The sequence below is a fragment of the Hordeum vulgare genome, chromosome 5H (assembly GCF_904849725.1).
Source record: "Hordeum vulgare subsp. vulgare chromosome 5H, MorexV3_pseudomolecules_assembly, whole genome shotgun sequence".
Taxonomy (NCBI): Eukaryota; Viridiplantae; Streptophyta; class Magnoliopsida; order Poales; family Poaceae; genus Hordeum; species Hordeum vulgare.
In genome coordinates this window covers 94,079,484-94,151,572 of record NC_058522.1, presented here as the reverse complement: position 1 = coordinate 94,151,572, position 72,089 = coordinate 94,079,484, and positions in this window count along the sequence as shown.

Here is a 72,089-nt window from a genome sequence, read left to right as displayed (position 1 = left end):
GAGGAAAGGGTGATGCAGCAAAGTAGATAAGAAATTCCCTCAGTTTGTTGAGAACCAAGGTATCAATCGAGTAGGAGGAACAACCAAGGCCCCAATCTTATCACCTACACAAACAATCAAACACTTGCACCCAACACTACAAATGGGTTGTCAATCCCTTCACCGTTACTTGCAAGGATGAGATATGATAGAGATAGATATAGAAGATTGAAGAAACGAAAGGTAAACCAAAAGAAAATAAATTGCAGAAAGATATTTTTGGTATTTTGGTTTATAGATCTGAAAGTATAATATGGAAAATAGACCCGGGGGGCATAGGTTTCACTAGAGGCTTATCTCATGTAGGAAAATAATACGGTGGGTGAACAAATTGCTGTAAAGCAATTGATAGAAAAGCGAATAATTATGAAGATATCCAAGGCAATGATTATGCATATAGGAATCACATCCGTGACAAGTAGACAGAAACAATTCTGCATCTACTACTATTACTCCACACATCGACCGACTCCTGCGTGCATCAAGAGTATTAAGTTCATGAAGAACACAGTAACGCATTAAGTAAGATGCACGATGTAGAGGGATAAACTCAAGAAATATGATGAAAACCCCAACTTTTTATCTTTGATGGCAATACTGCAAACATGTGCCTCGCTACCCCTACTTTGTCACTGGGTGAGGACACCACAAGATTGAACCCAAAACTAAGCACTTCTCCCATTGCAAGAATTACTAATCTAGTGGGCTAAACCAAACCAAGAGCTCGAAGATACTTGCAAAGATATGAAATCATGCATATAAGAATTCAGAGGATACTCAAATAATATTCATAGATAATCTGAACCTAAACCCATATTTCATCGAATCTCGACAAACACACCACAAAAGAGTATTACAGTGGATAGATCTTCATGAAGATCATGAAGAACATGGTATTGAAGAACAAAGAGAGAATAAGCCATCTAGCTACTAGCTATGGACACATAGGTCTGTGGTGAACTACTCACGCATCATCGGAGGGGAAATGGAGTTGATGTAGATGCCCTCCATGATCGATTCCCCCTCCGGCAGATTACCGGAAAAGGCTCCAAGATGGGATATATCGGAGATAGAGGCTTCTGGCGAAGGAAAATTATTTTTTGTTTTTGTTCTGGTAATGGGGGAATATTTGGAAACTTATCGACCAAGGATTAGGGTTAGGAGGGCTCCAGGGGGGCCACAAGCCAGGGAGCCCCCCCTAGGGCATGCCCTACTAGATTGTCGCCTGCCGGCAGGTCTCCTGCCCCTCTCTCCAAGTCTGGCAGGTTTCTTCTGGTCTAAGAAAACTCATTCCGGAGATTTTACTTCGTTTGGACTCCGTTTAATATTCCTTATCTCCAATACTCAAAAACAAGGAATAACAACAACTGTCACTACGCTCTAGATTAATAGGTTAGTCCAAAAAATAATATAAAGTAGCATATTAATGTATACAAAACATCCAAAACAGAAAATATAATAGCATGGAACAATTAAAAATTATAGATACGTTGGAGACGTATGAAGCATCCCCAAGCTTAATTCTTGCTCGTCCTCGAGTAGGTAAATGATAAAAACACAATTTTTGATGTGGAATGCTACCGAACATATTTATCCATGTAATATTCTTTATTGTGGCATGAATATTCGATACATAAGATTCAAAACAAAAGTCTAATATTGACATAAAAATAATAATACTTCAAGCATACTAACAAGGCAATTGGTTCCTTTCGAAATAACATGGCCTTAGAAAGTTATCCCAACAAAATCATATAGTCTGGCTATGCTCCATCTTCACCATACAAAGTATCTAAATCATGCACACCCCCGATGAAAGTGAAGCAATTGTTTCACACTTTTTATGTTCTCAAACCGTTTCAACTCTCACACAATACATGAGCGTGAGCCATGGATATAGCACTATAGGTGGAATAGAATATGGTGGAGGTTGCAAAGAAAAAGGAGAAGATGGTCTCACATCACCTAGGCGTATAAACAGGATATGGATATGCTCATTAATAGATATCAGTGTGAGTGAGTAGGGATTGCCATGCAACATATGAACTACAGCTATAAGTGTATGAAAGCTCAAAAAGAAATTGAGTGGGTGTGCACCTAACTCGCTTTCTCACAAAGACCTAGGAAAATTTGAGGAAGTCCATCATTGGAATATACAAGAGAAGTTCTATAGTGAAAAATTCCCACTAGTATATGAAAGTGACAATATAGGAGACTCTATATCATTAAGATCATGGTGCTACTTCGAAGCACAAGTGTGGAAAAGATGGTAGCATTGTCCGTTATCTCTTTCTCTCATTTTTTGGTGGGCACCTTTGGCCTCTTTTATTTATTTTTTAAGTCCGGATACTCATCCCAACTTGTGAGGGAGTCATATCTTCCATCATCCTTTTCTCACACGGGACAATCATCTAATAATGCAAATCATCACACTTTTATTTACTTACAACTCATAAATGATGACTCGATACCTAGAAAAAAGTACGAATCTATAAGAATCCCTCCGGCGATGTACCGGGATGTGCAATGATCTACCGTAACAATGACATAAAAAAAATGGACAAGCCATGAAAACATCATGCTAGCTATCTTACGATCATGCAAAGCAATATGACAATGATGGTGCATGTCATAAAAACAAAACGGTGGAAGTTGCATGGCAATATATCTTGGAATGGCTATGGAAATGACATAATAGGTAGGTATGGTGGTTGTTTTGAGGAAAATATATGGTGGCTGTTTTGAGGAAGGTGGGTTTAATGCACCCGCGAAAGTTGCGCAGTACTAGAGAGGTTAGCAATGGTGGAAGGATGAGAGTGTGTATAATCCATGGACTCAACATTTGTCATAAAAAACTCACATACATATTGAAGAAGTCTATTAGTTATCGAAGAAAAGTATTAGACGCATGCTCCTAGGAGAAGGGTTGGTAGGAGTTAACTATCACGCGATCGGGACACGCACACAAAGGTTGACAATCATTAAACAAGTCATGCTCCAACTTCATTACATAACGGTTCACCATACGTGCATGCTACAGGAATCACAAACTTTAACACAAGTATTTCTTCCAATTCACAATTACTTACTAGCATGACTCTCATATTACCATCTTCATATCTCAAACCTATATACAAGGAATCAAACTTCTCATCGTAGTCAATGCACTTAACATGAATTTTTTTATTATATTCCTCTTGGAGGCCCATTATATTAGGACTAAATTCATAACCTAAACCAATTACCATGCTGTTTTAAGACTCTCAAACTAATATAAGTGAGGTATGAAAGTTCAATAATTTCTACAAAATAAAACACCACCGTGCTCTAAAAAGATATAAGTGAAGCACTAGAGCAACATTGCCTAGGTCAAAAAATATAAGCCAAGCACATTGAGTATTCTAATAAATTCACGATGCAGCGTGTCTCTATCAAAAATGTGTGCAACAAGTATGATTGTGGCAAACTAAAAAGAAAAGACTCATATCATACAAGACGCTCCAAGCAAAACACATATCATCTGGGGAATAAAAATATAGCCTCAAGTAAAGTTACCGATGGGTTGAAGACGAAAGAGGGGATGCCTTTCGGGGCATCCCTAAGCTTAGGCTCTTTGGTATCCTTGAATATGTCTTGGGGTTCCTTGGACATCCCCAAGTTTAGGCTCTTTCCACTCCTTATTCCATAGTCCATCAAATCTTTATCCAAAACTTGAAAACTTCACAACACAAAACTCAGCAGAAAACTCATGAGATCCATTAGTATAAGGAAAATGAATCACCACTTTAGGTACAGTCGTGAACTCATTCTTTATTTATATTGGTAAAATATTTACTATATTCCAACTTCTCCATGGTTCATACCCCCCGATACAACCCATAGATACATCAAAATAAGCAAACAACACAAAGAAAACAGAATATGTTAAAAACAGAACAGTTCGTAGCAATTTGTATACTTTGAATACTTATGTAACTCCACAAATTCTTAAAAAATCAGGAAAATCAAGGAAATTTGTATATAAATGTTGTGTAAAATATTCATATCAAAATCATGTTCCAGTGAATTTACAAAATTCTTGGACTGAGGGCAAAAGTTTGTGTTTTTCACCAAAATCAAATCACAAACACCGTAGACCATCCCAAAGGTCTTACTTAGCTCAAACACTAATTAAAACAATATAACACAATTAGTATAGAGTAATAATGTGTGAAGCACTAAAAAAAAGCAAAAAAAAAGCATAAAAATAAAATTGGGTTGCCTCCCAACAAGCGCTATTGTTTAATGCCCCTAGCTAGGCATAACACAATATATCAGGCATTGTCATCTTTGGTATGCAATACATAAGTAGCTCTAATAATAGATTCATAAGGTAATTTTATTTTCTTTCCAGGAAAGTTCTCCATGCCTTTCCTTAATGAAATTGGAATTTAATATTGCCTTCCTTCATATCAATAATTGCACCAATCGTTATAAGGAAAGGTCTACCAAGAATAATAGGACATGTAGGATTTTAATCTATATCAAGGACAATGAAATCTACGGGAACATAATTCCTATTTGCAAAAATAAGAACATCACTAATCCTTCCCATAGTTTTATTAATGGTGGAATCAGCTATATGCAAATTTAAAGAGCAATCATAAAATTCATGGAAACCTAGCACATCACATAAGGTTTTTGTAATCGTGGAAATGCTAGCACGCAAATCACACAAAGCATGGCACTCATAATATTTAATTTAAATATTAATAGTAGGTTTACACTCATCATAAAGTTTTCTAGGTATAGAAACTTCCAACTCAAGTGTTTCTTCAAAATATTTCATCATAGCATCGACAATATTTTAGTAAAAGCCTTATTTTGATTATAAGCATGCGGAGAATTCAACATGGATTTAAAAAAGGAAACATAATCAATCAAAGAACAACTATCACAATTAAAGTCCTTGAAATCCAAAAGAGTGCGTTCATTGCTATTTAAAGTTTTGACCTCTTCAATCCCACTTTTATCAATCTTAGCATTAAGATCTATAAACTCCGAATCATTGGGACTTCTTTTAACTAAAGTTGACTCATCTCCAGTCCCATATTTTTCAATATTTATATTAGAAAACAAATATTGAATAGGAGTCACATAAATCACTTTAAGATCTCCATCATTATTATCACAAGAATACACCTTTTTAAGTCATTCACGCTTAGCACGTATTCTAGCGGTTCTTTCCTTGCACTCATTAATAGAAATTATCATAGATTTTAAAGACTCATTAATATCATGCTTGGGTGGAATAGATCTAATTTTGAAAGAATCAACCTCAAGAGAAATTCTATTAACGATCCTAGCCAAATCATCAATCTTGAGCATTTTTTCTTCAATAATAGCACTAAAACCTTTTTGCGAGCTAATAAACTCTTTAATATTATTCTCAAGAACAGAGGGAATCTTATTATAATTTCCATAAGAATTGTTGTAGGAATTACCATAATTATTAGAGGAATTACTAGGAAAAGGCCTAGGATTGAAATTAACTCTATACGCGTTATTGCCAAAATTGTTCCTACCAACAAAATTCACATCCATAGATCATTATTATTTCCAATCAAAGAACACAAAGGCAAATCATAGGGATCAATAGGAGCATTGTTACTAGCAAACAATTTCATCAATTTATCCATCTTTTCACTCAAAGTATTTATTTCTTCAATAGCATGCACTTTTTTACTAGTAGGATATCTTTCGGTATTCCATTGTGAGTAATTTGCCATATTATTATGTAATGCCTCGGATGTAACCTTGCCATATTTCGAAACCATTCATGTTTGGATCCATGTGGTCATGCTATATGAGAGGTATTATTTCATGTGTTCTTATGTGGTCATTTCATGTCTTCACCTTTGCATCATACCATTCATTGCATTCATGCCATTTCTTGTGTTGTTGTTGTTGTTGTTGTTGATCCAATATGTGTGGCGTGATGATGTGATAGTTGCCAACCTTGGATTAAACTTGGGTGTTTTCAAAACTAGTATTCAAATGAAGCCTTCTCCCTATTTTGTGAGCTCATGTTTGAGTTGATTTAAACCTGATTTTAAAATGTAGATCATTTAGTGCCTTTTCTCGTGGATATGGAGATGTGACTTGGGGCTTGCAAAAACTTTGGCATCAATGGTTTTATCTACAAAACAGATTAAATCAATTCTGTTTTGTAATTATTTTACTTGCTCCAAAAATCATCTTTGTATTTTATTTAATTGGGTAATAATTCCCTTATGACGAGGGCTATTTTATTTTTATTTTTTTGAACCCCAGAATGCCCTAGGTGAATTTATTTGGCTATGTATTTGTTTTAAATGGAAAAACCTTTTGGTTTTTCCCTGTGTCTATCTGGCGCCAGCAGATGGGCGTCCTCCTATCTCCTGGCCCATTATCTCCTCTCCTCGCCCAAGCCAGGCCCAACCGGCATCCCTCTCTTCTTCCTGATGCCGTGTTCTTCCTTCCCCTGCTTTCGTCAGTCCCCGGGAGAGAGCGAGCACGCCGTCCCCTCACGGACGTCGAGGCGTTCCCTCCTCCCTCCTTATAAAGCAGGCCTCGGCGTGCGTGCCTAGGGTTCCTCCTCGCCCGCCGCCAGCCCGTTCCTCTCCTCTCTTCCTTCCCCCTCGACAGGTAAGATTCAGAGAGTTCACACAGAGTTCTGTAATCCACAGGGCGCCACCGTCGATCTCGCGACCTCCTCGTCGCCGGCAACCGTCCCCGTGGCGTTCGAGGCGTCCACGAGGATGGGGCTTCTTCCCCCATCCCGTTCCTATCGCTAGAGGAGAGGTCCCCCCTCTCTCGCGTCCCCTCCAAGGCGGCTCCGTCAGGCCGGAGCGGTGCGTCATCTCGACCCTCCTCTTCGTCCCCTTCTTCCTCTCTGACAAGCCTTCCTCCTCTCCTCGACGCGTAGGGTGAGCAAGATCGTGTTCCCTTCCTTCCCCTCCTACTAGAGCAGGTCTCCGGTTGCCGCCGTCGCTGGAAGTAGGTGCTCGTGGAGCCGCCGTCGCTGGAAGTAGGTGCTCGTGGAGCCGCCGTAGTAGTGCACCTACCGGTGAGCTTAGGGCGGGAATGGAACCCTGGTGGTTCCCTCTTCCTCCCAACAAGCTCCCTCCATTCAATTTTGTGTGTAGCATCGCCGGAGTCGTGCCCCTGTTCCGGCTGCCGTTGTTCTGTAGATGGAACAGAGGGGGATACTCAAAAGAGTAGCGCCCCCTCTCTGTTAAGTGCCGCATCATAATGTAGTGGTAGTAGGGTGGTTTTGCAGCGGGGTAGTCGTGGGTTCGAGATCCGGAAGGCCCCCCTTTTTATTTTCTGTTTTCGTGGTACAGTAGCTCCACAAGGGAATGATATCCTGTTTCCCTCCTCTTCTCTGTCGAAGAGCTCGAGCTAGGGCAGTGGGGTGGTGTTGTCAGTGCACCTTGGGGGTCCTGGGTTCGATCCCAATGAACTCCCTTTTATTTTGCTGTCATGTGTTTTATTCTTTCACCTATTTCTTTCTTGGGCAGCAAGCATGGTTGTTTTCCTTTTAGCTACAGTTGTAGGAGTATTTATTTACTTCCTAGGTTATTCATGTGTGAAGAGGTGAGGTGTGTATGCATTTGTGTGTATGTGTGCAAATGAGTGTGTAGGTGTGTAGTGTGTAGTGTATGTGTGTGTGTGTCACACACACATGAGCAAGTGTGTTCATAGTTGCCTTAGTATGTGTGTAGTTGGTGTGTGGTTGGTATGTGTGAGCACCTACATGAGTGTGCATATACTCATATAGTGTGAGCATGTGCTTTAATGTGTTTGTGAGATGATGTGGATATGCATATGTTTGTGTGTGTGTGTGCGTGTGGGTGCACCCATGTACATGTGCATGAGGGCTATTCCCCTCATGCTTGCCACTAAGGTGTGATGTGTGGGATTGTGTGTGTGCATGAGTAGGTATAGGTGTTGCTACATGGGGTATTTTCGCATGTGATATTATTCCTATATGATCATATGAGTTTCTATGTTGTTTTTCGAGCTAGCTCTGTGCCTACATGTTACATGCAAGTACCCATGTATTATATATGCTTTTGGGGTAGAATAATCCCGGTAAGCCATTGGTGGAATCAGATTTCACTTTAGAGCAACTTCATAAACTGTCATTTTTCTGTCTTGATGCCATGTTTAGAGCTTAGTATCATGTAGTGCTTTGACCCTATGAGGATGAATTCTTGATGTGGCAGTAGTGGGTGAACCCCTCTACATCATGGGGTCTTTGTTTTATTCATAGGAGTTTGTATGCACTTGTTGTGCCTTGTCAAAGTTGACACTTGGCTGAAATTGTGAGCTTTGTGAAATTCTATGATTTTCACCAAGTATGAGAATCTGTTGTTATTTTCTTCCCTTGTTGATTTGGTTGCACAAGCTCATGTGTTGGGAATCGGCCCATGAAACAAACTAAGGTTTATGAGCTTTTGTGTTTGTCAAGTTCCGTGTTAAATTGCATGCTATTTCACTTCCTGTAGATATCATTTTGGAGGCTCCCAAAATGCTTCAAAGCATAAGCAGCTGGTAAAAATCTGAGATTTTGACTAAGTCCCAGAATCTGTCATTTTTGTCCAAGTTTGTGTCCATAGATCTTCTCATGTGTGACTCCTTTGTATAAACTTCTTGCACAGGTTTGTAGAGCTTTTGAATGGCTTCTACCTCATATCTTGTTTGGCTCATTTGGGTGGTTGTAGGTACTTTGAATGTTGTAGACAAACTGCTATGATGCTGTTTAGGACAGATTGCATGTTTTAGTTGTTTTGAAGCTTGTGTGGGCATTGTTGATCGTGTGGTGTGTTCCCATGCACCACTCCACTTGTATTTGATTGTTTGATCATGTGGCAACCTGGTAACACCAGAGGAGTGCCATTGGAGTGTGCTTGTGGTTGATTTGAACCGTAGGTCTTCATATCTTGTTTCGTAGTTTCTGGTTGATCTGTTGCTCCATTCTCTATGTTCTTTATATGTTTTTGCTTCGTTTTATCATGATGCAACTGTTCATGCCATCCTCATGCATGTCAAGATAGCTTAGTATGAAGTACTGTTCGGAAGTTTATCAACTCATGTCATGCATCATATTGTTTGTTGCATCACGTTGTGTTGCTGTTCATTGGCTGTTATTTTATCTTGGGTAGCATCAGTATCAGAGAGCGAGTACGTGGATTCTAGAGAGTACGTGCAGGAAGATCACGAGCAGTTCCAAGATGAAGACATCACAGGCAAGATGACTGTGACCTTGATACCGTATCCAGCTTTCTTATGCTTAGAATCACGTGTCCTTCGATACATGTTGGTTGCCTACCACTTCACAAAAATGCCACATGTCATTGCCATGAAACCCAAACACCTTCCCCTCCTAGATAATGTTGTTTGGCTATGTAGGCTTGCTCAACTCTAATGAATAGCTTTGCTAGTTGGAGGTGCCAGCTGTCTCGTGTGATAACATGAGTATTTTGATATCATTATGTTTAAACTGCTATTTAATTAATGCACCTATATACTTGGTAAAGGACGGAAGCCTAGCCTTTTGCCGGGTGATTTGTTCCGTTATTTCTGCCTTAGTTTCGGTTACCGGTGTTTGTTTCCATAACTGATCGCTCCTAACACGTTTGGGGTTGTTATGGGACCCCGTTGATAAATCGTGTAGTGTTAAGTCTTGTCCCGCAGGACCCAACATTGGTTTTAATTTGCTAATCACCTAATAATAATTTGCATAGGGAATAGCTACCCCGAGGATTTAATCAACAACCCGGGCCAGTGCTCCTCATGAGTGTTGGTCCAACCCAGAGCAGCTTATTACGCTCCCCGAGGCAACTCGGTGTTTTGGCGTGGTAACCATCGCTCATCCGTCATGTCCTGAGACTGAGATACGCGGCTCTTATCGGGGTTGTCGACACGACGGGAGGTCCTGCTAGATTTGTCTTACCTTAGCGATATATCTTGCGTATAGGAATACCGGTGAAACTTTGGGTCTCCTCAAAGTTGAGGTTTTCCTCTAAGGAATCCGACGAGATCACGAGATTCGGGATAGAGGATTACTTTGCGGCGCGTGGCAGTTTGTGATGGACTAGTTGGAGCACCCCTGCAGGGTTTAATCTTTCGGAAAGCCGTGCCCGCGGTTATGTGGCAAACATGGATAATTTGTTAACATGTGGTTCTAGACAACTTAAACTAACTCTAATAAAACTGTCAACTGTGTGCGTAACCTTGACTGTCTCCTTCGAAGACCTCTCTTCGATCGGGAACATGGTGGGGTTATGTTTGACGTAAGTAGGTGTTCAGGATCACTTAGTGATCACCTAGTCTTCGACCTCTCGCATAGACCACCATTTCAAATACTTTGATCGTCGTAAGTTAGCCACCATATAAGCTTAGGATGCTGCAACCTATACACTAAACCTTCCTCACCTAATAACTTGACTAGATTCGATACCAAGGTCATCCGTTTGTTGAGTCCCCGTGGCTCACAGTCTACTACAACACCTCAACAGGTACAGGTACGCCCGACGAAGGAGATCCTGAGGGCACCCAGCTGGCGTGGAAGTACTATGAGGAGTCTGATCGACTCTATGCGAACTATCCGGAGGACTGAGGCCGCGGTCGTGATCGTGGGCCAGCATGCGGGATGTCATAGTCTTTTCCTTGTTTCATGTTGTCCGTAGCGGGACTAACCTGGCTCTGATACCAACTTTAAACGACTAAGATGTGGCCCTTTCGACTAAGATGCGGCCCTTTCCTATTTTGGGGGCGATGCCCCAAAAGGGAAAGAGGCGCATCTAAACGTTTCGCAAGCGAGATAATCATAACATTACATATTCAAAGAATGACAAGTAGGGCATACACTTGCCATCTGACATAGTATAACATAAGGTTTACATCCACACAATTATTCAGAGCAAAGTTAGTCCCGCTACGGACAACATGAAAAAAGGAAAAGACTATGACATCCCGCATGCTGGCCCATGATCACGACCACGGCCTTAGTCCTCCAGATAGTTCACGTATAGTCGGTCAAACTCCTTATCGTACTTCCACGCCAGCTGGGTGCCCTCAGGATCTCCTTCGTCGGGCGTACCTGTACCTGTTGGGGTGTTGTAGTAAACTGTGGGGACTCAGCAATCGGATGACCTTGGTATCGAATCTAGTCAAGTTATTAGGTGAGGAAGGTTTAGTGTATAGGTTGCAGCATCCTAATCTTATATGGTGGCTAAGTTACGTCAAACATAACCCCCACCGTGTTCCCGATAGAAGAGAGGTCTTCGAAGGAGACAGTCACGGTTACGAACACAGTTGGCAGTTTTATTAGAGTTACTTTAAGTTGTCTAGAACCGGATGTTAACAAATTATCCATGTTTGCCACATAACAGCGGGCACGGCTTTCCGAAGAGTAAACCCTGCAGGGGTGCTCCAACTAGTCCATCACAAACTGCCACGGGCCGCAAAGTAATCCTCTATCACGAATCTCACGATCTCGTCGGATTCCTTAGAGGAAAACCTCAACTTTGAGGAGACCCAAAGTTTCACCGAGATTCCTATACGCAAGATATATCGCTAAGGTAAGACAAATCTAGAAGGACCTCCCGTCGTGTCGACGACCCCGATAAGAGTCGCATATCTCCGTCTCAGGACACGACGGATAATCGATGGTTACCACGCCAAAACACCGAGTTGCCCCGGGGAGCATAATAAGCTGCTCTGGGTTGGACCTACACTTATGAGGAGCACTGGCCCGTGTTGTTGATTAAATCCTCAGGGTAGATATTCCCTATGCAAATTATTATTAGGTGATTAGCAAATTAAAACCAATGTTGGGTCCTGCCGGACAAGCCTTAACACTACACGATTTATCAAGGGGGTCCCCATAAGAACCCCGAACGTGTTAGGAGTGATCAGTTATGGAAACAAACACCGGTAACCGAAACTAAGGCGACAATAACGGAACAAATCACCCGGCAAAAGGCTAGGCCTTACGTCATTTACCAAGTATATAGGTGCATTATTTAAATAGCAGTTTAAACATAATGATATCAAAATACTCATGTTATCACATGAGACAGCTGGCACCTGCATCAAGCAACACTATTCATTAGAGTTGAGCAAGCCTACTTAGCCAAACAACATTAGCTACGAGGGGAAGGTGTTTGGGTTTCATGGCAATGACATGTGGCATTTTTATCAAGTGGTAGGCAACCAGCATGTATCGAAGGAAACATGATTCTAAACATAACAAAGCTAGGTACGGTATCAAGGTCACGGTGATCTTGCCTGTGATGTCTTCAGCTTGGAACTGCTCGTGATCTTCCTGCACGTACTCTCCAGAATCCACGTACTCTCTCTCTGATCCCGATGCTACCCAAGATAATATAACAGCCAATGAACACCACACAACATGATGCAACAAACAATATGATGCATGAGATGAGTTGATAAACTTCTGGACAGTACTTCATTCTAAGTTATCTTGACATCCATGAGGATGGCACGAAAAGGTGCATCATGAGAAAACGAAGTAAAAACATATAAAGAACATAGAGAACGGAGCTACAGATCAACCGGAAACTACGAAACAAGATATGAAGACCTACGGTTCAAATCAACCACAAGCACACTCCAATGGCACTCCTCTGGTGTTTCCAGGTTGCCACAAGATCAAACAATCAAATACAAGTGGATTGGTGCATGGGAACACACCACACCATAAACAATGCCCACACAAGCTTCAAAACAACTAAAACATGCAATCTGTCCTAAATAGCATCATATCAGTTTGTCTACAACATTCAAAGTACCTACAGCCACCCAAATGAGCCAAACAAGATATGAGGCAAAAGCCATTCAAAAGCTCTACAAACCTGTGCAAGAAGTTTATACACAGGAGTCACACATGAGAAGATCTATGGACACAAACTTGGACAAAAATAACAGATTCTGGGACTTCGTGAAAATCTCAGATTTTTACCAGCTCCTTATGCTGTGAAGCATTTTGGCAGCCTCCAAAATGGTATCTACATGAAGTTAAAGAGCATGAAATTTAACAGGGAGCTAGAAAAACACAAAATCTCACAAACCTTAGTTTGTTGCATGGGCTTATTCCCAACACATGAGCTTGTGCAACCAAATCAACAAGGGAAGAAAATAACAGCAGATTCTCAGACTTAGTGAAAATCACAGATTTTCACAAAGCTATCAATTTCAGCCAAGTGTCAACTTTGACAAGGCACAACAAGTGCATACAAACTCCTATGAATAAAACAAAGACCGTATGTTGTAGAGGGGTTCACCCACTACTACCACATCAAGAATTCATCCTCATAGGGTCAAAGCACTACATGACACTAAGCTCTAAACATGGCATCAAGACAGAAAAATGACAGTTTATGAAGTTGCTCTAAAGTGAAATCTGATTCCACCAGTGGATTCCTGGGATGATTATACCCCAAAATCATATATAATACATGGGTACTTGCATGTAACAAGTAGGCACAAAGCTAGCTCAAAAAACAACATAGAAACTCATATGATCATATATGAATAATATCACATGTGAAAATACCCCATGTAGCAACACCTACACCTACTCATGCACACACACAAGCCCACACATCAGACCTTAGTGGAAAGCATGAGGTGAATAGCCCTCATGCACAAGTGCATAAGAGCACTTGCACACACACACAAGAATGGCCTCATGAGGGGGTAGACCCTCATGCACATGTACATGGGTGCACCCACATGCACACACACACACACACACAGAAACATATGCATATCCACATCATCTCACAAACACATTAAAGCACATGCTGACACTATATGAGTATATGCACACTCATATAGCTGCTCACACACACCAACTACACACCTACTACATACATACACATACCTAGGTGTTCAAAAGAACACCCCATGGTTTACTAAGGCAACCATAAACACACTTGCTCATGTGTGTGTGACACACACACACACATACACTACACACTACACACCTACACACTCATTTGCACACATACACAGAAATGCATACACACCTCACCCCATCACACATGAATAACCTAGGCAGTAAATAAATACTCCTAATACTCTAGCTAAAAGGAAAACAACCATGCTTGCTGCCCAAGAAAGAAATAGGTGAAAGAATAAAACACATGGCAGCAAAATAAAAGGTAGTTCACTGGGATCGACCCAGGAACCCTAAGGTGCACTAATAGCAGCACACCACTGCGCTAGCTCGAGCTCTTCAACAGAGAAGACGAGGGAAACAAGTTATCATTCCTCTATCAAGCTATTGTACCACGAAAATTGAAAATAAAAAAGGGGGGCCTTCGGGGTCTTGAACCCACGACCACCCTGCTACAAAACCACCCTACTACCACTACACTATGATGCGACACTTAACAGAGAGGGGGCGCTACTCTTTTGAGTATCCCCCTCTGTTCCATCTATAGAAGACAGCGGCCGGAACAGGGGTACGACTCCGGCGACGCTACGCACAAAATTGAACGTCGGGAGCTTGCTGGGAGGAAGAGGGAACCACCAGGGTTCCATTCCCGCCCTAAGCTCACCGGGAGGTTCACTACTACGACGGCTCCACGAGAACCTACTTCCGGCGATGGCGGCGACATCTGAGGCAACCGGAGACCTACGCTAGGAGGAGGGAAAGGAAGGGAACGGGATCTTGCTCACCCCATGCATCGAGGAGAGGAGGAAGGCTCGCCCGAGAGGAAGAAGGGGATGAAGAGGTGGGGCGACACGACGCACCGCTCCGGCCTGACAGAGCCGCCGTGGAGGGGACGCCAGAGAGTGGGAACCTCTCCTCTAGCGGAATGGGATGGGGGAAGAAGTCCCATCCTCGTGGACGCCTCAGATGCCACGGGGATGGATGCCGGCGATGAGGAGCTCGCGAGATCGACGGTGGTGGAACTCTCTATGAACTCTCTGAAACTTACCTGTCGAGGGGGAAGGAAGAGAGGAGAGGAACGGGCTGGCGGCGGGCGAGGAGGAACCCTAGGCACGCACGCCGAGGCCCGCTTTATAAGGAGGGAGCAGGGAACGCCTCGACGTCTGTGAGGGGATGGCACGCTCGATCTCTCTCTCGGGGACTGACGGAAAGCAGGGGAAGGAAGAACATGTCGTCAGGAAGAAGAGAGGGACGCCGGTTGGGCCTCGCTCGGGCGAGGAGAGGAGATAATGGGCCGGAATATAGGAGGAGGCCTATCTGCTGGCGCCAGATAGACAGAGGGAAAAACCAAAAGGTTTTTCCATTTAAAACAAATATAGAGCCATATAAATTCACCTAGGGCATTCCGGGGTTCAAAAAAATAGCCCTCGTCATAACAGAATTATGACCCAATTAAATAAAATACAAAGATGATTTTTGGAGCAAGTAAAATAATTACAAAACGGAATTAATTTAATCTATTTTGTATATAAAACCAATGATACCAAAGTTTTTGCAAGCCCCAAGTCACATCTCCACATCCAAAAGAAAAGGCCCTAAATGATCTACATTTTAAAATCAGGTTTAAATCAACTCAAACATGAGCTCACAAAATAGGGAGAAGGCTTCATTTGAATACTAGTTTTGAAAACACCCAAGTTGAATCCAAGGTTGGCAACCACCACATCATCACACCACAGATATTGGATCAACAACAACAACAACCCAATAAATGGCATGAATGCAATGAATGGTATGATGCAAAGGTGAAGACATGAAATGACCACATGAAATGACAACTCTCACATAGCATGACCACATGGAACCAAACATGAAAGGTTTCCAAATATGGCAAGGTTACATCCGGGGCATTACAAAATCTCCCACACTACCAGAAGATCTCGTCCCGAGATCTAGGACTGAAAGAAATCTGGAAATTCAGAACGGAGGTGATCCTCGCGCTCCCAAGTGGCCTCTTTATAGAAATGATGTGACCACTGCACCTTGAGAAACTTGATTGACTTATTGCGGGTCTTGCGCTCAGTCGTCTCAAGAACTGCAACTGGATGCTCACGATAGGATATGTCGGGTTGAAGGTCGATATCCTGAAGATCAACTATGCACTCGGGAGTCTTGAAGCATCTCCATAGCTGAGAGACATTGAACACGTCATGCACATTTGCGAAGTTTGAAGGGAGCTCAAGTTTATAAGCAAGGTCGCCTCTGTTGCTAACAATTTTCAAAGGCCCAAAAAAACGAGGAGCAAGCTTGCCTTTGATGCCAAAACGCTGAGTCCCCTTCATAGGAGACACTCTGAGATAGACGAAGTCAACGAGCTCATAAGACATGTCACGGTGCTTGCTATCATAGTAGCTCTTCTAACGGGACTACGTTGTTCTGAGATTATCCCGAATGACCCGACACATCTCTTCTCCTTCTTCGATCAAGTCATTCCCAAGAATTTGACGCTCGCCAGTCTCTGACCAGTTGAGCGGGGTACGACACTTCCTGCCATAGAGAACCTCAAACGGAGCTTTGCCTGGACTTGCCTGATAGCTATTGTTATAAGAAAACTCAGCAAAAGGTAGGCAGTCTTCCCACTTCATGCCAAAGGAAATGACACAGGCTCTTAGCATATCCTCGAGAACCTGATTGACTCTCTCAACTTGCCCACTAGTCTGAGGATGAAAGGCTGTGCTGAATCGAATCTTAGTACCCATTGCAGACTGAAATATGTCCGAGAACTTGGAAGTGAAGATGCTTCCGCTATCTGAAGAAATCAGCATTAGCACGCCGTGCAAAGAGACTGTCCTCGAAGTGCACAACTCTACAAGCTGAGATGTCGAGATAGACTCCTTGACTGGAAGGAAATGAGCTACTTTGCTCAACTTGTCGATGACGACGAAGATGGCATCGTTACCCTTCTTGGACTTCGGAAACCTGGTGACGAAATCCATCTCAATATGGTCGAACTTCCACTCGGGAATGGGCAAAGGATGCAAAAGACCTGCTGGACGTTGATGCTCTGCTTTCACCCTTCGACATACATCACATTCATTTACGAACTGAGCAATTTCACGCTTCATGCGAGTCCACCAGAAGGTATGTTTCAAATCCTGATACATCTTGGAACTTCCTGGATGTATGGAGAGAAGAGAGTTATGAGCTTCTTCCATGATAACCTTTCTGAGATCCCCTTTTGGAATGACAAGACGATCCTCAAAGAATAATGTATCTCTGGCATCAACACTGAAGCACTTATATTTGGGAACTCCCTTTGCTAAGCCAATCTTAAGTTTCTTCACCATTGCATCAAGAAGTTGAGCTTGTCGGACCTGGTCTTCCAAGGTAGGAGAAATCTAAAGATTTGCAAGAAATTCCTGAGGTACTAACTGAAGGTTGAGCTTTCTGAAAGATTCACAAAGCTCAGGCTGGAGAGGCTTCAGAATGAGACTGTTGCAGTAAGCCTTCCTGCTCAAAGCATCTGCCACGACATTAGCTTTGCCTGGAGTGTACTCAACGCTCGGATTAAAATCTTGGAGTATTTCCGCCCAATGATTTTGCCAAAGATTGAGGTTAGGCTGGGTAAAAATGTACTTGAGACTCTTGTGATCGGTGAACACTTCAACCTTTCTTTCCAATAAGAGGTGTCTCCAAGTCATCAGAGCATGTACCACTGCCGCCAAATCAAGATCATGAGTGGGGTAATTCTTCTCACTTGGCTTCAACTGCCTCGAGGTATAAGCTACCACTTTCTTGTCTTGCATCAACACTGCACCAAGACCTTGAAGAGAGGTGTCGCAGAACACTTGATAAGGTTTGGAGTCATCAGGAGGAACCAAGACTAGAGTAGAAGTAAGCTTCTCTTTGAGTGCGTCGAAAGCCAACTGACACTCTGGAGACCAGACATACTTCACACCCTTCTGAAGAAGACTTGAGAGAGGCTTAGCAATCTAGGAGAATTTCTCAACGAATCTTCTAAAATAGCTTGCAAGTCCGAGAAAGCTTTGAAGCTGCTTCACATTTTGCGGAGGCTCCTGATACGTCTCCAACGTATCTATAATTTTTGATGGTTTCATGCTATTATCTTGTCAAACTTTGGATGTTTTGCATGATTTTTATTTAATTTTTTGGGACTAACTTATTAACTCAGTGCCAAGTGCCAGTTCCTGTTTTTTCCATGTTTTTGACCCCTTTCAGAGGAGATTATGAAATAGAGTCCAAACGGAAGAAAATCCCCGAAAAGATTTTTTCTAGAACGAAACAAGATCGGAGGACTTGGGAGCCAAGCCAGAAGATCCCCACGGTCCACACAAGCCCCCACCCTGTGGCAAGGGGGGCCGCGCCATCCAGGCTTGTGGGCCCCCTGGAGGTCCCCTGACCTAGATCTTGCACCTATATATTCCCAAATATTCCCAAAAAATAAGGGGAGCATCGTAATCACTTTTTCGCCGCCGCAAGCTTCTGTCTCCGCAAGATCCCATCTGGGGCACGTCCTGGTGCCCTGCCGGAGGGGGATTTGGACACGGAAGGCTTCTGCATCAACACCATGACCTCTCCACTGATGTGTGAGTAGTTCACCATAGACCTACGGGTCGATAGCTAGTAACTAGATGGCTTCTTCTCTCTCTTCGATCTTCAATACAAAGTTCTCCATGATCTTCATGGAGATCTATCCGATGTAATCTTCTTTTGCTATGTGTTTGTCGAGATCCGATGAATTGTGGATTTATCATCAGATTATCTATGAATCTTATTTGAGTTTCTTGTGATCTCTCTTATGCATGATTTCATATCCTTGTAATTCTCTTCGAGTTGTGGGTTTTTTCTGGCCAACTAGATCTATGATTCTTGCAATTGGAGAAGTGCTTGGTTTTGGGTTCATGCTGTGTGGTGACCTCACCCAGTGACAGAAGGGTAGCGAGGCATGTATCGTGTTGTTGCCATCAAGGGTAAAAAGATGGGGTTTTCATCATTGGTTTGAGATTATCCCTCTACATCATGTCATCTTGCTTAAAGCGTTACTCTGTTCGTCATGAACTCAATACACTAGATGCATGCTGGATAGCGGTCGATGTGTAGAGTAATATTAGTAGATGTAGAAAGTATCGGTCTACCTGTCTCGGACGTGATGCCTATATGTATGATCATTGCCTTAGATATCGTCATGACTTTGTGCGGTTCTATCTATTGCTCGACGGTAATTTGTTCAACCACCGTAATACTTGCTATTTTGAGAGAAGCCTCTAGTGAACACTATGGCCCCGAGGGTCTATTCCACACCATATTTTCAGCCTTACACTTTTTACTTCGTTGCACTTTCCGCCTTGAGATCTCACTTTGCAAACAATCTTGAAGGGATTGACAACCCCTTTGAAGCGTTGGGTGCAAGCTTGTTTGTGTTTGCGCAGGTACTCTGGACTTGACGTGACCCTCCTTCTGGATCGATACCTTGGTTCTCAAACTGAGGGAAATACTTACTGCTCCTGTGTTGCATCACCCTTTCCTCTTCAAGGGAAAAACCAACGCAAGCCCATTCTCCGTCAATGTGTCAATTTCTGGCGTTGTTGTTTGAGAAGTAGAAGAAGGATTTCTGGTGCCCTTGCCGGGGAGGAAGATCAAGTCAAGAACTCATCCAAGTAAGTGTCGCAAACTCATCTCTTGCATTTACTTTGTTTGCCAGTTGCCTCTCGTTTTCCTCTCCCCCACTTCACCAATTTGACTTTTTCGTTCCCCTTTTCGTTCGCCCTTTTTCTCGCTTGCTTTTTGTTTGCTTGTGTGCTTGCTTGCTTGCTGAAGTCACCATGAACGAAAACACAAAACTTTGTGACTTCTCAAATACTAATAATAATGATTTTATTAGTACTCCGATTGCTCCCGCCACTAGTGCGGAGTCATACGAAATCAATGCCGCTTTGTTGAATCTTGTTATGAAAGAGCAATTCTCTAGCCTTCCTAGTGAAGATGCCGCATCCCATCTCAATACCTTCATTGAGCTTTGCGATATGCAAAAGAAAAAAGATGTGGATAATGACGTGATTAAATTGAAGCTTTTTCCTTTCTCGTTGCGAGATCGCGCAAAAACTTGGTTTTCTTCTTTGCCCAAAAATAGTATCGATTCTTGCGATAAGTGCAAAGATGCTTATATATCCAAGTATTTTCCGCCGGCTAAGATCATCTCTCTCCGTAATGATATCATGAATTTCAAGCAACATGATCATGAGCATGTTGCACAAGCTTGGGAGAGAATGAAATTAATGATTAGAAATTGTCCCGCTCATGGCTTGAGCCTTTGGATGATTATTCAAATCTTTTACGCTGGCTTGAATTTTGCTTCTAGAAATATCTTGGACTCCGCCTCAGGTGGAACGTTCATGGAAATCACGTTAGGAGAAGTCAAAAATCTCTTAGACAACATCATGACAAACTACTCCCAATGGCACACTGAAAGGTCACCTACTAGTAAGAAGGTACACGTTATAGAAGAAATTAACTCGTTGAGTGCTAAGATGGATGAGCTAATGATTTTGGTTGCTAGTAAAAGTGCTCCTTTGGATCCTAATGATATGCCTTTGTCTTCTTTGATTGAGAGTAGCAACGCTAGCTTGCACGTTAGTTTTGTTGGTACGAATAACTTTGGCAACAACAATGCTTTTAGAGGAAACTATGTTCCTAGCCCTTTTCCTAGTAACTCCTCTAATAATTTTGGCAACTCCTACAACAATACTCATGGAAATTACAATAGATTACCCTCTGATCTTGAGAGTAATATCAAAGAGTTCATCAACTCTCAAAACATTTTCAATGCGTCCATAGAGGAAAAACTACTCAAAGTTGACGATTTGGCTAAGAGTGTGGATAGGATTTCTTGTGATGTTGATGCTTTTAAAGTTAGATGTGCTCCTCCCAAAATCAACATGGATGAAACTTTGAAAGCTATGCGTGTTTCCATGATTGAGAGCCAAGAAAGAACCACCCAAATTCGTGCTAGACATGAATGGCTTAAAAAGGTGTGTTCTCGTGATGAGAATCACGAAAATCTTAAAGTGCTTGGTGTGACTCCCATTGAATATTTTTTTTCTTGTGTCAAACCTAATGATTATGGGGCTGGATATGAATCCACTGTTGTTGAAACGTGCCCCAATGATTTGGAGTCCATCTATCTTGATGCTAAAAGCATTAAAAGTGGAGTAGAAGACGTTAAAACTTTGAGTAGTAATGAAATTACTACCGTGGATTTCAAGGAATTCAATTATGATAGTTGCTCCTTGAGTGAATGCATTTCTTTGATGCAATCCATGTTGAACTCTTCGCACACTTATAGCCAAAACAAAGCCTTTACCGATCATATCGTCGAAGCTATGATAAAAGCTCTTGAAGAGAAACTTGAATTGGAAGTCTCTATCCCTAGAAAGCTTCATGATGAGTGGGAACCTACCATCAAAATCAAAATCAAAAACTATGAGTGCAATTCTTTGTGTGATTTGGGTGCTAGTGTTTCTGCGATGCCAAAGTCTTTATGTGATGTTCCGGGTTTTAATGAGATTGAAGAGTGTTCTCTTAATTTGCATCTTGCTGATTCTACTGTCAAGAAACCCATGGGAAGGATCAATGATGTTCTTATTATTGCAAATAGGAACTACGTACACGTGGATTTCATTGTGCTTGACATTTATAGGAATCCTACATGCCCTATTATTCTTGGTAGACCTTTCCTAAGGACTATTGGTGCTATCATCGATATGAAGGAAGGGAATATTAGATTTCAATTTCCTTTAAGGAAGGGCATGGGACACTTTCCTAGAAAGAAAATAAGATTGCCTTATGAATCCATGATGAGGACCACTTATGGTTTCAGCACCAAAGACGACGATACGTGATTCTATCGCTTCTATGCCTAGCTAAGGGCATTAAACAATAGCGCTTGTTGGGAGGCAACCCAATTAATTAATCTTTTTATTTCTGTTTTGTTGCGTCCACACATTCATAATTCTGTTGTGATTGTGTTTTTTGTGTTTCTTTTTGTGTTTTGAGCCAACCAAAGCCTTTATGATTAGTCTTGGTAATGATTGTTTGATCCTGCTGGAAAAAGACAGAAACTTTTCGCTCATGAGATGATTTTTCATTTTTATTTATAAAGAGCTTTTGAGTTGATTCTTTTTGCTGCTGATTTATATGCTTTTTCCCCAGACCATCGTAATTGTTCAGATTTTTTGAGGTAAGATTAGTATACGAAGTATACAGATTGCTACACACTGGTCTGTTTTTGACAGATTCTGTTTTTGTTGAGTTGGTTGCTTGCTTTGAGGAAACTATGGTTAGTATCGGGGGGTACTAGCCATGGAAAAGTGAAAATACAGTATCCCATCATCAATATAGATGGAATTCAAGTTCTCTACAGTACCAAAAGAAGTGGTAGTTTGTTTTCTTGTACTAATGTTATCACAAGTTTCTGCTTAAGTTTTGTGTTGTGAAGTTTTCAAGTTTTGGGTGATGTTCTTATGGACAAAGAGATAAGGAGTGGAAATAGATCAAGCTTGGGGATTCCCAAGGCACCCCAAGCCAAATTCAAGGACACCAAAAATCCTAAGCTTGGGGATGTCCCGGGAAGGCATCCCCTCTTTCGGCTTCAATCCATCGGTAACATTATTTGGAGCTATATTTTTATTCACCACATGATATGTGTTTTGCTTGGAGCGTCTTGTACAATAGGAGTCTTTTCTTTTTTGTTGTGTCACAATCATCCTTGCTGCACACCTTTTTGAGAGAGAGAGAGACATGCACTCATCGTTATTTTGCTAGAATGCTCATAGTGCTTCACTTATATCTTTTGAGCTAGATACTTTTGCTCTAGTGCTTCACTTATATATTTTGAGCTAGATACTTTTGCTCTAGTGCTTCACTTATATCTTTTGAGCTAGATACTTTTGATCATGTGCTTCACTTATATCTTTAGAGCATGGCAGTGCGTGATTTGGTAGTTGGCTTATGCTATGAAAGTAGTCCCATGTGCTAGGTACCCAAAGAGAATGCAAAAACCTCCATCTTCGTGTGCATTGAGTAGAAAGAGAAGTTTCGATTCCTCTCAATTAGTTTTGAGACATGGAGTCGGTAATATTAAAAGCTATGTTAGTAGGGTGTTGTGAATCTAGAAATACTTGTGTTTAAGTTAGTGAGTCCCGTAGCATGCATGTATGGTGAACCGCTATGTTAGGAAGTCGGAGCATAATTGATCTATTGATTGTCATCCTTTGTGTTGAGGTCGGGATCGCGCGATGGTTTACACCTACCAACCCTTCCCCTCGGAGTATGCGTTTAGCACTTTGTTTCGATTACTAATAAAAACTTTTGCAATAAGTATGTGAGTTCTTTATGACTAATGTTGAGTCCATGGTATAGATGCACTTTCACCTTCCGCCATTGCTAGCCTCTCTACTGCCGCGCAATTCTCGCCGGTGCACAAACCCACCAAATTCCTTCCTCAAAACAGCCACCATACCTACCTACTATGGCATTTTCATAGACATTCCGAGATATATTGCCATGCAACTACCACTGTTCCGTCTCATGACTTGTGTCGTCACCCTCATATTGCCATTGCATGATCATACTAGATCTTTGCACATCCCGGTACACTGCCGGAGGCATTTCCTATGGAGTCATCATCATTGTGATCTTCGAACTGTGAGTAAATAAAAGTGTGATGATCATCATTATTAGAGCATTGTCCCATGTGAGGAAATAAAAATAAAAAAAGAGGCCAAAGAGCCCAAAAAAAAGAGTCCTAAGAGCCCAAATAAAAAAAGGAGAGAAAAAGAGAGAAGGGACAATGCTGCTATCTTTTTCCACACTTGTGCTTCGTAATAGCGCCATGTTCTTCATGATTGAGAGCTTCTTGCTATGTCACCACCATATGCTAGTGGGAATATTCATTATATAACTTGGCTTGTATATTCCAATGAGGGGCTTCCTCAAAACTGCCCTAGGTCTTCGTGAGCAAGCAAGTTGGATGCACACCCACTAGTTTTCCTTTTGAGCTTTCATATACCTATAGCTCTAGTGCATCTCCTGTATGGCAATCCCTACTCATTCACATTGATATCTATTAATGGGCATCTCCATAGCCTATTGATACGCCTAGTCAATGTGACCATCTCCTCCCTTTTTGTCTCGCAACCACCACCACACTCTATTCCACCTATAGTGCTATATCCATGGCTCGCGCTCATGTATTGCGTGATAGTTATAAAAGGTTTGATAAAGTAAGAGTGCGAAAAAAATTACTTGGCCAATTCCGGGGTTGTGCATGATTTACATTAGTTGTGTGAGGATGATGGAGCATAGCTAGACTATATGATTTTGTAGGGATAACTTTCTTTGGCCTTGTTATTTTGAAAATTCATGATTACTTTGCTAGTTTGCTTGAAGTATTACTGTTTTTATGTCAATAGGAAACTATTGTTTTGAATCTTACGGATCTGAACATTCATGTCATGTGAAAGAAGTTGCAAAGGACAACTATGCTAGGTAGCATTCCACATCAAAAATTCATTCTTTATCACTTCCCTACTCGAGGACGAGCAGGAGTTAAGCTTGGGGATGCCTGATACGTCTCCAACGTATCTATAATTTTTTTTTTTGGTTTCATGCTCTTATCTTGTCAAACTTTGGATGTTTTGCATGCCTTTTATTTATTTTTTGGGACTAACTTATTAACTCAGTGCCAAGTGCCAGTTCCTGTTTTTTCCATGTTTTTGACCGATTTCAGAGGAGATTTTGAAACGGAGTCCAAACGGAAGAAAATCCCCGAAAAGATTTTTTCTATTACGGAAGAAGACCGGAGGACTTGGGAGCCAAGCCAGAAGATCCCCAGGGCCCCACAAGCCCCCACCACGCGGCCAGGGGGCGCGCCATCCAGACTTGTGGGCCCCCTGGAGGTCCCCTGACCAAGATCTTGCGCCTATATATTCCCAAATATTCCCAAAAAATCACGGGAGCATCGTAATCACTTTTCCGCCGCCGCAAGCTTCTGTCTCTGCAAGATCCCATCTGGGGCACGTCCTGGTGCCCTGCCGGAGGGGTGATTCGGGCACGGAAGGCTTCTCCATCAACACCATGACCTCTCCGATGATGCGTGAGTAGTTCACCATAGACCTACGGGTCCATAGCTAGTAACTAGATGGCTTCTTCTCTCTCTTTGATCTTCAATACAAAGTTCTCCATGATCTTCATGGAGATCTATCTGATGTAATCTTCTGTTGCGGTGTGTTTGTCGAGATTCGATGAATTGTGGATTTATGATCAGATTATCTATGAATCTTATTTGAGTTTCTTCTGATCTCTCTTATGCATGATTTCATATCCTTGTAATTCTCTTTGAGTTGTGGGTTTTCTCTGGCCAACTAGATCTATGATTCTTGCAATGGGACAAGTGCTTGGTTTTGGGTTCATACCGTTCGGTGACCTCACCCAGTGACAGAAGGGGAGGCGAGGCACGTATCGTGTTGTTTCTATCAAGGGTAAAAATATGGGGTTTTCATCATTGGTTTGAGATTATCCCTCTACATCATGTCATCTTGCTTAAAGCGTTACTCTGTTCGTCATGAACTCAATACACTAGATGCATGCTGGATAGCGGTCAATGTGTGGAGTAATAGTAGTAGATGCAGAAAGTATCGGTCTACTTGTCTCGGACGTGATGCCTATATGTATGATCATTGCCTTAGATATCGTCATGACTTTGTTTGGTTCTATCAATTGCTCGACTGTAATTTGTTCACCCACCGTAATACTTGGTATTTTGAGAGAAGCCTCTAGTCAACACTATGGCCCCCAGGATCTACTCCACACCATATTTTCAGCCTTACACTTTTTACTTCGTTGCACTTTCCGCCTTCAGATCTCACTTTGCAAACAATCTTGAAGGGATTGACAACCCCTTTGAAGCGTTGGGTGCAAGCTTGTTTGTGTTTGCGCAGGTACTCTAGACTTGATGAGACCCTCCTTCTGGATGATACCTTGGTTCTCAAACTGAGGGAAATACTTACTGCTCCTGTGCTGCATCACCCTTTCCTCTTCAAGGGAAAAACCAACGCAAGCCCAATCTCCGTCAACGTGTCAATTTCTGGCGCTGTTGTTTGAGAAGTAGCAGCTCCCACTCAAAAATGGCCTGCACCTTCGACGGATATACTTTGTTGCCCTCTGAAGAGATGATGTGCCCAAGGTAGACAACTTCTTTCAACTATAACTCACATTTGGAAAACTTAGCGTAGAACTTATGCTCCCTTAGCTTATCAAGCACTAGCCTGAGATGTTCTTCATGCTCTTCCTCAGTTTACGAAAAGACCAGAATATCATCTAGATACAACAAGACGAATTCATTCTTGAATGGGGAGAAGATATAATTCATCATTCTATAGAAGATCGGTGGAGCATTGGCCAGACCAAAAGACATCATTGTATACTCATACGAGCCAAAGCTTGTCCTAAAAGCAGTCTTTGGAATGTCCTCTTCGCGGATGCAAATCTTATAATAACCCATTCTGAGATCAAGCTTCGAGAAAATCTTAGCCCCTTTCAATTACTCGAACAACTCATTGATGTTAGGAAGTGGATACTTGTTTTTAATCATCTTCTTATTCAATGGGCGGTAATCGACACAGAGTCGTTTTGTCCATCCTTCTTCTTGACGAAAAGAACTCCACAGCCCCAAGGAGATGAGCTTGGTCTGATCAGACCCAGACGCTCCTGCTCATGAAGTTCTTTCTTCAACTCCTTCAGCTCTTCTGGACCCAGTTTGCACACAGGCTCAGTACCCGGTTCAAGCATAATTACGAACTCAACTGCTCGGTGCGGTGGCTTTCCTGGCAGTTCTTCCGGAAAAACATCTTCATATTCACAGACCACTGGGACTAGCGAAATTGGAGAGATCTCACCCTTCTCATTCAAAGAAAACAGACAGACCGTGTCATCACGTGTTGCGAAGATAATCACGCCCTCTGAAGAATGAGTTAGCTTCACTTCTTTAGCTTCACAAAAATGACGCCTTGTTCATAGCCAACCAATCCATACCAAGGATCAAATCAGTATCAGAGTTGCCAAGGACAATAGGAGAAGCCAGAAAAGCATAATTACCCATCTTGACATAAACATCCGGAACCATCATATGAGAACTCATACACACCCACCCAACCCATCTTTCCAGTAGAGGTTTCAGTAGCAGAAGCAAGGGAATCCTCAAACGCAGTTCCGTCAGCCGACAGATGTTACTTGTCACAAGTGTGGGCAGAAGGGTCACTATGCCAACAAGTGCACCTCTTAGCTGCGTCTTCCGCCTCCTCCTCCAGGCAAGCCTCCAAGCAATGCTATAGTGAAGTTCAACCCCAGGTTTGCGAGAGTCAAAATGGTGAGTGCAGCTGAAGCAGAGAACTCCTCAGACGTGATTTTGGGTAATCTCTCAGTTAATGATATTCCTGCTAAGGTTTTATTTGATTCTGTTGCATCGCATTCAGTCATTTCAAGGCCTTTTATTGCTAAGCATGACATTCCCGCAATTCACTTGGATAGTCCTTTCTGCATGGTTTCTCCGGGAATGCATATGAGTTCTCATATGATGGTTCTGGATGTTTCTGTCAAGATGGGTAATTATGCTATTCTGGCTTCTCCTATTGTCCTTGGCAACTCTGATATTGATTTGATCCTTGGTATGGATTGGTTGGCTATGAACAAGGGGTCTATTGATTGTGAAGCTAAAGAAGTGAAGCTAACTCATTCTTCGGAGGACGTGATTATCTTCGTAGCGCGTTATGACACGGTCCGTCTATTTTATTTGAATGAGAAGGGTGAGATCTCTCCAATTTCACAAGTGCCAGTGGTCTGCGAATATGAAGATGTTATTCCGGAAGAACTGCCAGGAATGCCTCCGTACCGAGCAGTTGAGTTCGTAATTGAGCTTGAACCAGGTACTGAGCCTGTGTGCAAACGGCCATACAAACTGGGTCGAGAAGAGTTGAAGGAGCTGAAGAAACAACTTGATGAGCAGGAGCGTCTGGGTCTGATCAGACCAAGCTCATCTCCTTGGGGATGTGGAGTTCCTTTCGTCAATAAGAAGGATGGTACGAAACGACTCTGTGTCGATTACCGCCCATTGAATAAGAAGACGATTAAAAACAAGTATCCTCTTCCTAACATCAATTCGTTGTTCGAGCAATTGAAAGGGGCTAAGGTCTTCTCGAAGCTTGATCTCAGAATGGGTTATCATCAGATTCGCATTCGCGGAGAGCACATTCCAAAGACTGCTTTCAGGACAAGCTTTGGCTCGTATGAGTATACAGTGATGTCTTTTGGTCTGGCCAATGCTCCACCGACCTTCTGTCGAATGATGAATTATATCTTCTCCCCATTCAAGAATGAATTCCTCTTGGTGTATCTTGATGATATTCTGGTCTTTTCGGAAACTGAGGAAGAGCATGAAGAACATCTCAGGCTGGTGCTTGATAAGCTAAGAGAGCATAAGTTCTATGCTAAGTTTTCCAAATCTGAGTTCTGGTTGAAACAAGTTATCTACCTTGGGCACATCATCTCTGCCGAGGGCATCAAAGTTGATCTCTCGAAGGTGCAGGCCATTGTTGAGTGGGAGCCGCCGCAAAATGTGAAGCAGCTTCGAAGCTTTCTCGGGCTTGCAAGCCATTGTAGAAGATTCGTTGAGAATTTCTCCAAGATTGCTAAGCCTCTCTCAAGTCTTCTTCAGAAGGGTGTGAAGTATGTCTGGTCTCCAGAGTGTCAGTTGGCTTTCGACACACTCAAAGAGAAGCTCACTTCTACTCCAGTCTTGGTTCCTCCTGATGACTCCAAACCTTATCAAGTGTTCTCTGACGCCTCCCTTCAAGGTCTTGGTGCAGTGTTGATGCAAGACAAGAAAGTGGTAGCTTATACCTCAAGGCAGTTGAAGCCAAGTGAGAAGAATTACCCCACTCATGATCTTGAGTTGGCGGAAGTGGTACAAGCTCTGATGACTTGGAGACACCTCTTGTTGGAAAGAAATGTTGAAGTGTCCACTGATCACAAGAGTCTCAAGTATATCTTCACCCAGCCTAACCTAAATCTTCGGCAAACTCGTTGGGTGGAAATGCTCCAAGACTTTAATACGAGCGTTGAGTACACTCCGGGCAAAGCTAACATCGTGGCAGATGCTTTGAGCAAGAAGGCTTACTGCAACAGTCTCATTCTGAAGCCTGTCCAGCCTGACCTTTGTGAATCTTTCAGAAAGCTCAACCTTCAGTTAGTACCTCAGGGATATCTTGCAAATCTTGAGATTTCTCCTACCTTGGAAGACCAGGTCCGAAAAGCTCAACTTCTTGATGCAATGGTGAAGAAAGTTAAGATTGGCTTAGCAAAGGGAGTTCCCAAATATAAGTGCTTCAGTGTTGATGCCAGAGATACATTATTCTTTGAGGATCGTCTTGTCGTTCCGAAAGGGGATCTAAGAAAGGTTATCATGGAAGAAGCTCATAACTCTCTTCTCTCCATACATCCAGGAAGTTCCAAGATGTATCAGGATTTGAAACAGACCTTCTGGTGGACTCGCATGAAGCGTTAAATTGCTCAGTTCATAAATGAATGTGATGTATGTCGAAGGGTGAAAGCAGAGCATCAATGTCCAGGAGGTATTTTGCATCCTTTGCCCATTCACGAGTGGAAGTTCGACCATATTGAGATGGATTTCGTCACGAGGTTTCCGAAGTCCAAGAAGGGTAACGATGCCATCATCGTCGTCATCGACAAGTTGAGCAAATTAGCTCATTTCCTTCCAGTCAAGGAGTCTATCTCGGTAGCTCAGCTTGCATAGTTGTATACTTCAGGATAGTCTCTTTGCACGGCGTGCCAATGCTGATTTCTTCGGATCGCGGAAGCATCTTCACTTCCAAGTTCTGGGACTCTTTTCAATCTGCGATGGGTACTAAGATTCGACTCAGCACAGCCTTTCATCCTCACACTAGTGGGAAAGTTGAGAGAGTCAATCAGGTCCTCGAGGATATGCTAAGAGCCTATGTTATTTCCTTTGGCATGAAGTGGGAAGACTGCTTACCTTTTACTGAGTTTTCTTATAACAACAGCTATCACGCAAGTTCAGGCAAAGCTCCGTTTGAGATTCTCTATGGCAGGAAGTGCCATACCCCGCTCAACTGGTCAGAGACTGGCGAGCATCAGATTCTTGGGAATGACTTGATCGAAGAAGCAGAAGAGATGTGTTGGGTCATTCGGGATAATCTCAGAGCAGCGCAGTCCCATCAGAAGAGCTACTATGGTAGCAAGCACCGTGACATGCCTTATGAGCTCGATGACTTTGTCTATCTCAAAGTGTCTCCTATGAAGGGCACTTAGTGTTTTGGCATCAAAGGCAAGCTTGCTCCTCGTTTTGTTGGGCCTTTCAGAATTGTTAGCAAGAGAGGCGACCTTGCTTATCAACTTGAGCTCCCTTCAAACTTCGCAAATGTGCATGACGTGTTCCATGTCTCTCAGCTCCGGAGATGCTTCAAGACTGCCGAGCGCACAGTTGATCTTTAGGATATCGACCTTCAACCCGACCTATCCTATCGTCAGCATCCAGTTGTAGTTCTTGAGACGACTGAGCGCAAGACCCGCAATAAGTCAATCAAGTTTCTCAAGGTGCAGTGGTCACATCATTCCGATAAAGAGGCCACTTGGGGGCGCGAGGATCACCTCCGTTCCGAATTTCCAGGTTTCTTTCAGCCCTAGATCTCGGGACGAGATCTTCTTGTAGTGTGGGAGAGTTTGTAATGCCCCAGATGTAACCTTGCCATATTTGGAAACCTTTCATGTTTGGTTCCATGTGGTCATGTTATGTGAGAGTTGTCATTTCATGTGGTCATTTCATGTCTTCACCTTTGCATCATGCCATTTCTTGTGTTGTTGTTGATCCAATATGTGTGGTGTGATGATGTGGTGGTTGCCACCCTTGGATTCAACTTGGGTGTTTTCAAAACTAGTATTCAAATGAAGCCTTCTCCCTATTTTGTGAGATCATGTTTGAGTTGATTTGAACCTGATTTTAAAATGTAGATCATTTAGTGCCTTTTCTTGTGGATGTGGAGATGTCACTTGTGGCTTGCAAAAACTTTGGCATCATTGGTTTTATCTACAAAACAGATTAAACTAATTCTATTTTGTAATTATTTTACTTGCTCCAAAAATCATCTTTGTATTTTATTTAATTGGGTCATAATTCCCTTATGACCAGGGCTATTTTATTTTTATTTTTTTAAACCCTAGAATGCCCTAGGTGAATTTATTTGGCTCTGTATTTGTTTTAAATGGAATAATCTTTTGGTTTTTCCCTTTGTCTATGTGGCGCCAGCACATGGGCCTCCTTCTGTCTCCTGGCCCATTATCTCCTCTCCTCGCCCTAACCAGGCCCAACTGGCGTCCCTCTCTTCTTCTAGACACCATGTTCTTCCTTCCCCAACTTTTCGTCAGTCCCCGAAAGAGAGAGCGAGCGCGCCGTCCCCTCGCGGACGTCGAGGCGTTCCCTCCTCCCTCATAAAGCGGGCCTCGACATGCGTGCGTAGGGGTCCTCCTTGCCCGCCACTAGCCCGTTCCTCTCCTGTCGTCCTTCCCCCTCGATAGGTAAGATTCAGAGAGTTTAGAGAGAGTTCTATAATCCACAGGGCGCCGCCGTCGATCTCGCGACCTCCTCGTCGCCGACAGCCGTCCCCGTGGCATCCGAGGCGTCCACGAGGATGGGGCTTCTGCCCCCATCCCGTTCCCGTCGCTAGAGGAGAGGTTCCCCCTCTCTGGCGTCCCCTCCACGGCCTCCGGTAGGCCGGAACGGTGCGTCATGTCGCCCCGCCTCTTCGTCCCCTTCTTGCTCTCCAACGAGCCTTCCTCCTCTCCTCGACACGTAGGCTGAGCAAGATCCCGTTCCCTTGCTTTCCCTCCTCCTAGCGTAGGTCTCCGGTTGCCTCAGATGTCGCCGCCGTCGCCGGAAGTAGGTGCTCGTGGAGCCGCCATAGTAGTTCACCACCCGGTGAGCTTAGGGAGGGAATGAAACCCTGGTGGTTCCCTCCTCCTCCCACCAAGCTCCCTCCGTTCAATTTTGTGCGTAGCGTCGCCGGAGTCGTGCCCCTGTTCCGGCCGCCATCGTTCTATAGATGAAACAACGGGGGATACTCAAAAGAGTAGCGCACCCCTCTCTGTTAAGTGCTGCATCGTAGTGTAGTGGTAGTAGGGTGGTTTTGCACCGGGGTGGTCGTGGGTTCGAGACCCCGAAGGCCCCCTTTTTTATTTTCTATTTTCGTGGTACGGTAGCTTGACAACGGAATGATATCCTGTTTCCCTCCTATTTTTTGTCGAAGAGCTCGAGCTAGCGCAGTGGGGTAGTATTGTCAGTGCACCTTGGGGGTCCTAGGTTCGATCCTAGTGAACTCCCTTTTATTTTTCTGCCATGTGTTTTATTCTTTCACCTATTTCTTTTTTGGGCAGCAAGCATGGTTGTTTTCCTTTTATCTAGAGTATCAGGAGTATTTATTTACTGCCTAGGTTATTCATGTGTGATGGGGTGAGGTGTGTATGCATTTGTGTGTATGTGTGCAAATGAGTGTGTAGGTGTGTAGTGTCTAGTGCATGTGTGTGTGTGTGTGTCACACTGACATGAGCAAGTGTGTTCATGGTTGCCTTAGTAAACCATGGGGTGTTATTCCGAACACCTAGGTATGTGTATGTGTGTAGTAGGTGTGTAGTTGGTGTATGTGAGCACCTACATGAGTGTGCATATACTCATATAGTGTGAGCATGTGCTTTAATGTGTTTGTCACATGATGTGGATATGCATATGTTTGTGTGTGTGTGTGTGCATGTGGGTGCACCCATGTACATGTGCATGAGGGCTATTCCCCTCATGCTTGCCACTAAGGTGTGGTGTGTGGGCTTGTGTGTGTGCATGAGTAGGTGTAGGTGTTGCTACATGGGGTATTTTCACATGTGATATTATTCCTATACGATCATATGAGTTTCTATGTTGTTTTTTGAGATAGCTTTGTGCCTACTTGTTACATGCAAGTACCCATGTATTATATATGCTTTTGAGGTAGAATCATCCCAGGAATCCACTGGCGGAATCAGATTTCACTTTAAAGCAACTTCATAAACTGTCATTTTACTCTCTTGATGCCATGTTTAGAGCTTAGTATCATGTAGTGTTTGACCCTATGAGGACGAATTCTTGTTGTGGCAGTAGTGGGTGAACCCCTCTACAGCATGGATTCTTTGTTTTATTCATAGGAGTTTGTATGCACTTGTTGTGACTTGTCAAAGTTGACACTTGGCTGAAATTGTCAGCTTTGTGAAAATCTATGATTTTCACTAAGTCTGGGAATCTGCTGTTATTTTCTTCCCTTGTTGATTTGGTTGCACAAGCTCATTTGTTGGGAATGAGCCCATGCAACAAACTAAGGTTTGTGAGATTTTGTGTTTGTCTAGCTCCCTGTTAAATTTCATGCTCTTTCACTTCCTGTAGATATGGTTTTGGAGGCTGCCAAAATGCTTCAGAGCATAAGAAGCTGGTAAAAATCTAACATTTTCACTAAGTCCCATAATATGTTAATTTTTGTCCATGTTTGTGTCCATAGATATTCTCATGCGTGACTCCTTTGTATAAACTTATTGCACAAGCTTGTAGAGGTTTTGAATGGCTTCTGCCTAATATCTTGTTTGGCTCATTTGGGTGGCTGTAGGTACTTTGAATGTTGTAGAGAAACTGTTATGATGCTGTTTAGGACAGATTGCATGTTTTAGTTGTTTTGAAGCTTGTGTGGGCATTTTTTATGGTGTGGTGTGTTCCCATGCACCACTCCACTTGTATTTGATTGTTTGATCATGTGGCAACCGGGTAACACGAGAGGAGTGGCATTGGAGTGTGCTTGTGGTTGATTTGAACCGTAGGTCTTCATATCTTGTTTCGTAGTTTCCGGTTGATCTGTAGCTCCGTTCTCTACATTCTTTATATGTTTTTGCTTCGTTTTCTCATGATTCACCTGTTCATGCCATCCTCATGCATGTCAAGATAGCTTAGTATGAAGTATTGTCCAGAAGTTTATCAACTCATCTCATGCATCATATTGTTTGTTGCATCATGTTGTGTTGGTGTTCATTGGCTGTTATATTATCTTGGGTAGCATCGGGATCAGAGAGCGAGTACGTGGATTCTGGAGAGTACGTGCAGGAAGATCACGAGCAGTTCCAAGCTGAAGACATCACAGGCAAGATGACTGTGACCTTGATACCGTATCTAGCTTTGTTATGCTTAGAATCACGTTTCCTTCGATACATTCTCGTTGCCTACCACTTGATAAAAATGCCACATGTCATTGCCATGAAACCCAAACACCTTCCCCTCCCAGATAATGTTTTTTGGCTAAGTAGGCTTGCTCAACTCTAATGAATAGCTTTGCTAGTTGCACGTGCCAGTTGTCTCATGTGATAACATGAGTATTTTGATATCATTATGTTTAAACTGCTATTTAATTAATGCACCCATATACTTGGTAAATGACGGAAGGCCTAACCTTTTCCCGGTGATTTGTTCCGTTATTGCCGCCTTAGTTTCGGTTACCGATGTTTGTTTCCATAACTGATCGCTCCTAACACGTTCAGGGTTGTTATGGGGACCCCCTTGATAAATCGTGTAGTGTTAAGGCTTGTCCGGGAGGACCCAGCATTGGTTTTAATTTGCTAATCACCCAATAATAATTTGCATAGGGAATAGCTACCCCGAGGATTTAATCAACAACCCGGGCTAGTGCTCCTCATCAGTGTTGGTCCAACCCAGAGCAGCTTATTATGCTCCCGGGGGAACTCGGTGTTTTGGCGTGGTAACCATCGCTCATCCGTCGTGTCCTGAGACTGAGATACGCGGCTCTTATCGGGGTCGTCGACACGACAGGAGGGCCTGCTAGATTTGTCTTACTTTAGAGATATATCTTGCATATAGGAATCCTGGTGAAACTTTGGGTCTCCTCAAAGTTAAGGTTTTCCTCTAAGGAATCCGACGAGATCACGAGATTCGTGATAGAGGATTACTTTGTGGCCCATCGCAGTTTGTGATGGATTAGTTGGAGCACCCCTGCATGGTTTAATCTTTCGGAAAGCTGTGCCCGCGGTTATGTGGCAAATGTGGATAATTTGTTAACATCCAGTTCTAGACAACTTAAAGTAACTCTAATAAAACTACCAACTGTGTGCGTAACCGTGACTGTCTCCTTCGAAGACCTCTCTTCGATCGGGAACACAGTGGGCTTATGTTTGACGTAAGTAGGTGTTCAGGATCATTTAGTGACCACCTAGTCTTCGACCGCTCGCGTAGACCACCATCTCAAATACTCTGATAATCGTAAGTTAGCCACCATATAAGCTTAGGATGTTGCAACCTATACACTAAAACTTCCTCACCTAATAACTTGACTAGATTTGATACCAAGGTCATCCGATTGCTGAGTCCCCATGGCTCATAGTCTACTACAACACCCCAATAGGTACAGGTACGCCCGATGAAGGATATCCTGAGGGCACCCAGCTAGCGTGGAAGTACGATGAGGAGTCTCACCGACTGTACGTGAACTATCGGAGGACTGAGGCTGTGGTCGTGATCGTGGGCCAGCATGCGGGATGTCATAGTCTTTTCCTTGTTTCATGTTGTCCGTAGCGGGACTCATTTTGCTCTGAATAATTGTGTGGATGTAAACCTTATGTTATACTATGTCAGATGGCAAGTGTATGCCCTACTTGTCATTATTTGAATACGTAATGTTATGATTATCTTGCTTGCGAAACATTTAGATGCGCCTCTATCCCTTTTGGGGCATCGCCCCCAAAATAGGAAAGGGCCGCATCTCAGTCATTATATATTATCTAGGAGTTTAGTAGCTTCTCCTAATGTCATTTCCATAAAAGTACAACCCGCGGTGGAATCTAAAAGATTTCTAGAAGAAAAATTCAATCCCGCATAAAAAAATTGTATAATCATCCATAAGTTCAAACCATGCGCGGGACAATTCGTAATCATTAGTTTCATCCTCTTCCAAGATTGTGCAACATGCTCAAAATCAAGTTGCTTAAAATTCATTATATCGTTCCTAAGGGAGATAATCTTAGCGGGTGGAAAGTACATGGAAATAAAAGCACCTTTACACTTATTCCACAAATCAATACTATTATTGGGAAAAGATGAAAACCAAGTTTTAGCATGATCTCATAGTGATAACAGAAATAGCTTTAATTTAACAATTTCAATTATCCACATCTTTCTTCTTTTGTATATCACACAACTCAACGAAAGTATTTAGATGAGATGTGGCATCTTCATTAGGAAGGCCAGAAAATTGTTCTTTCATAACAAGATTAAGCAAAGCGGCATTATTTTCATAAGATTCTGCACTAGTGGCGGGAGCAATTGGAGTACTAAAAATCATTATTATTAGTATTGGAAAAGTCACACAACTTGGTATTCTCTTGAGTCATCGTGACAAAGCAAGCAATATAACACACAAGCAAAAAAGCAAACGAAAAGGTGAACGGAAGAAGGGCGAACAAAAAGGCAAATCTTTTTGGTATTTTCTAAAAATCGTTTTAGAAGTGGGGGAGAGGAAAACGATAGGCAAGTAATGTAAATGCAAAGGATGAGTAGGTGATGGGTACTTGGTAGGCTTGATCTTGCTATGTATCCTCCCCGACAACGGCGCGAGAAATCCTTCTTGCTACTTCTTGAGCTTGCGTTGTTTTCCCTTGAAGAGGAAAGGGTGATGCAGCAAAGTAGATAAGTATTTCCCTCAATTTGTTGAGAACCAAGGTATCAATCTAGTAGGAGGAACAAGCAAGGCCCAAATCTTAGAACCTACACAAACAATCAAACACTTGCACCCAACGCTACAAAGGGATTGTCAATCCCTTCACGGTTACTTGCAAGGATGAGATCTGGTAGAGATAGACATAGAAGATTGCGAAAAAGAAAGGTAAAACAAAAGTAAATAAATTGCCGCAAGATAATTTTGGTATTTTTGGTTTATAGATCTGAAATTATAATATGGAAAATAGACCCGGGGGCCATAGGTTTCACTAGAGGCTTCTCTCATGAAGGAAAATAATACGGTGGGTGAACCAATTAACGTCGAGCAACTGATAGAAAAGTGAATAATTATGAAGATATCCAGGGCAATGATTATGCATATAGGCATCACGTATGTGTCAAGTAGACCGAAACGATTCTACATCTACTATTATTACACCACACATCGACCGACTCCTGCTTGCATCTAGAGTATTAAGTTCATGAAGAATAGAGTAACACATTAAGTAAGATGACATGATGTAGAGGGATAAACTCAAGCAATATGATGAAAATCCCATCTTTTTATCCTTGATGGCAACAATGCAACTACGTGCCTCATTACCCCTACTTTGTCACTTAGGTGAGGACACCGCATGATTGAAGCCAAAACTAAGCACTTCTCCCATTGCAAGAATTACCAATCTATCTGGCCAAACCAAACAAATAACTCGAAGAAACTTTCAAAGATATGAAATCATGCATATAAAAATTAAGAGGAGATTCAAATAATATTCATAGATATTTGAACATAAACCCACAATTCATCGGATCTCGACAAACACACCACAGAAGAGTATTACATTGGATAGATCTTCATGAAGATCATGAAGAACATGGTATTGAAGAACAAAGAGACACAAGAATCCATCTAGCTACTAGCTATGGACCCGTAGGTATCTGGTGAACTACTCACGCACAATCGGAAGGGCAATGGAGTTGATGTAGATGCCCTCCGTGATCGATTCCCCCTCCGAAAGATTACCAGAAAAGGCTCCCAGATTGGATTTCACGGAAATAGTGGCTTCTGGAGGCGGAAAAGTATTTTGTGTTGTCATTCTGGTAATGGGGGATATTTGGGAATTTATAGGCACAGGATTAGGGTTAGGAGGACTGCACGGGGCACAAGCCAGGGGCGCTCCCTACAGGCTTGTCGCCTCCCGACAAGTCTCCTGCCCCCCTCTCCAAGTTTGGCAGGTTTCTTCTGGTCCAGAAAAATCACTTTGGAGATTTTATTCCGTTTCGACTCCTTTTAATATTCCTTATCTACAATACTGAAAAACACGGAAAAAACAGGAAGTGGCACTAGGCACTAGATTAATAGGTTAGTCCCAAAAATAATATAAAATAGCATATTAATGCATATAAAACATCCAAAATAGATAATATAATAGCATGGAACAATCAAAAATTATAGATACATTGGAGACGTATCACCTACTTGAGCCCATATAATGAGCGTATAGGAAACACACATGATGAGGGAGGTTTGGATATGAGAATCCCATGGGTTGCTGATAGAAGACCTACTTGTCCAAATGACCATGAAGAAAGGCATTGGAGACATCCATCTGATGCACTAGCCATGCACAAGAGACCGCGAGCTGGAGGACAATCTGGATCATCCCGTGTTTGACAACCAGGACGAAAGTATCGGTGAAGTCGATGCCAGCATGCTGTCGAAAACCACACAAGACCCAACGCGCCTTGTAGAGATTCAGAGTTCCATCCGACGCAACTTGTGCTTGAATACCCACTTCCCGGTGATCACGTTAGCATGCCGAGGACGGGGCACTAGCTTCCAGGTCCAATTCTGCTGCAAAGCATCAAACTCCTCCTGCATCGCGGCAAACCAGAGTGGGTCACGGAGCACCGCACGGGCGGTCGTGGATAGAGGTGACATCAGGGTGGTAGAGGTCGTGCATGCATATTCGTCTGAAGCATAATGAGTGCCGGGGCAAAGGAACACCGCGCGAGCACGGGTAATGGTCCTAGTGGGAGTCAGCACCGGAGAAACTGCATGTATTGGTGATGAAGGACCTGCAGAAGTTGGCGCAGCATCCGGCACGACAGCCGGTGATGGAGCATCTAGCCACACCGCAGCCGGTGACGCGGTAAATGTCCGTATCGCAGCCGATGACCCAGCAGCCGGCAACATGATAGCTAGATACCCAGCAGTCAGTGACCCAATAGTCGGTGACTCAGCAGCCGACGCAACAGATGGCGACCCAACAGCCAGTGGAGTAGCTAGCGAAGACGGAGCAACCGGCAAAGACGGGGCGGTTAGCGATGCGGTAGCCGGCATCGAGCCAGCCAAAAGTGTTGTGGTCGAAGGTGCGGGAGCAAGGCCACGACGCATGGTGCCCGCATCCGGAGAGGAGTCCACCTGTGTCTAGGAAAACAGAAAACAATGCTCGTCCAAGTACACATGCCGGGATGGTTATGACACGATGGTACACCGGGTCATAGCAGTGGTAGCCTTTGGTGTTAGTCGGGTAATCGAGGAAGACACAAGGAACGGAGCGGGGAGCAAGTTTGTGAGGAGTCGTAGATGCAATGCTAGGATAGCAACGACAACCAAATTCAAAGGTCGTCGTAGGAGGGTAGAGTTCCATAAAGAAGATGATGAGGAGAGTAATGCCATCGCGAGCAACAAGGGTGGAGTTTAACGAGTAGTGTGGTAGTGGAGAGGGCATCTAGCCATAATTGTGGAGGTATGTAGGTGTGAAAAATAAGAGTCCGAACACACTCGTTAAGAGTGCAAAGGATGTGTTCAACACGGCCATTTTGTTGGGATGTGTAAGGATAGGTGAGGCGGAAGATGGTGTCGAGTGTTGAGAGAAGGGTGCGAACGGTGAGATTGTCGAACACCTTCCCATTGTCAGTGTTGGAAATATGGCCTACAAGCAATAATAAAATAGTTATTATTGTATTTCCTGTTTCAAGATAATCGTCTATTATCCATGCTATAACTGTATTGAATGGAAACATAAATGCATGTGTGGATATATAGACAAAATTGTGTCCCTAGTGAGTCTCTAGTTGACTAGCCTGTTGATCAAGGATGGTTAAGGTTTCCTAGCCACACACAAGTGTTGTCACTTGATGACGGAATCACATCATTAGGACAATGATGTGATGGACAAGACCCAATCTATGAACGTAGCATATGATCGTGTCATTTTGTTGCTATTGTTTTCTGCATGTCAAGTATTCATTCCTATGACCATAAGTTCATGTAACTCACTAACACCGGAGGAATGCCTTATGTGTATCAAACGTCGCAACGTTACTCGGTGACTATAAAGGTACTCTACAGGCATCTCCGAAGGTGTCCGTTGAGTTAGCATGGATCAAGACTGGGATTTGTCACTCCATGTGACGGAGAGGTATCTTGGGGCCCACTCGGTAATACAACATCACATATAAGCCTTGCAAGAAATGTGACTAAAGAGTTAGTCACGGGATCTTGTATTACGAAACGAGTAAAGAGACTTGCCGGTAACGAGATTGAAATAGGTATAGAGATACCGACGATCGAATCTCGGGCAAGTAACATACCAAGGACAAAGGGAATGGTATACGGGATTATATGAATCCTTGGTATAGAGGTTCAACCGACAAGTTCTTCGTAGAATACATAGGATCCAATATGGACATCCAGGTCCCGCTATTGGATATTGACCAGCGAGTGTCTCACGTCATGTTTGCATAGTTCTCAAACCCACAGGGTCTGCACACTTAAGGTTCGGTGACGTTTCGGTATAGTTGAGTTATAGGTGCTGGTGACCGAAGTTTTATTCCGAGTCCCGGATGAGATCCTGGACGTCACGAGGAGTTTTAGAATGGTCCGGAAATGAAGATTGATATATAGGAAATGGTATTTGGGTTCCGGAAGGATTTCGGTCATTGTTCGCAGTGTACCGGGAGTGACGAATGGGTACCGGGGGCGCACCAGGTGGGCCCACCACTCCCCAAGAGGGCCACGTGGACTTGATGGTGGCGCCATAGCACTTAGTGGATTGACTACTCAACCAAATAAATCCCACGAGGTAAAAACTGGAAAAACCAAAAGAGGTGGACAACTTGGGGAGGAGTCCTACTCCAAGTAGGATTGGAGTAGGACTCCTCCTCTCCTATTCAGCCGAGCCCAAGGGAGGTTCCCTTGGTGCTCAAGGCTAGACCCTCCTTCCTCCTATATATACTAGAGGTTTTAGGGGTTTTGAGATAGAATTTCATCCACGTGTAACACTCTCCTCTAGTTTGTAGTTCTTCCTCTAGATCGGATTTCTGGGGTGCTTAGGCGAAGCCCTGCAGGAATAGATCACCACCATCACAGGCGCGCCGTCACGCTGTCGGAGAACTCATCTACTTCCCCGTATCTCTTGCTGGATCAAGAAGGCGGAGATTGTCATCGAGCTGTACATGTGCTGAACGCGGAGGTGCCATCCGTTCGGTGCTAGATCGGGACGGATCGTGGGACGACGGCGATTTGGATCACGAAGACGTTCCATTACATCAACCGCGTTTCTTAACGCTTCCCGCTTAGGAATCTACAAGGGTATGTAGATCTGATCTCCCTCTTGTATATGATCAACACCATGATAGGTCTTCGTGTGCGAAGGATTTTTTTTGTTTCCCATGGAACGTTCCCCAACAGTGGCATCATGAGCTAGGTCCATGCCTAGATGAAATCTTGAGTAGAACACAAATGAGTTTGTGGGTGTTGATGTTCGATTTTCTGCCCTCCTTAATCTTTTCTTGATTTGGTAGTATTGTTGGATTGAAGTGGCCCGGACCAACTTTACTCGTACGCTTAGGAGAGACCGGTTCATCGACTAACATGGAACTTGTTGCATAAAGATGACTAGCGGGTGTCTGTTTCTTCAACTTATTTGAATCAGATTTGACCGAGGCGGTCCTTGGATAAGCTTAAATAGCAATTTGCATATCATCGTTGTGTCTTTGTGTAAGTAAGGTGTGATCATACTAGATACACATAGCAGCCACGTAAAACATGCAACAACAAATTAGAGGACGTCTAACTTGTTTTTGCAGGGTATGAGATGATCATGTTGTAATAGTTAAATATCGACTTGCACGCCGATGCTACGGCAACCGACAAGAGCCATAGGGTTGTCTTTAAACTAACGTTTGTGCTTGCCGATGCATTTACTATATTGCTAGGTAGTAGCTTTAGTAGTAATAGCATAGATAGCACGACAACCTCCACGGTGGCACAATGATGGACAAAACGATGACGGAGATCATGGTGTGGCTCTGGTGCCGATGAAGATCATGCCAGTGCTTTGGTGATGGAGATCAAGAAGCACAAGATCACGGCCATATCATGTCACTTATGTATTGCATGTGATCTTAATATTTTTATGCACATTATTTTTCTTAGAACGACGATAGTATTCTAAGGTGATCCCTCACTAAAATTTCAAGATAAAATTGTGTTCTCTGTGACTATGCACCATTGCGACAGTTCATCGTTTCGAGACACCACGTGATGATCGGGTGTGATAGACTCAACGTTCACACACAACATGTGCAAAACAGTTGCACACGCGGAACACTCGGGTTAAACTTGACGAGCCTAGCATGTACAGACATGACCTCGGAACACGAGAGACCGAAAGGTCGAGCATGAATCATATAGTAGATATGATCAACATGGAGATGTTCACCACTAAAACTATACTCAACTCACGTGATGATCGGACTTGAGTTAGTGAATTTGGATCATGCGACACTCGAATAACTAGAGGGATGTCTATTTGAGTGCGAGTTTATAAGTAATATGATTAGCTAAACTCAATTGTCTTGAACATAGTCTAAGTAATCTTTGCAAAATTATATGTTGTAGATCAATGGCTCACGTAGTAGCAACCCTGAATTCAATACGTTCCTAGAGAAAGCTAAGCTAAAAGATGATGGTAGCAACTTTGTAGATTGGGCTAGAAATCTGAGGCTTATCCTCCAAGACGGGCAAACGAATTATGTCCTTGATGCAGCGCTAGGAGATGAACCACCCGCTATGGCTGACCAAGATGTTTTGAACGCTTCGCAAGCTCGTAAGGATGACTACTCACTAGTTCAACGTACATTTTTGTATGGCTTAGAACCGGGACTTCAATGACATTTTGAACGTCAGGGAGGATATGAGATGTTCCAGGAGTTGAAGTTTATCTTTGAGAAGAATGCTCGGATCGAGAGGTATGAGACCTCCGATAAATTCTATGCTTGAGAAATGGAGGAGAATTCGTATGTCAGTGAACATGTGCTCAAAATGTCTGGGTACTCAAACCGTCTAGCTGAGCTGGGGATCACTCCCCCGCAAGAAGCTATCACTGACATAATTCTTCAATCACTACCACCTAGATACAAGACCTTCGTGTTGAACTATAACATGCAAGGGATGAATAAGTCACCCGACGAGTTATTTGGGATGCTGAAAGTCGCTGAGTCAGAAATCCAGAAAGAACATCAAGTGTTGATGATCAATAAGACCACTAGTTTCAAGAAGAATGACAAAGGCAAGAAGGGTAACTCCAAGAAGATTGGCAAAACTATTGCCCCTCCGAGGAAGAAACCCAGGGCTGGGCCTAAGCTGGAAACTGAGTGCCATTATTGCAACGGGACTGGTCACTGGAAGCGCAACTGCCCCAAGTATCTGGCCTATAAGAAGGCAGCCAATGCCAAACAAGGTATATATGATATACAAGTTATTGATGTGTACCTCACCAACTCTCATAGTAGTTCCCGGGTATTTGATACCGGTTCTGTTGCTCACATTTGCAACTCGAAACAGGAACTACGGAATAAGTGAAGGCTCGCGAAGGATGAAGTGACGATGCACGTGGGAAATGGTTCCAAGGTTGATGCAATCGTCGTTGGCACGGTCTCACTTCGGTTACCATTGTGATTAGTTATGAACTTAAATAATTGTTATTTAGTGCCTGCGTTAAGCATGAACATTATATCTGGATCTTGTTTATTGCGAGACGGTTACTCATTTAAGTCTAAGAGTAATGGTTGTTCTATTTGTATGAGTAATATCTTTTATGGTCATGCACCCAATGTGAGGGTTTTGTTCATATTGAATCTGGATTGTGATGACACTCATATCCATAACATTTAGACCAAAAGAAGTATAGTTAACAGTGATAATGCCATTTTCTTGTGGCACTGCCGCTTAGGTCATATTGGTGTTAAGCGCATGAAGAAACTCCATGTTGATGGACTATTGGAGTCACTTGATTTTGAAGCACTTGACACATGCGAACCATGCCTCATGGGCAAGATGACTAAGACTCCGTTCTCTGGAACAATGGAGCGTGCGAGTGACTTATTGGAGATCATACATACTGATGTGTGCGGACCAATGAGCATAGAGGCGCGCGGCGGATACCGTTATTTTCTCACCTTCATTGATGATTTGAGTAGGTATGGTTATATATACTTGATGAAGCACAAGTATGAAACGTTCAAAAAGTTTAAGCAATTTCAGAGTGAAGTTCAAAATCATCGTAGCAAGAAGATCAAATTCCTACGATCTGATAGAGGCGGAGATTATATGAGCTACGAGTTTGGTGCTCACTTAATACAATGTGGAATTATTTCACAGTTGACACCGCCTGGAACACCACAGCGTAATGGTGTGTCCGAACGTCGTAATCGTACTTTATTAGATATGATGCGATCTATGATGTCTCTTACCGATTTGTCACTATCGTTTTGGCGCTATGCATTAGAGACAGTTGCATTCACTTTAAATAGGGCACCATCAAAATCCATTGAGACGACACCATATGAGCTATGGTATGGCAAGAAGCCAAAGTTGTCGTTTCTTAAAGTTTGGGGATGCGATGCTTATGTCAAAAAGCTTCAGCCTAAAAACCTGGAACCCAAAGCGGAAACGTGCGTCTTCATAGGTTACCCAAAAGAGACAGTTGGGTATACCTTCTATCTCAGATCCGAGGGCAAAGTGTTTGTCGCTATAAATGGACCTTTTCTTGAGAAACAGTTTCTCTCGAAAGAATTGAGTGGGAGGAAGATAGAACTTGATGAGGTTACCGAACCTATGCTTCAACAAGATGGTGGTGCAGGGCAGAAAGAAATTTACGTCGAGGCAACACTAGTTGAAGAGGAAGCTAATGATGTTGATCATGAGGCTTCAGATCAAGTTAGTATCGGACCTTGTAGGTCGACAAGAGCACATACTGCTCCCGAGTGGTACGGGAATCCTGTCTTGGCTATCATGTTGTTAGACAACAATGAGCGTGCGAGGTATAGAGAAGCAATGGTGGGTCCAGATTCCAACACATGGTAAGAAGCCATGAAATCCGAGATAGGATCTATGTATGAAAACAAAGTGTGGACTTTGGAAGTATTACCTAAAGGTTGCAAGGCTATTGAGAACAAATGGATCTTTAAGAAGAAGAAGGACGCGAACGATAATATGACCATTTATAAAGCTCCACTTGTGGCAAAGGGTTTTTCACAAGTTCAAGGAGTTGACTACGATGATATATTCTCACCCTGTAGCGATGCTTAAGTCCGTCTGAATCATGTTAGCAATAACTGCATTTTTCGATTATGAAATCTGGCAGATGGATGTCAAAACGGTGTTCCTTAACGGGTTTCTTAAGGAAGATTTGTATATGATACAACGCAAAGGTTTTGTCGATCCAGAGAATGCTGACAAGGTGTGCAAGCTCCAGCGATCCATTTATGGACTGGTGCAAGCATCTCAGAGTTGGAATCAACGCTTTGATGAGGTGATCAAGGCGTTTGGGTTTATACAAGTTTTTGGAGAAGCTTATATTTACAAGAAAGTGAGTGGGAGCTCTATAGTGTTTCTAATATTATATGTGGATGACATATTGCTGATTGGAAACAATGTGGAGTTTTTGGAAAGCATAAAGGATTACTTGAATAAAAGTTTTTCAATGAAAGACCTAGGAGAAGCTTCTTATATATTGGGCATAAAGATCTATAGAGATATGTCGAGGCGCCTGATAGCTCTTTCAGAAAGTACATACCTTGATAAATTTTTGAAGAAGTTCAAAATGTAACAATCCATGTCGTCGTTTACTCACGACAGTAGCCATGGGTATTCTAATCGAGAGTGGTGGGAACCGATGGACACCGGCGGGCTCCGATAATGAGATTGGTACAAGCGAGTTAGACACACGATGTACCCAGGTTCAGGGCTCTCCGTGGGAGATAATACCCCTAGTCCTGCCGAAATGGTATATGAACCAGAGAGAGTACAGTGTGCTCCTTGAGCTATTCGGCGGAGGAGGAAGAAGGAGCTGCCGGCTTGCATCTACCTCTCCTGTATGAGTGGGTGAGTGTGTGTGTAGTTTGATGACCCCCCTGCATGGAGGGGGATCGGGGGGTTTTATAGACGAACCCACGGACCTACAATATGGATAAAAGTACATAATACGGACCCGCCTCGCAACCTCGCCAGCTGGCGAGGGGCCCCGCGGTGGTCTGGTCTTGTCATTGGAGAGGCCCGCTGGCTGCTAGGTCCCATCTGGCCATGGGACCCGCTGGCCAGCCAATGGGGCTCTCGCATGAGGCCCATGCAGGACATGTGTGGTACGTCAAGCGTCGTCTTGCGAGATTCGTCATGGGTCGCCGGTACAGCCATCTCCACTTTTACCACGCCAAGCTTTGTAATGGAGTGGGTGCTAGCGGGCTGCTACTGTGCTGGGTTGACGGATCGGAGATGGAGTAGCTCAGCGGCATGGCCGCTAACACCGTATCTGCCCTGCACCTCAACCTTGTACTTGTGCTGACGCGTCTTCACCTTTAATCATAGGGTCCCGTCACAGCCTAGGATTGGATGTGACAAGGGCTCTCTAGATGGCTAGAGGCCTCGCTAGCCGCCCTCGAAGTTGTCGTCTCGCCCCAAGCTGGCAGGCGCTTCCTAGCCGACTAGGAGGAGTGGCCGTCTCGCCCCTAGCCAGCAGGTGCTTCCTAGCCAGCCAGGAGGAGTTGCCATTTTGGAGGAAGGTGATGATTCCCTTTATACTTGGACGCAAAGAAATAGGCTCGATGAGCCTACCTCGGGGTTATCCCCACATTAGTAGTCCCCGAAGCAGGGGAGGTCCACCGCCTCGAGGCGGGGGGCCTAGCCGGATTGAGTTCCTTGTTGATGCTCTTCATGGGTCGCTTGTTGCGGGAGACGCCGAGTCGGAAGCCGGTTGGGTTCCGATGGACGCCTCGGCTTTGCCGCACGCAGCACTACTGCGCCACGTGCCATGCCCCGGACCTAACATCATGATTATCTGCACGGGTGACAGGATGGGGCATGCGCCCTGGGTCCCGCCATGATGCCTCCTTGGCCCTCGCGCACGCGGATCTTCTGCGGATCGCTCCGGGGCGGTTGGGCTCTGAGGAGCGTAAATGCTCCCGCAATAATTGGAGGAGGTGGGGATCGTGCACACCGGATCCCCCCCCCCACGATCTCTTGGGGGCGTTAAATGGTTTGCGGGGGCGTCGAGGAGGCCATTCGCCCCCTTCTCGCCCCGCACAAAATGCACCTTCCTTCCGTGAGCGAGAGAATGAAGAGAGCGTTGCTCGGCTTCGCCGCTGTTCGAGCCGTCGCCGCCGTCCTCCGCCGGGACTCCACCTCATTCCTTGCCGCCACCCGCCATGTCTAGCAGCGCCCCCAAGAAGGGGCAGTTTCGAGGCGTGTGGGTGGGCAGCGACGTCAGCGCCAAGCACATCAAGATGCTTTGTGATACGTCTCCATCGTATCTACTTTTCCAAACTCTTTTGCCCTTGTTTTGGACTCTAATTTGCATGATTTGAATGGAACTAACCTGGACTGACGCTGTTTTTAGCAGAATTGCCTTGGTGTTATTTTTGTGCAGAAATCAAAGTTCTCCAAACGTCCTGAAAATTTACGGGGAGCAGTTTTGTAAAATATCAAAAACATCTACGCCAAGTTCCACCTCAAGGGGTGGGCCAGTGGGCCACAAGCCCCTGCTCCGCCACCACCCCCCTGGTGGTGGTGGGAAGGCTTGTGGGGCCCACACGGCTCAGCCACCCCCAATTCCAGCTCTATAAGTTGCCTTTCGTCCCAGAAAAAATAAAAAAGTGAGGTTTTCGTCGCGTTTTCGATACGGAGGCGCCGCCACCACCTGTTTTCTTCATCTGGAGGGAAGATCTGGAGTCCGTCTTGGGCTCCGGAGAGGGGAAATCGTCACCATCGTCATCATCAACCTTCTTCCCTCTCCAATTCCATGAAGCTCTTCATCGTTCGTGAGTAATCTATTCATAGGCTCGCTCGACGGTGATGAGTAGGATGAGATCTATCATGTAATCGAGTTAGTTTTGATGGGGATTGATCCCTAGTATCCACTATGTTCTGAGATTGATGTTGCTACTACTTTGCCATGCTTAATGCTTGTCACTAGGGCCCGAGTGCCATGATTTCAGATCTGAAATTATTATGTTGTCACCAATATATGTGTGATTTAGATCCGAGCTTGCAAGTTGTAGTTACCTACTATGTGTTATGATCCGGCAACCCCGGAGTAACAATAACTGGAACCACTCCCGGTGATGACCATAGTTTGAGGAGTTCATGTGTTCACCAAGTGCTAATGCATTGGTCCGGTTCTTTATTAAAAGGAGAACCTTAATATCTCGTAGTTTCCTTTTGGACCCCGCTGCCACGGGAGGGATGGACAATAGATGTCATGCAAGTTCTTTTCCCTAACACTACTGAAATTCAGAAATTTGTCGTCTGCCATGGCAGACGGCAAAGGGGGGAACCACGGACGGCAAAGGCTTTGCCGTCGATCAGCAAACGGCAAACTAAACGGTAAAAAAAATCAGGTGAAGAGGTTCTTTGTCGTCTGCTTTTGTAAAGCGGACGGCAAAGAATCTTTGCCATGAGGGGGCCGACGACAAACAAAATGGGACGGCACATAGTGCAACGGCCCCGTTAAGTGTTAACGGCAGGCCTCCTCTCTTTGCCGTCTGCCATCCCCCCCCCCTTTGCCATGCGGGGGTAGACGGCAAAGAGGGGAAAGAGAGGGGGCTGATTCCCCCCTTTGCCGTCTGCCCACCCCCCTTTGCCATGTGGGGGCAGACGGCAAAGAGGGGAGAGAGGGGGGGCAGATTGCCCCCTTTGCCGTCTGCCTACCCCCCTTTGCCATGTGGGGGCAGACGGCAAAGAGGGGAGAGAGAGGGGGCAGATTCCCCCCTTTGCCGTCTGCCATCCCCCCTTTGCCATGTGGGGGCAGACGGCAAAGGGGGGAACCAGCCCCTTTTTAATTTATTTTTTATTATATCCAGCATTTTTAACAATAATCAGGATATATATATATTTTTTACATAAATAAATTTCTTTCCGTACTCATAACCATATTAAAATAACTCTCATCCATAGTGCATACATATTATGCAAGTTGCATCCGTACCAAACCATATATTACACCAGTTTCATCCACATGCATAAAAGTTTCATATATATCCATATACTAAAATAGTTTCAATACAAGCCATGGTACAAGAAATCATCTTCAAGCATTCCATCAATATAATCCAAGCTTCCCGTGAAGTGAAGGTAATCTGCAAAATGACAAATAAGAAAGTTAGAAGAATAATACTAGATGAAGAATTGTATATATAGGTTATTTCGAAGAGAAATTAGCTAAGTATAGACCATTTAGGAGCTAACTAAGCTAATTATGTCATTTAGGTGGAACCCTAGCTAACTATAGGTCGTTTCGGAGCTAACTTGGGTAAAATAGGTCATTCCAGAGCAAACTATGCTTATTAAGCCATTTTGGATCTAGCTAGGCTAATTATAGGCCATTTAATACCTAAATTAGGGGGAATAGGTCATCTTGCAGCTACGTAAGCCTTATTATGTCATTTAGGATAGAACTTAGCAACTATAGGTCATTTTTTATTAAATAGGTCACTTTGGAGCTAAGTAAGCTAATTATGTCATTTCGTAGGATAATTAGCCAATTTAGCCTTTCTTGGATGAGTCTAAGCTACATAGAAGAAGATAAAGAGAAGAAGAACTAAAAGAAGGAGGAGTAGGAGGAGGAGGAGGAGAAGGAAGAGGAGAAGAAGAAGAAAAGAAGAAGGAGAAGGAGAAGGAGGAAGAAGGAGGAAGAAGAAGGAGAAGGAGGAGCTCCTTCTACTTCTTCTCCTCCTTCTTCTCCTTCTTCTTATCCTCCTCCTTCTCCTTCTTCTTCTTCTCTTCTTCTTCTTCTTCCTTCCTTTCATTTTTCCTCTTTCTTCTCCTCTTGTCCCCTTCTTCGGGCTAAATTGACTAAGAATGCCTTTTTGGAGCTAATTATGTCATTTCGAGGATAATTAGCTTAGTATAGGTCATGTTTTATTAAATAGGCCATTTAGGAGCTAACTAAGCTAATTATGTCTTCTAGGTGGAACCCTAGCTAACTATAGGTCGTTCCGGAGCTAACTTGGGTAAAATAGGTCATTCCGGAGCAAACTATGCTTATTAAGCCATTTTGGATCTAGCTAGGCTAATTATAGGCCATTTAATACCTAAGTTAGGAGAAATAGGTCATCTTGCAGCTACGTAAGCCTTATTATCTCATTTAGGACAGAACTTAGCTAAGTATAGGTTATTTTTTATTAAATAGGTCATTTTGGAGCTAACTAAGCTAATTATGTCATTTCGTAGGTTATTAGCCAATTTAGCCTTTCTTGGATGAGTCTAAGCTACGTAGAAGAAGAGAAAGAGAAGAAGAAGTAAAAGAAGGAGGAGGAGGAGGAGGAGGATGAGAAGGAAGAGGAGAAGAAGAAGAAAAGAAGAAGGAGAAGGAGAAGGAGGAAGCAGGAGGAAGAAGAAGGAGAAGGAGGACCTCCTTCTCCTTCTTCTCCTCCTTCTTCTCCTTATTCTTATCATCGTCCTTCTCCTTCTTCTTCTTTTCTTCTTCTTCTTCTTCCTTCCTTTCATTTTTCCTCTTTCTTCTCCTCTTGTCCCCTTCTTCGGGCTAAATTGGCTTAGAATGCCTTTTTGGAGCTAATTATGTCATTTCGAGGATAATTAGCTAAGTATAGGTCATATTTTATTAAATAGACCATTTAGGAGATAACTAAGCTAATTATGTCATCTAGGTGGAACCCTAGCTAACTATAGGTCGTTCCGGAGCTAACTTGGGTGAAATAGGTCATTCCGGAGCAAACTATGCTTATTAAGCCATTTTGGATCTAGGTAGGATAATTATAGGCCATTTAATACCTAAGTTAGGGCGAATAGGTCATCTTGCAGCTACGTAAGCCTTATTATGTCATTTAGGAGAGAACTTAGCTAACTATAGGTCATTTTTTATTAAATAGGTCATTTTAGAGCTAACTAAGCTAATTATGTGATTTCGTAGGATAATTAGCCAATTTAGCCTTTCTTGGATGAGTCTAAGCTACGTAGAAGAAGAGAAAGAGAAGAAGAAGTAAAAGAAGGAGGAGGAGGAGGAGAAGGAAGAGGAGAAGAAGAAGAAAAGAAGAAGAAAAGAAGAAGGAGAAGGAGAAGGAGGAAAAAGGAGGAAGAAGAAGGAGAAGGAGGAGCTCCTTCTCCTTCTTCTCCTTCTTCTTATCCTCCTCCTTCTCCTTCTTCTTCTTCTCTTCTTCTTCTTCTCGCTTCCTTTCATTTTTCCTCTTTCTTCTCCTCTTGTCCCCTTCTTCGGGCTAAATTGGCTTAGAATGCCTTTTTGGAGCTAATTATGTCATTTCGAGGATAATTAGCTAAGTATAGGTCATGTTTTATTAAATTGACCATTTAGGAGCTAACTAAGCTAATTATGTCATCTAGGTGGAACCCTAGCTAACTAAGCTAATTATGTCATCATCACTATCACGAAGAACATGTGGAAGGCCACCATTATGTAGTCGGTCAAGAAGTGACAGGTCATCCGCAGCAGTAACCTCTTCTTCTTCCAGCTCTTCCTGTTCGTGCTCAGGGGTTAAGACGGATTCACTATCGCTGTCTACTTCAATGTTCTGGGGTGAAGTAGAGCGGTTCTTGAAACGTTTCTTGGACATACGTGTTTCTTGGAAGAATTATCCTTCATATGTGTCTGGGTTAATGTGAGGTTCGTAATCCTCTTCATTGAGGGTAGGTGGTCTAAAATGTGGTGGCACTTCATAAACGACATCCCAACCTTTGAGATTTGAATCAGTTTGACAGGCCCACGGTAGATAGAAAACTTGTGTCGCCTGTTGAGCCATAATATAGACATCGGGAAGATCTAAGTGGGTGTTTTGGTTGATTTCTACTAGTCCTATATGTTCATGAGTCCTTCTAGTCTCCCTCGGCTCAAACGAATAACATTTGAAGACTACGACGGTCGGTGGATTTTCACCATGGAATAGAAGTTCATTAATTGCTTCAACTCTTCCATAATACTCGGTGTCTCCTTCGTCGATAGCAGACAGAGAACAATTTGTAGTCTTTACGTCGGGCATAGATAGCTCTTTGCCAAAGGTACGAAAGTGAAACCCGTTGATGTTATATTTGTCAAATGAACGGACCTTATAGTCAAAACCATTAGCGACTTGTCTCAACTCGGCGTCCATAGACTCTGCATCAGCCTACAAGTTTAATACGAAAGAATGGATGCATTAGACCCAAATTAGACCAAGAAATCCAATGGGCCCTTAATGGTAATTAATTACCCTTTGTTTGAACCAAGAAATGTAACCGGGATAGTCGCCTCCATGCTTTGCGAGAAGCTCATACTCGTCGATGGAATCCTTTTCGATGACCGCTCCATCCGAGAATTCGGCGACTTATAGAATATATCAAATATCCGGGAATAAGAGTAGTTCAAAGCAATTAGAAGTTGCGGAACAATAAATTACCGAGAACTTACTCGATGTACGGCCACACTTCTGTTAGGTTGGTGAAGATATACAATGAAATGGTCTGCCATTCTTCGACATCCAATGATTTCCCTTTCGAAGCACCGGATGGTGCGAGCTTACCTTTGAATAGGCTGAGGTTGGATCGAACTTTTTTTCGATCGCCATCATTGTACCGAGGCTTCGGGTTATGCAAATGATGATTTTTGGCTTCGTAGTGTGCTGTCATGAAGTTTGCCTCCTCCTCAGTAATGAATGCCTCGGCCATCGATGCTTCAATTCTACGTTTATTTTTTCACTTAGCTCAAAGCGTCTTCTGCATCCTCAAAGTTGAGTAGCACCATCGATTTTGAACGGGCCCCCCATTCTTTCCTCGGTCGGGAGATGCAAAATCAAATGTTGCATTGGATTAAAGAAGCCCGGTGGAAAGATCTTTTTTAATTTGCAGATCAACTCCGGCGCCAACTCTTCCATTTCATCTAGCATGCTAGGCGATAGTTCTTTCGCACAAAGAGAACGGAAGAAATAGCTCAGCTCTGCCCGTACTAGCCATTCATCCTCAGGGATAAAGCCACGCAACATCACCGGCATTACCCGCTCAATCCATATGTGCCAATCATGACTCTTGAGCCCAAATATTTTCAATTTCTCAAGACTCGCTCCCCTCTTTATATTCGCAGCATACCCATCGGGGAACATCAACCGCATTTTCACCCACAATAGCATTTCCCTCATAGCTGGCCTTTCAAGATTGAACCATGCCTTTGGTTTCGCTATTCTTTGCTTTCCTTTCCGTTCTCGCAAGTTTTGATACGGTCTATCACCTAGAGCCTCCAGGTCGATTCTAGCCTTAGGATTATCTTTTGACTTCCCCTCTATGCCAAACAATGTACCAAAAATGGCCTCCGCAATATTCTTTTCAGTGTGCATCACGTCAATGTTGTGTGGGCAAAGGAGGTCTTTGAAGGAAGGAAGATCCGATAAGAATGACTTGTGAGTCCAGGCGTGTTCCGTATTATACCCTTTGAAGTATCCTGGACGCAAAGGATCAGGCTCGAGCGTGTTTAACTGATCAAGGGTCTGTTGGCCTGTCAACGCAGCTGGTGCAATGTTTTTGACAACTCTGCCTTTGATGAAATTCTTCTTGTCTTTTCTGAACTTATGGTCACGATCCAGGAATTGTCTATGCATGTCGAAGCAAGAATACTTGCGACTAGCCTGCAGCCAACGGAACTGAAGAGCTGCCTTGCATGTGGTGCACGGGAACCTTCCATGCACACACCAGCCAGCGAATAGCGCAAACGCCGGATAATCATGCGTCGAGTACATGTACCACACATGCATTTTGAAATTTGTTTTGGTAGCCGCGTCGTAGGTCTTGATCCCATTATCCCAGGCTTCTTGCAACTCATCCTTAAGTAGCTGCATGTACACTTTCATATTCTTCCCCGGATAGTTGGGCCCTGGAATTATCAACGTCAAGAAAATGTTCTTTCTTTTCATAATCTCTCTGGGTGGCAAATTTAGTGGAATGACAAATACAGGCCAACAACTGTATTGTGTTGCCGTCATACCATACACATTGATCCCATCCGTGCTGATGGCAACTCTAGGTTGCCTTGGATCTTCCAATTTATCCTTATGTAATGCATCGAAGTGCCTCCACGCAAAACCATCTGAAGTGTGTACCAGCATCTTGTTCCCATCCGCATCTAGTTCGGTTCTTTTGCCCAATTTGTGCCATGTCATCTGTCTGGCCGTCTCTTCGACCATGAAAAGACGTTGAAGTCTTGGTACAATTGGCAGATACCGAAGAACACTAATGTGGATTTTGGTCTGATTCTTCTCACACATGTCGTTGTCTACCACAATATACCTGGAAGAATTGCAAATGGGGCAATAGTTCAAGGCTGAATACTCAAGCCTAAATAAGGCACATCTATTCTCACAAGCATGTATCTTCTCATAGGGCATCTTAAGTACACGTAGGATTTTCTCTGACTGGTACAGGTTTGCAGGCAGTACATGGCCTTTGGGTAGAAAGCGTCCAAATATCGTCATCATCGCGCCGTACACTATAGGAATCACCTTCTCTGTCGTCCGCCATCACAGACGGCAAAGACAATATCCCTGACGGCAAAGACAATACCACAGACGGCAAAGATTGTCACGGCCGGCAAAATTTCTGCGTCAGCCTACAACGGCATAGGATCTTCTTTGCCGTCTGCCCGTGCAAGGCGGACGGCAAAGCTCTTTGCCGTCAGCTTTCCTCAGGAGCTGTCGGCAAAGCTCTTGAGACGGCAGCCGACACGTGTTGCCTCCGTTAGGGGTTAACGGAGCCTTTGCCGTCTGTCTCCCCGTCAATCTTTGCCGTCTGCCTCCCCGTCCATCTTTGTCGTCTGCCTTCTCCTCCCCTCCCCTCCCCCTCCATCTTTGTCGTCTGCCTCCACGTCCATCTTTGCCGTCTGCCGGGTCCTCCCCTCCCCCCTCTCTCCACTCTTTGCCGTCTGCCTCCTCCTCTGTTCCCTCTTCTTTGCCGTCTGCCCCCTGGAGGCTGACGGCAAAGAGACTATATGGTCAGCTGCTACTGCCCAGGTTGCACAGCTGGGCGCCACGTGGCACCTTTTCCATCGGTCAGCTGACGACAAAGGCCTTTGCCGTCTGGCAGATGGCAAAGAGCCTATATTGTCACATTTTTGTTTATTTTTTCTATTTCACAGCACATATACATATAATTTATAGCACATATATGATAAATAGGTCACAACACATATATTATATACATATAAAGCTCATCAATGCCATTTGTTCATCAACGTACATCCCATATATCAAAAGAACCAACACATACAAAGTTTCATCCATATATACATACATATAATTGCACATATATTGTTCATCCATATATACATATACATATAGTTCCACATTGTTCATCAACTCAAATAAAAACGGAAACTAAAGCACTCCAACGCCAGCTTCCATGCATGTAGTACATCCAATCTGCCAAATGGGAATAAGAAAGTCAGAAGAAGAACAACAACAACATATATATGACAAATAAGCTAAATTGAAGAAGAAAGAGAAGAAGCAAGAAGAGAACAAGGAGAAGAAAAACAAGAAGGAGGAGGAGGACGGGAAGGGGAAGGAGAAGGAGAAGGAGGAGGAGAAGAAGAAAAAAGAAGAGAAGAAGAAGGAGAAGAAGGAGGAGAAGAAGGAGAGAAGAAGAAGGAGAAGAAGGAGGGCTCCTTCTCCTCCTTCTCCTTCTTCTTCTCTTCTTCTCCTCCTCCTTCTTCTTCTTCTCCTTCTCCTTCTCTTCTTCTTCTCTTCTTCTTCTTCTTCTTCTTCTTCCTTCTCCTTCTTTTTGAGCTAAATGGGCTAATTATGTCATTTTAGAGGAAAACAAGTTAAGTATATAAGATTCATGAGCTAACCAAGTTTCTTATGCCATTTTGAGCTTATTATGGTATTTTGGAGCTAAATGGGCTAATTATGTCATTGTTGGGTTAATTAAAGCAAGAATAATATGAAAGAGGAGAAGAAAGAGGAGGAGGAGGAGAAGAAGAAGAAATCAAGAAGAAGGAGGAGGAGGAGGAGAAGGACTAGAAGGTCCTTGGCCTTCTCCTCCTCCTCCTCCTCCTCCTTCTCCTTCTTCTCTTCTTCTTCTTCTCTTCTTCTTCTTCTATCTTTTCATTTTTCTTATTTCTTCTCCTCTTCTCCTCTTGTTGGAGCTAAATTACCTAATTATGTCTTTTTTGAGCTAAATGTTCCAATTATGTCATTTTAGAGGAAAACAAGCTAAGTATATAATATTCATGAGCTAACCAAGGTTCTTGTGCCATTTTGAGGTTATTATGGTATTTTGGAGCTAAATGGGCTAATTATGTCATTGTTGGGTTAATTAAAGCAAGGATAATATGAAAGAGGAGAAGAAAGAGGAGGAGGAGGAGGAGAAGAAGAAGAAATCAAGAAGAAGGAGGAGGAGGAGAACGAGGAGGAGGAGAAGGATAGAAGGTCCTTGGCCTTCTCCTCCTCCTCCTCCTCCTCCTCCTCCTCCTCCTTCTCCTTCTTCTCTTCTTATTATTCTTCTTCTTCTTTCTTTTCATTTTGCCTATTTCTTCTCCTCTTCTCCTCTTGTTGGAGCTAAATTACCTAATTATGTCTTTTTTGAGCTAAATGGGCTAATTATCCCATTTTAGAGGAAAACAAGCTAAGTATATAATATTAATGAGCTAAGCAAGGTTCTTATGCCATTTTTAGCTTATTATGGTATTTTGGAGCTAAATGGACTAATTATGTCATTGTTGGGGAAATTAAAGCAAGGATAATATGAAAGAGGAGAAGAAAGAGGAGGAGGAGGATAAGAATAAGAAATCAAGGAGGAGAAGGAGGAGAAGGAGGAGGAGGAGAAGGACTAGAAGGTCCTTGGCCTTCTCCTCCTTCCCCTCCTCCTCCTCCTCCTCCTTCTCCTCCTTCTCCTTCTTCTCTTCTTCTTCTTCTTCTTTCTTTTCATTTTTCCTATTTCTCCTCCTCTTGTTGGAGCTAAATTACCTAATTATGTCTTCTTCGAGCTAAATGGGCTAATTATCTCATTTTAGAGGAAAACAAGCTAAGTTTGGAGGAGAAACTTACCGTAGTGGTCATCAAGGAGGAGAAACACCACGGTTGCTCGTGCCGGCTTCGTTTGGAGACGGTTTCCCTGGAGAAGGGTCGTGCCATGCCGCTCGGGAGTTATTCTGCAAAAAATATATTTTGCAATGTCTCAGTTAGCATGATGACACTCAATTATTAATACTAGTTTATAATGAAACTCACCGTGCCAATCGAAGAGAAGACGGGCATCGGCGGAGGGACTTGACCACTCTTCTCGCACAGACCCTGAAGAGTGGGTCGTATTAGTTAGTATTGAAACAGACATTACACACATGATTTGGCTAATGTGAAAAAAACATACCACAAAAAGCTCGTACAGGGCCCGTTGACCTGCCTCATTCCGGGCCCTCTCCTCCTCAAGCAATCGTGTCGTGGTCTGGTCCCTCTCATCAAGAGCAGCCTGAAGAACAGCCTGGCTTGCCAATCTCTCTTTCTCAAGAGCAGCCTGGTTTGCCGCTCTCTCTTTCTGAAGAGTAGCCTGAAAAACCATTCCTCGTTACCACAGTAATGATCTATGGTGACACACATAATGAAATGGATGAAAGTGTTCTTAGTCCGTACAACTAACCTCGATGGCAAGTTCGACTGGCCGTGGACGAGGCGTTATCTCAGGACATCTGCTCGACTGGCGCGCCTTGATCTCCGGAAGAGTGAGTGGACAACATATTATCCCATCTCCAATGGCTATCGAGCCATGGGGCCTCCCGCCACCAGATATCATCACCAGCTCTGGATCCAAAGGTTCCTGGCTACGGTTAAAGTCATCCCCTTTCGTAGCCTTCCCCGCGTCCCTGTATGCCACGAGCTTCTGGTGGGACGATATGTTGGTGAAGTTACTGGGATCATCCAGGTCAGACTCAGAGAATGCCTTCGCCTTCTTGTACGAGGCAGTATGGGCCATGACATAAAGGTCGTACAAGTGTGGCATCTCATTCTTATTGTGATGCGCCTAAAAGAGAGGAACAAAATATTAGCATCAAGAATGAATTGCATGAATCATGAAGCAAATCACATACCTAGTTTCGTCCAAACTAAAGTAAGTTGGCGCTGCCTTGATGGTGTGGCACACCAACCATTTGGCTACGCCGATCCTTCGCATTCTCGTGGACGGCTCGCCAGCTGCCTGTGCACCACTCATCAACCAACGCCTCCCAACAATCCATCTTATCCGCACACCATCTCGGGGGCACCTGTAAGTTATTAGAAAGAATTTTCAGCGCTACGCCTATGAATGAAATCAAGAAACTACGTAGAAGGACTTAAGAATAGGTAATTACCTTCATGTATTACTCATTCTTCAGAAACTTTCTGCGGCAATCCTTCTTCTCCTTCTTAATACCACGCGTGGTGTAGTAATCTCGAATAGCCTACGGCCGAGCCTCGTGGCGCAAGTTCTGTAGTAACCGCCTACACTCGACCTCGAGAACCCTGGCCGCCTCCTCCTCATATCCATCCTCACACCTGTAGAAGGTCTGCAATCAAACGTGAAAACACCGATTAGTACAATAATTAGGTATATTGTTAATTTTAGATTCTGTAAAAGGATAATTTACCCAAAAGCTCTTGATCACCATCTCGGCCCTCGTGTGGCACAAGACACCATCTATAATCTCCTCCGGCGGGGCCTGCGCAGCCTGGTAGTGCTCCCACGTAAATCCTAGTGTAGGAACCTCACCCTCACCAGGCAACGTGACAAACCCCGGGAAATTTGTCCGGCAAAGCACACCAAGGACGGAGTTCGGCTTGCGGACTCCAAGAGGGTGTACCCATCCCCTGCAGTATGATAAGGTCAGCGCATTAGATATTTGAACAAACTTGAAGGCAAAAGCTAAAAAAAGGGTAAATGTACTTACCTATCTCCTTCAGGTTTAATCACCGGCCTCTGCTTGCGGGTAGCCGGGGCGATCGGGAGACGTGTACTACCACGCTTGTACACGGTGGCCCCGTCCACCTGCACATCGCCCTCACTATCCGTAAGCTCATCCCCGCCATCCCCGCCTCCTGAGCCACCCAGACCCTTGGTCCAATCCGGCAACTCGGTACAATCCGGCCAAGGCTCCCATCCGGGCCTCTCCACGTCGGGTGAAGCCTCCGGAACCGTAGTCTCCTCCGGCTGCTCCTGGGCCGAATGCACCTCGACCCGAGGCTGCTCCTGGACCGGAGTCTCATGGGACGAATGCCCGTGAACACCAGGCTCCTCGACCGGAGTCCCCGTAGCCTCCTCCGCAAATGGGTCGACCATACTTTTCCTATGCTCGGGTAAATGAGCTGGTGGTGGTGGCGAGGACGGCTCAACAGTCCTCCTGGATCTTCCGCGACCACCACCTCTCCCTGTACCCTTCCCCTTCCTCCCTACCCGACTAGCACCTCTCCAAGTGGGCAATGTCGCCGACAAAGAAGAACCCCCGGCTAGTGTCGAAAGACTGTCTTCTAAGGCTCTACGGAGAGATAGGGGTGGAAGGGAAGTACCACCCCTCGTGCGGGGCGCCTGGGAAGAACCCGTCGAGCGCTCTGGACCCGCGCCCACCATCTTTTAACACCTGTCGTGATAAAGATTAAAAGAAATTAGTACAACATAAAAAAATTGAATGAATGACATGAATAATAATATGTACATGAATAATAAAGATTAAAATATATATAATTTAAGTTGTGAATCTTACAGACTAATAGTCATCATCAATAAATGCATCATCATCATCACTATCACGCATGTCTTCATGAATGACGTGCTCATCGGGTTCAATGGTGTGAAGTTGTGAAAGGCCTTCCTTTAATCGTTGAAGCATTGACAAGTCATCCGCATCAGTAACCTCTACGAGTTCCAGGTCTTCTGGTTCCGGCTCAGGGCTGGAGTCGGATTCATTGTCGCTGTCTACTTCCATTTTCTTGGATGAAGCACGGCGGTTCTTGAAACGTTTCTTAGAAAGACGTGCTTCTTGGAAGAATTCTCCATCATATGTGTCTGGGTTAATGTGAGGTTCATAATCCTGTTCATTTGGGAGAGGTGGTCTGACATGTGGCGGCACTTCATAAACAACATACCAACCTTCCAGATTCTTATCCGTTTGGCATGCCCACGGTAGATAGAAAACTTGGGTCGCCTGTTGAGCCGTAATATAGAAATAGGGAACATCTAAATGGGTGTTTGGATTGATTTCGACTAGTCCTATATGTTCATGAGTCCTTCTAGTCTTTTTTTCGGCTAGAACCAATAACATTTGAAGACTACGACGTTCGGTGGGTTTTCACCATAGAATTGAAGTTCATAAATTGCTTCAACTCTTCCATAATACTCGCTAACACCTTCGCTGATAGCAAAGACACCACAATTTGTAGATTTCCAGTCGGGCATAGATAGCTCTTTGCCAAAGGTACAAAAGAGATAGCCGTTGATGTTGTATTTCTCAAATGAACGGACCTTATAGTCAAAACCATTAGTGACTTGTCTCAATTCGGCGTCCATAGACTCTGAATTAGCCTACAAGTTTAATACGAAACGGTTGTTGCATTAGCCGCAAGTTAGACCAAGAATGAAATGGTCCATTATTAATAATTACCGTTTGTTTGAACCAAGAGATGAAACCGGGATAGCCGCCTCCTTTTTTGACAAAAGCTCATACTCTTCGACGGAATCATTTTCGATCACCGCTCCATCCGAGAATTTGACGATGTAACGGCTGTTTGAAATATCCGGGAATAAGAGCAGTTCAAATGAATTAGAAGTTACGGGAAAATGTGCCGAGAACTCACTCGATGTACGGCCGCACTTCTGTTAGGTTGTTGAAGATATACAACGAAATGTTCTGCCATTCTTCGATATCCAACGTTATTGGTTTCGAAGCACCGGCTGGTGCGAGCTTCCCTTTGAATAGGCTGAGGTTGGACCCACCTTTTTTAGGGTCTCCATCATTGTGCCGAGGCTTCGGATTATGCAAATGATGATATTTGCCTTCGTAGTGTGCTGTCAGAAAGTTTGCCACCTCCTTAGTAATGAATGCCTCAGCCATCGATGCTTCAATTCTACACTTATATTTACATTTAGCTCGAAGGGTCTTCTGCATCCTCTCAGTTGCATAGCACCAACGATCTTGCACGGGCCCACCCAATCTTGCCTCGGTCGGTAGATGTAAAATCAAATGCTGCATTGGATTAAAGAATCCCGGTGGAAAGATCTTCTCTAACTTGCACAACAACTCCGGTGCAAACTCCTCCATGTCTTCTACCACGCCAGGCGACAATTCTTTCGCACAAAGAACACGGAAGAAATAGCTCAGCTCCGCCAGTACTAGCCATTCATCCTCAGGAATAAAGCCACATAACATCACCGGCATTACCCGCTCTAGCCATATGTGCCAATCATGACTCTTGAGACCAAAGATTTTTAATTTTTCAAGACTCGCTCCCCTCTTTAGATTCGCTGCATACCCATCGGGGAACATCAAGTGCATTTTGACCCACAAGATAATTTCCCTCCTAGCTGGCCTTCCAAGATTGAACCAGGCCTTTGGCTTCGACCACTTCTTCTTTCCTTTGCCTTCTCGCATGTTTTGTAACGGTCTATGACATAGTGTCTCTTGATCGACTCTAGCCTTAATATTATCCTTTGTCTTCACATCTATGTCGAACAATGTACCAAAAATAGCCTCTCCGATATTCTTTTCAGTGTGCATCATGTCGATATTGTGTGGAAGAAGGAGGTCTTTGAAGTAAGGCAGATCCCAGAAGCATGGCTTGTGAGTCCAGGCATGTTTTGAATTATACCCCTTGAAATACCCTGGACGCTCTAGATCAGGCTCGAGGGAGTTTAACTGATCCAGGATCTGTTGGCCTGTGAACGCAGGTGGTGCCAAGTTTTTGACAACTTTACCTTTGGTAAAGTTCTTCTTGTCTTTTCTGAACTGATGGTCAGGATCCAGGAACTGTCTATGAAAGTCAAAGCAAGAATACTTCCGACCCTCCTGCAACCAATGAAACTGAAGAGCTGCCTTGCATTGGGGGAATGGGAACCTTCCATGCACACACCATCCAGAGAATAGCGCATACGCTGGCAAGTCATGCATAGAGTACATGTACCACACATGCATTTTGAAGTTTTCTTTTCTAGCGGCATCGTATGTCTTGACCCCATTTTCCCAAGCTTCTTCCAATTCATCCTTAGGCGGTTGCAGGTACACATTCATATTCTTCCCCGGATAATTGGGCCCTGGAATTATCAATGTCATAAATATGTTCTTTCTTTGCATAATCTGCCCGGGGGGAGATTGAGTGGAATGATAAATACAGGCCAACAACTGTATTGGGTTGCCGTCATGCCGAAGGGATTAAAACCATCCATGGCGGCGAAGACTCGAGGATTCCTTGGATCTGCCGCTTTATCCTGATGCAATCCATCGAAATGTTTCCACGCTTCCCCATCCGATGTGAGTACCATCATCTTATTCCCATCCGCATCTAGTTCGGTTCTTTTGCCCAATTTGTGCCATGTCATCTATCTGGCTGTCTCTTCGACCATGAAAAGACGTTGAAGTCTTGGTACGATTGGCATATACCGAAGAACACTAACTGCGATTTTGTTCTGCCTCTTCTCACCCATACCATTGTCTACCACAAGATACCTGCAAGACTCGCAATTGGGACAATAGTCCAAGTGTGCATACTCCTTCCTAAATAAGACACGTCCTTTCTCACATGCATCTATCTTCTCATAGGGCATCTTAAGTACACGAAGTATTTTGTCCGACTGGTACAGGTTTGCAGGCATGACATGGCCTTTGGGTAGGAAACGTCCAAATAGTGTCATCATCGCGTCGTAGCATTCTCTTCCCAAGTTGAACTGAGCCTTCAGAGCCATTACTTGTGCAATTTCATCCAGCTGACAGAGCTCAGTGTGCTCATGGAGAGGACGTTTTGAAGACTCCAACATTTCATAAGAGGCCTTTTCAGATTCCTCCATCTCCTCTTCTGAATCCCGAGCATCATCAAAGTCTTGCACCATGTCTTCGATCCCAGTACCATGCTCGTCCGTGCGACGACGGACCACGTCAGCTCTTGTGCGTCGTATAGACTCACCATGAAATGTCCACACCGTATAACTAGGCTTAAAACCCCTCCTTTGTAGGTGTTTAATCATTACAGCCTCTGTCGTCTTTTTATAGTTGTCGCATCCAGGACAGGGGCAATAGTTTCTTTCCTGGCCATTTGCGAATGCGGCTTTCACAGATTCCTTTGTTTTTAAAAACCATTCTTTCGTCATCTCTTTCTGACTAGGGTGACCGGTATACATCCACGCACGATCACTCATCTTGCGTAGCTACTAAAGACAGAAGAAATATATTTATATATAATTTAGCATTTATATTCATCGGTTAATCAGGTTCGCCATTTTTATTACGTCCACGCAACCTACACGCTAATAGGTAAAGATAGGTCCTAATCCCACCCGAGTATGTGTAGATTGAGTTCGTTTTCCCATGCTCTGCTCCGGATCCAATGCAAAATTTCGACAGCACCTCCCCGCTGTTCTCCTGATACACGTCTCCGCAATAAACAGAGAGGATGTGCATCCGGAGAGCAACAGGGAGGCACTGACGAAATTCCGCATCGGATCCAGATCACAGCATACGGGAAAACGAACGCAATCTACACATACTCGGGTTGTCCATGGATAATGTTGGACAATTCGAAAGGATGGCGGTTATAAATATGCAAAGACATGTATATTTATAGATGTCGCCCTTTCGCACGGGAGACGCATACTGGTCAGCATACTGATAAATTAATTGAATTACCTAAATCTAGAAAGTTTCATCCGGAAACCGAGCCACAATAAATGAAGGGGCGGGGAGGAGATGAAATTTGTACTGACCCACGAATGCAGGGGCGGAGCTCGTACAACGCACTGGCAGGTCTTCGCACAGCAGACCTCACAGCGACGAGACAACTATCACATGTAAATCCACCCGATCAACACAAATATTCCAATTATGTCATTTTAGAGGAAAATAAGCTAAGTATATAATATTCGTGAGCTAACCAAGGTTCTTATGCCATTATGAGGTTATTATGGCATTTTGGAGCTAAATGGGCTAATTATGTCATTGTTGCGGAAATTAAAGCAAGGATAATATGAAAGAGGAGAAGAAAGAGGAGGAGGAGGAGAAGAAGAAGAAATCAAGAAGAAGGAGGAGGAGGAGGAGAAGGACTAGAAGGTCCTTGGCCTTCTCCTCCTCCCCCTCCTCCTCCTTCTCCTTCTTCTCCTCTTCTTCTTCTTCTATCTTTTCATTTTGCCTATTTCTTCTCCTCTTCTCCTCTTGTTGGAGCTAAATTACCTAAGTATGTCTTTTTTGAGCTAAATGGGCTAATTATCCCATTTTAGAGGAAAACTAGCTAAGTATATAATATTACTGAGCTAACCAAGGTTCTTATGCCATTTTGAGCTTACTATGGTATTTTGGAGCTAAATGGCTAATTATGTCATTGTTGGGTTAATTAAAGCAAGGATAATATGAAAGAGGAGAAGAAAGAGGAGGAGGAGGAGAAGAAGAAGAAATCAAGGAGGAGGAGGAGGAGAAGGATGGAAGGTCCTTGGCCTTCTCCTCCTCCTCCTCCTTCTCCTTCTTCTCTTCTTCTCTTCTTCTTCTTCTTCTTTCTTTTCATTTTGCCTATTTCTTCTCCTCTTCTCCTCTTGTTAGAGCTAAATTACCTAATTATGTCTTTTTTGAGCTAAATGGGCTAATTATCCCATTTTAGAGAAAAAGAAGCTAAGTATATAATATTCATGAGCTAACCAAGGTTCTTGTGCCATTTTAAGCTTACTATGGTATTTTGGAGCTAAATGGGCTAATTATGTCATTGTTGGGTTAATTAAAGCAAGGATAATATGAAAGAGGAGAAGAAAGAGGAGGAGGAGGAGAAGAAGAAGAAATCAAGAATAAGGAGGAGGAGGAGGAGAAGGATAGAAGGTCCTTGGCCTTCTCCTCCTCCTCCTCCTCCTCCTTCTCCTTCTTCTCTTCTTCTTCTTCTTCTTCTTCTTCTTCTTTCTTTTCATTTTGCCTATTTCTTCTCCTCTTCTCCTCTTCTTGGAGCTAAATTACCTAATTATGTCTTTTTTGAGCTAAATGGGCTAATTATCCCATTTTAGAGGAAAACAAGCTAAGTATATAATATTAATGAGCTAACCAAGGTTCTTATGCCATTTTGAGCTTATTATGGTATTTTGGCGCTAAATGGGCTAATTATGTCATTGTTGGGTTAATTAAAGCAAGGATAATATGAAAGAGGAGAAGAATGGCCATTTTTTAGCTAAATGGGCTAATTATCTCATTGTTGGGGAAAATAAGGTAAGGAGAATAAGATAGAGGAGAAGAAAGAGGAGGAGGAGAAGAAGAAGAAGAAATCAAGAAGAAGGAGAAGGACGAGGAGGAGAAGAAGGAGGAGAAGAAGGAGAAGGAGGAGAAGGTATTCTTCTTCTCTTCTTCTCTTCTTCATCTCTTCTTCTTTTCTTCTTCTCCTTCTTATTTTTGTCTTCTCCTCGTCCTCCTCCTCTTCTTCTTCTTCTTCTTCTTCTCCTCCTCCTCCTCCTCTTCTCCTCTTCTCCTCCTCTTCCTCTTCTTCTTCTTCCTATTCTTTCTATTAAGCTAACTAACTAACTAACCTAACTAACGAAGCTAACTAAACCTATCGCTAAACCTAGATAGCACTAAACACCAAAAAAATAACAAAAACAGAATCTACCACTAAGTAACTAAAAAATAATCTAGCTACCACTAAATAACAAAACAAAATCTACCACTAAACTACCTACTAAATCTACTAATTAACTAACTAAATCTACCAACTAACTAAACTACCACTAAAACTACTAATTAACTAACCTACCAACTAAACTATATATGCCACAACAACTACAATAACAACAACAACTACAATAACAAGAACAACTACTACAACAACAATAAAAAATCATGCCGGTAGTTATAATCTAATTCCAAAAAACTAAATACCAAAAAATAAAAAATCAAGGGGGTGGGGGTGGATGGGCTTACCGGCAGTGGGGCTGCGGGGGCGGCGCCGAGGCCTGCGGGGCAGTGGCTGGGCCGGCGGCGCCGGCGATGGGGCTGCGGGGGCGGCACCAGGTGCGTCGGGGTGGGGCAGCGGGGGCGCACCAGGGGCACCACGGGGCGCCGGCGGTGGGGCTTCAGGGGCGGCACTAGGGGGCGCTGGGGGGTTGTGGGGCTTCGGGGCGGCACTAGTGGCACCGGGGCGACGCCGGGGGTGGCCGGGCGACAGTGGTGGCGGCGTTGGGCATCGGGGGAGCAGAGCGAGAGGGAGGGGTCGTTTGAGAGAGAGAGAGGGCCGCGGTGGGGGCGGGACAGCCGTTACTAGATTCAAGACCTTTGCCGTCTGCTGGCACACGGCAAAGGGGTCTATACTCTTTGCCGTCTGCCTTTGGCATCTTTGCCGTCAGCCAGCAGACGGCAAAGAAGGCAGTAGTTTGACCTAAGGTTCCCCCGGCTAGATGAGCTTCTTTGCCGTCTGCTGGCCCATTCTTTATCGTCTGCGGCAGACGGCAAAGAGTTGACTGCTGGCAAAGACCTTCTTTCCCATCAGCCAGTTCTTTGCCGTCAGTTTTGCTGAAGCTGATGGCAAAGAGTGTCTTTGCCGTTAGCTAGCAGACGGCAAAATCTCTGATTCCAGTAGTGGTAGCATTCTCTGCCTAGGTTGAATTGAGCCTTTAGAGCCATTACTTGCGCGATGGCATCCAGCTGACAAAGCTCAGTCTGCTCGTGGAGAGGACGTTTTGAAGACTCCAACATTTCATAGAAGGCCTTTGCAGATTCCTCCATCTCATCGTCCGAATCCCGAGCATCATCAAAGTCTTGCACCATGTCTTCAATCCCGGTACCATGCACGTCGGTGCGACGACGAATCACCTCAGCTCTGGCACGTTGGTCAGACTCACCATGAAAAGTCCACACCGTATAATTAGGCGTAAAACCCCATTTCTACAGGTGTTTACCCATTTCAAACTCTGTCAGCTTTTTCCAGTTGTCGTAGTTGGGACAGGGGCACCATGTTTTTTGCTGGCCATTTGCAAATGCGGCTCTCACAAACCCCCTGGTTTTTGTTAACCATTCATGGGTCATGTCTTTCTGACTAGGGTGACCAGTGTACATCCAAGCACGATCACTCATGTTGCCTAGCTACCTATAGGGGCACAAGAAATAAATATATAATTCATCATCTATATTCATACGCTAATCAAGTTTGTCAGTTTTATTACGTCCATGCAACCTACACGCTAATAGGTAAAGATAGGTCCTAATCCCACCCGAGTATGTGTAGATTGGGTTTGTTTTCCCATGCTCTGCTCGAGATGCGATGCAGAATTTTGGCAGCGCCTCCCCGCTGTTCTCCTGATACACGTCTCCGCAATAAGCAGAGAGGATGTGTACCCGGAGAACAACAGGGGAGGCACTGACGAAATTCCGTATCGGATCCGGAGCACAGCATATGGGAAAACAAACCCAATCTACACATACTCGGGCTGTCCATGGATAATGTTGGACAATTCGAAAGGATGGCGGTTATAAATATGCAAAGAAATGCATATTTATAGATGTCGCCCTTTCGAACGGGAGACGCATACTGGTCACGCATACTCATGATTGAAGAAACCTATAGCTAGCAAGTTTCATCGGCACAAAGACAGGGACAGAGCAAATTAAGGGGGTAGGAGGAGAAGTCATTTGTGCTCACCAACAAACGCAAGGACGGAGCTCGTCCAACGCATGTGGAGGTCGTCGAACAACTGCACATTGAATTCACACGATCAACACAAATATGATGTTTTTATAATTAACATAATCGGAAAATATGTGACCTAACTCATAATTTACAAAACTATGACCCCGTCGGTTTGTGGAAGGCCGAAAAGCACCTTCTCGTTCAACCGGAGGCAGAAGAGTTGTCCGGGGTCGGGAGTTAGTGGCGTCGGGACTGAGTGCCGTCGAGGGTCGGTGGTGTCGGGTGTCGGTGGCGTCGGGGTTCGGGGGTTAGTGGCGTCGGTGGTCGGGGGTCAGTGTCGTCGGGGGTCCAGGGTCAGTGGCGTCAGGGGTTGGTGGTCGGGGGACTTTTCGGTCAACAAGAGGCCCAAGAGGTGTCGGAGGTGGGGGGTCGGGGGTCAGTGGCATCGGCGGCGGCGTATTCTGCCAGGGTGTCGTCAGGATGTCGTGTCGGGGTTTCGGGCATCATGTCGGGGTGTCGAGGTGTCAAGGTGTCATTTTCTTCTTCATCATCTTCTTTTTTTTCCTCGTCTTCCTTTTCTTGTTCTTCTTCTTCCTTCCTTCCTTTTCTTCTTCTTCTTCTTCTTCTCTTCTTCTTCTTCCTTCTTTTCCATTTCCCTCTTCTTCTTCTTCTTCTTCTTCTTCTTCTTCTTCTTCTTCTTCTTCTTCCTTCTTTTCCTGTTTCGTCTTCTTTATTCTTATCCTCTCTCCTCTTTTTCTTCTTCTTCTTTTTATCCTCCTCCTCCTACTCCTCTTCTTCTTATTCTTCTTCCCTTATCTACTTATTCTTCTTTTATTCTTCATCTTTTTTCTACTTCTTTCAATTATGACTATGTAGAATCTAAACCTATCACTAAACCTATGGCTAAACCTATATAGCACTAAACAGCAAAAATATAACAAAAACAAAATCTACCAATCATTAACTAAAAAAGAATCTACCACTAATTAACAAAATAGAATCTACCTCTAAATTAACAAATCAAATAACTAACTAAACCTACTATTCAAATCAACTAACTAAATCTAATTAAAACAACTAACTAAATCAACTACCACTAAATCAAATAACTAAATCAACTAACTAAATCTAATTAAATAAAAAAATTCACCTAGCCGGGGAGGAGGGGGCAGGGAGGAGGGGCGGGAGGGAAGGCGGCCGGCGGGCGGGAGGGGAGGCGGCCGGCAGGCGGAAGGGGAGGCGGCCGGCGGGCGGGGAGGAGGGTGTGGGGAGGAGGGCGCGGGGAGGAGGGCGCGAGGAGGAGGGGGTGGGAGGGGAGGCGGCCGTCGGGGGGAGGGGAGGCGGCCGGCAGGCGAGAGCAGAGGCGGCCGGCGGGCGGGGAGGAGGGGTGCCGCGGGCGGCCGCGGGGAGGAGGCCGCGGGAAGGAGGGGCGGGAGGGGAGGTGACTGGTGAGCGGGGAGGAGGGGTGCCGCGGGAGGGGAGGAGGGGCGGGGAGGAGAGGGCGGGGAGGAGGCGGTCGGCGGGCGGGGGACGAGCGGCTGAGAGAAACTATCGGAGCGGAGGAGACTATCGGAGCGGATGGGAGTGAGAGGGAGAGGGAGACGGTCGTTAGGGGGGGCTCGCTTTGCCGTCCGCCCCCCGACGGCAAAGAGAAGGAGGGCACACGGCAAAGGGAGCGCCCGTTATGGGGTGGGAGGGGGTGTACGGTGGCACCCCCTTTGCCGTCTGCCACCCCTTTGCCGTCCGCCTGTGGTTCCTTTGCCGTCCGCTTGCCGACGGCATAGGGAAGGCTGACGGCAAAGAAAATGTTTGCCTTAGGTGTTGTCTTTGACGTCTGCTTTGTACGAGCTGATGGCAAAGAAGCTCTTTGCCATGTGTCAGCAGACGGCAAAGGAAAGGCACACGACAAATTTCTGAATTCCAGTAGTGTAAGCACGTATGACGACACACGGAATGCATGCCTACATCACATTGACGAACGGGAGGTAGCCACATATCTCTCCGTGTTATAGCTGTTGCATGATGAATGTCATCCAAACAAATCACACACCCATTGCCTACGAGTTTGTCCTACTACTGCTGTTACTTGTCTTGCTCTGCTGCTGGTGCTACTACTTTTGCTACTACTGTTGCTACTGTTGTTACTTGTCTTGCTCTGCTGCTGCTGCTACTACTGTTCCTACTGCTGTTACTTGTCTTGCTCTGCTGCTACTGTTTCTACTACTGTCGCTTGCTACTGTTGCTACTTGCTACTGCTGTCACTACTGCTTTTCCTTGCCGCTGCTACTGCTCGTTACACTGTCGTTACTCGCTAGTTTGCTGTTACTACTTTGCTTGCAGATACTAATCTTTGATACTCCTTTGCCTGATGTTCCACTAGGAGTGTTCCTTGATGCTCATATTGCTAGAGTTACTACCAATGCTCGTGATGCTTTTGAAACTGCCGATACTATTGAGATAGAACCTGCTTTTGCTCCTGCTAGATCTAGCTCTCCTAGATATGAATTGCCTGATATACCCGAGGGTTACGTTATGGAGGGAGAGATAGCTGAGGATTTTCTTGCGTGTAAGGATTCCTATGACGCTGAGAAATTACTTCTCAATTGGAAGGAAAAATCTCGGGAAGCTAGGAAGAAAAATGACCCGAAGTTTGCCACTTCGCCTATCTTTGTCACTGATAAGGATTATGAATTCTCTGTCGATCTTGAGATAATCTCTCTAGTCGAATCTGATCCTTTTCACGGTTATGAGTCTGAGACGGTCATAGCCCATCTTGCCAAACTATCCGAAATAGCCAACCTTTTCACTAATGAGGAGAAGATCCGCCACTACTATATCCTTAAGCTATTTCCTTTCTCTCTAAAGGATGACAATAAAGCCTGGCTCACCTCTCTTGCTTCTGGATGTGTGCGTAGTCCCCAGGAGATGGTCTATTACTTCTGTGAGAAATATTTCCCTGTCCATAAGAAGCAAGCTGCCTTGCAGGAAATATACAACTTTGCTCAACTCCAAGAAGAGAGTCTTCCACAAGCTTGGGGGGGGGGGGCTCGTCCAGCTACCGAATGCTTTGCCTGATCACCCTCTTAAGAAGAACGAGATACTTGATATCCTCTATAACGGACTTACCAATGCCTCTAGAGACCAGCTAGATAGTTGTACCGGTTGTGTTTTTAGGGAACGAACTGTAGAACAAGCTGAGACCCTACTGAATAACCTCTTGATCAACGATAATGCTTGGACTATTCCCGAACCACCTCCTAAGCCAACTCCAAAGAAAATAGGTATTCTATTCCTCAGTCCCGAAGATATGCAAGAAGCCAAGAAGTCTATGCAAGAGAAAGGCATTAGAGCTGAAGATGTCAAAAATCTACCACCTATCGAAGAGATCCATGGTATCGATGACCCGATACAGGTAATAGAAGTGAATTCTCTGCGTAGGTTTGATGAGAGTGATATTCCTTTTGATAAACCTGCTAGCCTATGCTTTGATGAATTTGACAACTTTGTTGCCAAACAACAGAGTTTCAATGATTATGTTAGGAGACATTTGGAACAAAGTGCTCGTATGCTTAGCCATCTAAGTGCTTGTGTTGACAGAAATGTCAATGCTCTGAAGCTTCTGAGTAAACATGCCTCTATGATTACTACTCAGGTAGAACAAGTACTTAAAGCTCAGAATGACTTGCTCAATGAACTAAATGACAACTCTGTCAGAGTCATTACTAGAGGAGGCAAAATGACCGAGGAACCTTTGTATCCTGAAGGTCATCCTAAGAGAATTGATCAAGATTCTCAAGGAATCAATGCTGATACACCTAGTCATCCTAAGGAGAAGAAGAAGGATGACAGAAACCTGCACGCTAGTTCGCCAAATACTGTCACACCTGA